The sequence below is a fragment of the Notothenia rossii genome (assembly GCF_949606895.1).
Source record: "Notothenia rossii genome assembly, chromosome: 5".
NCBI lineage: Eukaryota > Metazoa > Chordata > Actinopteri > Perciformes > Nototheniidae > Notothenia > Notothenia rossii.
Genome location: NC_136903.1, coordinates 29,713,106 through 29,785,194, shown reverse-complemented (window position 1 = coordinate 29,785,194; position 72,089 = coordinate 29,713,106). Strand labels below are relative to the sequence as shown.

Sequence of the window (72,089 nt, the reverse complement as noted above, 5' to 3'; positions counted from 1 at the left end):
TTATCGGCCTTGTGAACTAACAAGGTCTAGAATGACCTGGCAAAGATGTACAAATTAATATTTCATAAATACTTTGATATTTTTCATCTGTGATCTGCTCAGTGCTACAGTATACTCAGATATACAATTTCCAGACAGAGACCCTGCCTGGCGTGATCCAGATAGAAGTTAAGCTTACCTGAGTTCAAGGCATGCATAATCCAACTGCCTCTGGCTCCATTAAAGATTTACAGATTTAGGAATGTAACATTTTTGATATTGCCCTTGATTCCTCACACAGCTACATCAACCTTGAGAGCCAGTCTGTTGAATGCTAACAGGAGAGCAAACATCGGCTTACAGAATAATTGTGACCAAACACCATTTGTCGACTGCTCCAATGCCACCGGTTCCTGAACGCTCCTGTGTGAGGTCCCAGTCGTCCAATGCATCCCCATGCCTCTTCTCTTTGTGTTCAGTCACCCCCTTTTCTCAGATATGTATGACATGTACAAGCAAGCGGAAAGCAGCGATCAAGCTCCCTAATGAATCACAAAGAAGGCAGACAGAAAGCACAGGGCATTACATTTTTTTCCTTTTATTCAATTTGTTTGGGACAGTGGGGGAAATGTCCTGTACGGTATGACGCAATGAGAAAGCAGGCTCACGTGAACAAACCTACACACACACACACACACATACAAACTCGTAGACCCTTACATATATCAGGGCCTCAGGGGGAAGCAGACAGCACATGGTTAACCCTAACCCTTACCTCTTATGCCATGTGTGGATCTGTGTGTGTGCACGCTTTGTACTGGAAGATTGTCTCTGTCTTCTTGCGAGCTAGGTTTGTGCGTGTGTGTGTGTGTATGTGTGTGTGTATTGTTTTGCTGAAAACTGTGGGTGCTGAGATTTGTCCTCTGAGATTTTCTTTTTAGCTGATGAAAAATCACAATGTGTGTGTCTATCTGTGTGTGTCTGTGTGTGTGTGTGTGTGCGTGTGTGTGTCCCTCATTGTACATGCTGGTACGTAGCTGTTTAAGTATGCATATGCATTTACTATGTGTTTGTGCTGCATAAAGCTTTATTTACATTTTCTCTCCACACTTTGCTCATGATTGTATATGGATACATGTATATTGGATTGTATATACTTTTTAAGTCGCAAATTTCAGTCCATTTCTAGTCTTATCACACTGAATATTTTTGGTTGAAATCTACACTCTGCTAGGAAAATATGAAGCACTTCTGAAATAGAAAGTGAAATATAAAAAATAAACTTCACGGCAGTGAGGACGGGACCTATTCTCTGCAATATTGAGTCATTATGTTTGCGTTACGTCTGATCCACAAAGGTCACATTCTGGTTGAAGAAATAAAAATTGCTATAAGTTGTTCAATAAGTTTGATATCTCTTTTTGTTTGACAAACACTGAACATTTTCTTTGGTGTGTAATGGTTTCATCATCATTTAAAAATAATTTCAAAAAGTAAATTTCAGATCTCGTGTTGATTTCAATTTACCTGACAGTCAAACCACCCCATTTGCACATTATCTTCACAGTGATATTCTATGGAAATAATGAAGGTAAGAAACGACATATACGTTAATGTATGTAGCCCCATCCAATGTCTAACAAGGACATCTTTGAAGGATTAAACAGGTGTTGATTAACTGGGTTAAAAATATATATAAAATGTGTGTAGTTTAAAAATAAATAGAATAGAATGTTGAACGAGTCCTAGAACATGATGTATAATTTTTCTATGAAACATAAAAAAACATGGTATAGTATGTTATATACATTTAAAACAGTCCAGCGAGTCTGAAACATCCAGTGACCTGCTGAAAGCCTATTATGAGGAATATAATAAGGACCCTTTCTCCTCTACCACTGTGGAACTTGGAGAGACCTTGATCAGTGAAGTTGGGGAAGAACGAAGGAAAGTCTGGAAGGAAATGATAGAGAACACCAATATGACAAATAACAGCAGGAAGGCCTGGGCTACAATCCGCCGTCTTGGCGAAGACCACACCACACCACCCATAATCACAACGGTCACAGCAAACTTGGTTGCATCACAGCTGGTGGCCAACGGCCGTAACCAACACCGCCGCCAACCCACAGGAGAACACCATCGCACAGTGGTATCAGACCAACCACAACCAGCCAGCCCTCTCACCAAACCCTTCGACATAGAAGAACTCAAAACTGCAATGGGTAAGCTGAACCCCGGAAAAGCAGCAGGGATTGATGACATACTGGCAGAAACGATACAGCACCTGGGACCTAACGCAAAGACCTGGCTCCTGGAGATGCTGAACACATTACACAAAAAACCATCCCTCCTGTCTGGAGAAAGGCCAAAGTGGTTGCAATCCCCAAACCCGGCAAAGACCCATCATCCCCAAAGAGCTACCGACACATTTTCCTCATCTGCATCACTTACAAGTTCTACGAGAGGCTGCTACTCCAACGCCTCATGCCACTCATAGACACCAAGCTGACTAAAGACCAAGCTGGTTTCCGTCCTGGCCGCTCCTGTGCTGGACAGCTACTCAACCTCACCCAACACATTGAGGATGGGTTTAAAGGAAAACAAATAACTGGAGCAGCATTCATAGATCTTTCTGCTGCCTATGACACTGTCCAACACCGTACAATGGTCAGGAAACTACTGGACATGACTGGTGACCTGAATCTGTGTCAAGTCATCAAAAGCCTCCTCAACAACAGTCACTTCTATGTCCAGTTAAAGGACCAGAGGAGCAAATGGAAAGCCCAAAAGAACGGCCTCCCACAAGGTAGCGTACTGGCCCCCCTTCTGTTCAACATATACACAAACGACCAGCCATTACCCCCAGAATGCCAGCGTTTCATCTACGCAGATGACCTCTGCATCACCAACAAGTAGACCTCCAGAAGATTGAGCCTGTCCTTGAAAGTGCCCTCCAAGAAATGTCAAGCTACTACAATAACAACCGCCTGAAACCCAACCTATCAAAAACCCAACTATGCAGCTTCCACCTGAGGAACCGAGACGCTAAAAACGAACTGAGCGTCACCTGGGATGGCCACAAACTGTCCAACCACACGCATCCCATGTATCTTGGTGTTACACTGGATGGGATACTCTCTTTCAAAAAACACCTGGAGAACACCAAAGCCAAGGTCAACACCCGCAACAACATCCTGCGCAAACTAGTGAACTCCAAGTGGGGCGCAGATCCACCAACAATCCGTGCAACTGCCATGGCCCTGTGTTTCTCTACAGCAGAGTATGCCTGCTCAAGCTGGAGCCGATCACGTCACACCAAACTGGTCGACACAGCCTTGAATGACACCTGCCGCATCATCACAGGATGCGTTAAGACAACACCTGTCCCGTACCTCTACGCGCTAGCCGGCATCTCTCCTCCGCACATCAGACGGCTAGATGTCGCTCAAGATGAACGGAGAACACAGGAGACAGACATCAGACACCCCTTGCATGGCCACGTAGCACCCCCACGCAGGCTCAGATCCAGAGCCAGTTTTGCCCTCCAGACAACCAAACAAGCAGCAAGGACCAACATCTGGGAAGATGAATGGCAAAGAAATGACACACGAGCTCTTGAATGGCTGGACAGAGGAATCACACCAACGGAAAACTTCGCTAGTGGCAACGACCTTGGCTGGACAACCTGGAAGTCACTTAATAGACTGCGTGTGGAACAGGGGAGGTCCAAAGCACTGATGAAAGTGTGGAACTACACCACAGAAGAAACATGCAGCTGTGGATCAGTGCAGACAATGTCCCACCTACTGGAATGTGCCGATGCCCCCCGGTGCAGTCCAGAAGACCTGGCAGAACCTACCCCATCAGCTGTGGCCTGTGCCCGATACTGGCAGAACGACATCTGAGATTGCTACGGACTCGAAGAAGAAGATTTAAAACAGTCATACTTTAGTATGACACAAATACTCTATACTTAGAAACGTTTTAGTATAGCACTTTAAAAAAAAAAAAATCATAGCATAATATAGAATATAATATAATATAGAATATATCTTTATTTATCATCATACAAAATACAACGACATTTCTTTGGCAACTCTCACTGCAGTAAAAACAATAATATGTTGAAAACAATGAAAAAAGTATAATATGTGGAAAAATATCGGAAAAAGTTAAAGCAAAGCATGTTGAAAATAACATGAAAAAAGTAATGGCATAGATTGGCGGAAAGTAGTAAAAAAAGAGTTATAGAATTGTATTATCAAGCTCCACTTTTGTGGAATCAGCTTCCAGTTTGTGTTCGGGCGGCAGACACCCTATCCGTTTTTAAGAGTGCGCTTAAGACCTTCCTTTTTGATAAAGCTTATAGTTAGGGCTGATTAGATTCAGCCCCTAGTTTTGCTGATATAGGCTTAGTTTGTCGGGGGACATCTTACTTCTTCCTTCTCTCTGTCTATACCTGTGTACTCTCATGTTCCGATTAACCCAGCTTCCCCAAATGTCTTTCTTTTTGGTGTCTATATACGCCGGGATCCGGAGTCATGGATGATCCTGCGGTCCTGTGTCATGGATCGCGAGTCCTGGATCTTTAGTCATGGCTGTGGTCCTGGATCATAAGTCCTGGATGGATATCCTCGTGGATTCATCTTCCTATTATACACACATGCATTTCCAAACATTTGGACTACCTATGTTGCAAATGTATTATCTTTTCAATTTACACACGGCATCTATTGCACGTCTGTCCGTCCTGGGAGAGGGATCCCTCCTCTGTTGCTCTCCCTGAGGTTTCTCCCATGTTCCCCTTTAAACTGTGGGTTTTCTCTGGAAGTTTTTCCTTGTACGATGTGAGGGTCTAAGGACAGAGGGTGTCGTATTGTCCTACTGATATTCTGTACAAACTGTGAAGTCCACTGAGACAAATGTAACATTTGTGATATTGGGCTATATAAATAAACATTGATTGATTGATTGATATGCTGAAATGTCATTGTTGAGTATTTTGGAATTATCAAAGAAATATGTGATAATACTGTAAGTAGAAAAAGGTCATAGTATAGTAAGTAAACGTCATGAAAAGGTATTGGATCATTATGTCTAGCCTTTCAATGTTAATCTCATGTGCACCAGATGCCTTTCCATTTTACAAGGCATTGAAAGGTTTGGATATTTGAAAAAGGTGTGCATATTGTAATATTCTATAATAGAAATCCCCTCATCCACCTCAACACAGAGTCCCCCACTCAAACCTTAATTTAACCCCTGTGTAAGAGTTTTCATGACTGTAACTATACAGTACTAAATGCAAATTATAATGCATTATAAGTATGTTTAAAATGCGTAATACTTGTGCTTTAAGTTTGAATGGAGTTTCTTACTTCCAAAAAAGCTTCCTGCAACATTTCTGTGTATTTTCCAACTTATTTCTTAGCAAGAGTAGGTTACCTTATTCCTTGGTTATAGAACGCTATTTTTTTGTATTCATTTACCACTAAAACTACTGGTGTATTAAAATAATTAGTCAGATTATCAATAAATCCAACAAAACCCTAAACAGTATGTATGCATTGTAAGACCAAAAGAGTAAACTGCAATTTTTAAGCCCTCAATTTTCCTTCATTTCAGAGGAAGAGGTACTCGTGGGTCAAAGAGAAACCATGACCTTTTGGAGCGGATCTGTTTCACAATGCAGATACAAACATTACTTTCCACTCATGGAAACCACCTTCGGGGAGGTCTTAGGGAGAGTGAGGTACAAATAGATAATATATACAAATGTAATATTGATGGAAATCGAATCAAATTATTAATTAAAGACATTGTACCCACAGCAAAATGTTCTTTTTAAACTTATTTTTCTTTTCTTGTAGGTGATCATGTGACGACTGTGGCCGTGAGCAGTGTTGTAGTCCAGCTATCTTAAATGGGAAAATCACAGTGGGAGGTGTGATATATTGTGTTTGTATGTATAATAACAGACACAAATTAATTGCTCAAAATTGTCTTGTCATCCACTCTTAAAGTCTTTTTGAACGGATCACGACAGACATTTGGTTATTTCGAGCTTTGGTGTTGACTCCTGTCAGCTGTTGAGTAGAAGAGGTTAAACTCAGCTTTTACCGTGGGCTCTGTCTCTTTTCTTCAGGATCCTCCTCTGTCACATCCTTTTGTTTTTAACTGAATATAGCACAGCTGTTGGGAGATATGTTTCCTTAAAAAATTCTAAAATTGCTGCAGCCCTGTCTGCACCGCTAATGGCATGTAGAATAAATACTGAATTTGACCATTTCCTTGCGGATGGGACAGATACTGTGATGTAATATCAGCAGGAATTTGACAATTACAGAGAGGAAATAACTCTATATGCACCAAAATATATTTTACTTGTCTAAAGAAAGAATAGCCCCAGACAACACAGTCTATTTAAGACTATATAGCGACATAATTATCATGCATCCCTATTCCTTTTTTTTTTTTTTAATTAAGCCTGCAAATAGAAAAAGTGATACTTGTTCCCTTCAGCATTCACACCTAATTAGCTTCAGAACAGCACATTGTAGTGCAGTGACGACAATAGGACTCTTTCCAGACAATATGCCAACTAACTAAAGCCATATTTACTTCACAATATGCTGGCTGCTGGTTATACTGTACTACGTAATGCTATCTTAGATGGATAGATAATAATAATAATAATAAAGTATGAACATAATAAAAGAAAACTGAAAATATATACAGTATACATGTCTACAGTATAAAGGACATATATCCCAGATAACACACAATATAATACTACAGCAGCAGAAATGAAGACATAACATATATATCAAATAGGAAAGTATATAAATTAAATTAGAGTGTGCAAGGTGGCTGTTCTGGAAATTGTTCATGGTTATGGAGGAACTGAAATTATGGAGCAGTGAGTTTTCTGCCAGCTCGATGTGTTGTAAAGTGCTATGGCAGTTGACAGGAATGTTTTCCTGCATGGTATCTTCATAATTATCTAAGAGGAATGTGTCTTTTCCTCACATTAGCTTTGATTATTTCCTTCCCGTCCCTATTCACCCCGCAAAAGATGAACCCTGGTGATCTGACTTCCTAAATGTCACCGCAGCACTGCGCAGCCTCAGAGACGGAGGCTAAAGAGCATCATCAGCTGGTAAACAGACATACAGGCAGACAAGACAGACAGACAGACAGACAGACAGACAGACAGACAGACAGAAGGACGGACGGACAGATGGACAGAGAGACAGACAAGACAAGACAGACAGACAACGACAGACAGAGAGACAGACATATAGATAGACAGCCAGACGGACAGACATATAGATAGACAGATAGACGGACAGACAGACAGACAGACAGATAGACAGATAGACGAACAGACAGACAGATAGAGAGACAGACAGACAGACAGACAGACAGATGGACAGACAGATAGACAGACAGACAGGCATACACATAGAGAGACAGAAAGACAGACAGACAGACAGACGGACAAACAGATAGACAGACAGACAGACAGACAGACAGACAGACAGACAGACAGACAGACAGATAGAGAGAGAGACAGACAGACAGAAGGACAGACATATAGACAGACGGACGGACGGACAGACAGAGAGACAGACAGACGGACAGACAGACAGATAGACGGACAGACAGACAGGCAGACAGACAAATAGACAGATAGACAGACAGACAGACAGATGGACAATCAGACAGACAGACAGACAACGACAGACAGACAGATAGACAGACGGACAGACAGACGGACAGACAGATAGACGGACAGACAGATAGACAGACGGACAGACAGATAGATAGACAGACAGAGGGACGGACAGACAGACAGACATACGGACAGACAGACAGATAGACAGACGGACAGACAGATAGATAGACAGACAGACAGAGGGACGGACAGACAGATAGACATACGGACACAGACAGACAGGCAGACAGACGGACAGACAGACAGATAGACAGACGAACAGACAGACGGGCGGACGGACAGATAGACAGACAACACAAGACAGACAGACCGACAGAAAGACAGAGAGACATACCGACAGACAGACATACCGACAGACAGACGGACAGACGGACAGACGGACAGATAGATAGACAGACGGACGGACGGACGGACATACAGACAGACAGATAAATAGACAGATAGACAGTGAAGACAGTGAAGACGAAAAATATCACTCGTCACCGGCTTGTGCTTCAATATCAGAATGGAAGTAGTCATCACATACAGAGCATTTGGTACAACTAGTTCCTTAACTAGTGTCCTTCACATGCTGACAAGAGAGGGTGTTACTGAGTCACAAGATGCAGGAATACCGGTTCAAAGCAGTATATAATGTTTTGTTTAGATTAGCTAAAACGCACGTCAGAAATGATCATGCTTGTCATATGTCTATCTCCATAGAGGCTGAATCATCACGTTAATCGTTGTCACATAGCTATATATGCCTAAAGCAGTGTGTCCTGATGCTCTTCTAGGTAATCATACATCCTGTCATGTACGCAGTTACAGTTGGGCCTTTGTTATCATGTGCTATTCTGATATTAGAAGAGTACATTCAGTATTTTCCCAACAATATGATATCGGTGATTGTTCTCTAATCACACTCAGATTCATGTACATGGTGGACACACACATGGACAAAGTAGTTGTGTAGGGGCAGCTTGTTCCTGTCTGTCAGTCCAGATAAACTGCAGTCAGGCTGGTGTCACCCTGGAAAACAAGAGGCTCTGTTCCGCCTGTGTGCCTCTGACAACCTTCGACAGCTAACACACAGACACGTTGCAATTGTTAAAGAAAAACGACAAGGACAGGAAGTGTGGATTTGAATGTGTGACAACATCTGTATTTGAGCGTATACGACACACACAGAGAGAGGAGAGTTGTCTCTTCTTCTGCATCTGAGAAGTCCTCTCAGCCTGTCATTCACCGTCAGCTCGTATTAGGCTGAGGGGGAAACCCCCGGGAGAGAGGAGCCAGCAGCGGAGAGACAGGGAGGAGAACTGCAGTGACAGAGGGGAAAGGGGGGGGGGGAGTGAGGAGGAGGGCTAAACCATGAGAGAAGGGAAGGAGGGGGAGGGGACTGGAATTGTAAGGAGGAGCTAGAGGGAGAGAAAAATACAAATCAAACAATAGAATGATGAGAAAAGGGAAGGAGAATTAAAACAAGGTAGTTGACGGAAAAAAAACTGGCAGAAGGAAAAATGTGATGACTTAAAAACTAATGAAAACAGACTATGGATGAACGGTAAATGATCACCAAATAATATATGTGAGTTATTTTTGTATTGAAATTAGACCAAATGAACTAACGGCGAATAATATAATAAAATGTGGAAGTCAATTACAATAGGCTAATAACAAATTCATACTGCTTACATTAAAAGTTGTCTCACACATAGTACATACTCCACTTGTGTTCATTCAGTCGTTACAGTACGAACTGGCCAGAACCATGGACTCAGCCGACTCTGGGATTTTGCGGTCCGCTATTTGATTCCAGGGGGCTCGTCTTAACCTGCAAGATGAACAACTTACCGCTGTCTGCCAGGGAGTAAGAGAATTGTCAGAGCGTCATGAGGGTTTACAGTCCTCCATCGGCAGCCAGGTTTGCCAGCTGGCAGATCAGATCCAGCAGCTGGTGGCACATCTCGATCCACAACGCTCTGCTACTCCGCTTCCTGCGTCGGATCCGGCTACAGCTCCCGGTCCTGTTCCTGCCACCGTGCAGACACCGCTGCCTTCGGTTCCTCACCTCTCCAGACCAGAGCGTTTTTCCGGAGACTCGGATAACTGTCATGCGTTCCTGGTCCAGTGTGGGTTGTATTTTGAGCTGCAAGCATCTTCCTTCCAGTCTGAACGGGCTAAGGTAGCCTACATCGTTTCCCACCTCACCGGCAGAGCGGAGGCGTGGACTACGGCGGAGTGGGCTCGAGATTCCCCAGTCTGTAATTCCCTGAGAGGTTTTAAGCAAAGTATTTGATCACACAACTCCAGACAGGGAAGCAGCAAGAGCTCTAATGGATTTACACCAGAGAGGGAGGCGTGTCTCCGACTACGCCTTGGAGTTCCGCACTTTGGCTGCAGACAGCGGCTGGAATGATTCATCCCTCTTCTAAGCTTTTCGCCATGGGCTGTCTGGCCCCATCAAGGACCAGTTGGCTCCTCTAGAGCTTCCCTCTGACCTGGATAGTTTCATTGCTATGGCAATAAGAATTGACCCTCGCCTCGTAGAGAGAGAAATGGAGAAGTCGAGAGCTGTGTTTTCTCCGCCCGGCCAGAGAGGGCAGTCTCAGGCCAGTCCTTTTTTCCCCAAGCAGCGTTTCCAGACGACCGACTCTCCAGCGCCGCCTACTGCCCAGGAGGAACCCATGCAGTTGGGAAGAGCAAGGCTGACTCCTAAGGAGCGCCAGCGCCGCCTAGGGGAGGGGAGGTGCATTTACTGCTGACAGAGAGGTCACTTTGTAGCCAGATGCCCAGTAAAAGACCAGGCTCATCAGTAAGTAGGAGGGTCCTGGTGAGCCGAACTGTTTCTTTTTGTCCCTCTCGTACTCTCACCTCTGCTCAGCTAATTACTCCTACTCAGACTTTGTCTCATGCTGCTCTAATTGACTCCGGAGCAGATGAGAGCTTCATTGATTGGAGATTAGCCAAGAGACTTGGACTTAATTTTGTTCCCCTGCTGAGGCCTCTTGTAGGCTCTGGATGGACGTTTATTGTGCCGAGTCACTCACATTACTCGGCCCCTTCAACTAATCATCGCTAACGGCCACACTGAATCCCTGAGTTTTCATCTTTTTAACTCCCCTTCACACCCTCTTATTTTGGGCTACCCATGGCTGGTAAAACACAATCCCCACATGGACTGGTCCACCGGGAGAGTTTTGGGTTGGCATAAGGATTGTTTGGCCACATGTTTCCCTTCTGCCCCTGCTCCAGAGAGACCTCTGCCCTCCACCCATGCGACTGTTGCCCTGACTACTGCTGTCTCTACCCCTCTCCAAGCTGCAGCAGACTCGGATTTTCCGGATCTTAGCAGGGTGCCCACCTGTTACCGGGACCTGAAAGAGGTTTTCAATAAGACTCGTGCTTCCACCCTGCCTCCCCATTGACCCTATGACTGCTCCATTGACTTGTTCCCTGGGACCTCTCCCTCTAAGGGACATCTATACTCCCTGTCTGGCCCCGAAAGGGAAACAAGGAAGAGATACATTGACTCCTCCCTTGCTGCCGGGATAATTCGGCCTTCCTCCTCTCCGGCTGGAGCAGGCTTCTTCTTCGTCGACAAGGAGGATAAGACTCTTCGTCCATGTGTCGACTACAGAGGCCGAAATTACATCACCATAAAAAACAGTTACCCCCTTCCTCTTATCTCTTCAGCATTTGAACTATTACAGGATGCAAATATTTTTACTAAACTTGATCTTCAAAATGCTTATCATTTGGTAAGGATAAGGGAGGGGGATGAATGGAAGACTGCTTTCAACACCCCTTGTGGCCATTACGAATACCTCGTTATGCCATTTGGGTTAACCAATGCTACAGCTGTTTTCCAGGCTCTGGTTAATGATGTTCTCCGTGACATGCTCAACCAGTTTGTTTTTGTCTACCTCGACGACATTCTCATCTTTTCTCCGGACGAGACGACCCACATTCAACATGTCCGCCAGGTGTTGCAGCGTCTCTTGGATGATCTAGTCTTTGTGAAGGCAGATAAGTGCGAGTTCCACGTCTCCACCGTCTTTTTTCTGGGATTTGTCATTTCGGAGAACAGCATTCAGATGGACCCATCAAAGGTCAGTGCAGTCACTGAGTGGCCTACACCTTCCAATCAGAAACTCATGCAACGATTTTTGGGCTTTGCCAATTTCTACAGACGTTTCATCAGAAACTTTAGTTCTGTGGCTGCCCCACTGCATGCTTTAACCTCCCCCAAGGTGAAGTTCCAGTGGTCCCACCTAGCAGAACAGGCTTTCCGGAGGCTTAAGAGGAGCTTCACTTCGGCCCCTATTCTCACGCTTCCTGACCCACTTCAGCAGTTTGTTGTCGAGGTTGACGCTTCAGATGTGGGCATTGAGGCAGTCATCTCTCAAAGGTCGAAGAAAGACAACAAGCTCCACCCCTGTGTTTTCCTGTCTCGGAAACTTTCCCCAGCCGAGAGAAATTATGATGTGGATAACAGGGAGCTGTTGGCAATTAAGGTGGCTTTGGAGGAGTGGCGCCACTGGCTGGAGGGAACCGAGCACCCTTTCCTAGTCTGGACCGATCATAAGAACCTTCAGTACATCAGATCTGCAAAACGCCTCAACTCCAGACAAGCCAGGTGGGCCCTATTCTTTACCCGATTCAACTTCAGCCTGTCATACCATCCCAGTTCCAAGAACGCAAAAGCTGATGCTCTATCCCGCCTGTTTGATTCCGATCCAGCTCCTCGCACTCCCTCGCTAATCATTCCCCCCTCTTGTGTAGTGGGGGCAGTCGAATGGGACATTGAAGAGAGGGTCAGGCAGGCGAATGCCAATGTTTTGGTTCCCGACGGTTGCCCACAGAACCGGTTATTTGTTCCTGACCCTCTTCTCTCACAGGTCATCCACTGGGCACATACTTCCCTCCTTTCCTGCCATCCTTGCGTTCGCCGCACCCTGTTCTTCATTAAGCAGCGGTTTTGGTGGCCCTTCATGGAGAGGTCGGTCAAGGAGTACGTGGCAGCCTGTTCAGTCTGTGCCCGGAACAAGACTTCCCGTCAGCCCCCTTCTGGTCTTCTGCGCCCGCTTCCAGTGCCACATCGCCCCTGGTCTGACATCTCGTTGGACTTCGTCACAGGGTTGCCGTCGTCTCAAGGTAACACCACTATTTTGACAATTGTGGATAGATTTTTGAAGATGGCCCACTTTGTCCCGTGGCCTAAGTTGCCATATGCCAGAGAGACAGCAGAGGCAGTGTTGTTCCATGTTTTCCGTCTCCATGGTTTCCCTAAGGATGTTGTTTCAGACCGGGGCCCACAGTTTACCTCACAGTTTTGGAAGGCTTTCTGCTCACTCATCGGTGCCACAGTCAGCCTCTCTTCTGGATATCATCCGCAGTCTAACGGCCAGACGGAGCGGCTGAATCAGGAGCTTGGTGCCACGTGGAGCACGCATCTTATTTGGGTGGAGTATGCACACAACACTTTGCCTAGTTCTGCTACTGGTCTCTCACCTTTTCAGTGTGCCTATGGATACCAACCGCCGTTGTTCCCCGACCTGGAGAAGGAGGTCAGTGTTCCATCTGCCCATGCCCTCATTCGCCAATGTCATCGCACCTGGAGCCGGGCCCGCCAGGTCTTACTACGGAGTTCAGCCCATTATAAAAGGATGGCCGATCGCCGACGTATCTCTGCTCCTGCCTACCAACCTGGACAAAATGTGTGGCTCTCTACTCGAGACCTGCCCCTTCGAGTGGAGTCTCGCAAACTGGCTCCTCGTTTTGTGGGTCCCTTCCCGGTATCCAAGGTCATCAATCCTGTGGCAGTGCGGCTTCGACTACCTCAATCCTTGAGGGCCTATCCTACATTTCATGTGTCACGCATCAAACCGGTTAAAGTGAGTCCACTGGTTCCCACCTCCAGACCTCCTCCACCCCCCGGTTTATTGATGGTGGACCTGTATATACTGTGAAACGCCTCTTGGCAGTTAGTTCGACCTAGAAGCCGGGGACGTCAGTACCTGGTTGACTGGGAGGGCTACGGTCCTGAGGAGAGGTCATGGGTCTCCACCAGTAATGTCAGTAAGGACCTCATCCAAGACTTTCAACGCCAACATCCTGAACTACCTGGTGTTAAGAACCTTGACAGACACTTGGACTCAAACGCATGACTCAAAAGAAAGTTTGTTGTTCAAAAGGTCTTTACTTTGGATAAGTATAAAGTTCAAACAAAAAATCACTCTTGAGAGGCAAAATGTAGCAAAGCAGACTAAAAACTAAATAAACTTGACTATGATCACAAAGTACCAAATCTCTAGGTGTGACAAGCTGGCTCTCTTAATGGCACAAGGCACAAGACGAACTGGAACAGGACAAAGGGAGACAGGACTATTTATACATGAGGTAAGTGGGAACAGGTCGAAACAATCAGGGGCGGGGCAGACGCTGACGATGGCGGGAAAACACACAAAGGGAGGAAGTAAGGGGACCTGAAATGAGAGACAAGAGGTAAGTACAAAATAAAACAGGAAGTGCAATGACAGGACTAGACAGGTGAACAAAAAGACTTGACTAAACATAAATCTAACCTGGGCTATGAACTAAACGTGAAACAATAACATGAACCTGATTAACATGACATGAATAATTTAGCAGACATGACGGGATGTTATAGTATCCCCCCCCCTCTAGGGACAGCTCCTGACATCCCAGGAACTTCTGGGTGATCCCGATCAAAATCATTAATCATGGCCGGATCAACAATGAAACTCACTGGGATCCATGATCTCTCCTCTGGACCGTACCCATCCCAGTCCACAAGGAACTGTCTTCCTCGCCATTGCTTTGGAACTGCCAGCAGTCTCTTTATGGCGTAGATGGGACCTCCTTCTACCATCTGGGGGGGTGGAGGGGGTTTAGAGGTGGGCACCAATGAGCTCTCCCTGACCGGCTTGATCTTGCCGACATGAAACGTTGGATGGACCTTTAATGACCTGGGTAGACGTAACTGCACAGACACCTCGTTTATCACCTTAGATATCGGGAATGGACCAACAAACCTTGGAGCTAGCTTTCTCGACATGACGTGGAGGGGTAAATTCTTGGTAGCTAGCCAAACTCTTTGTCCAGGCCGATACGGTGGAGCAGGTCTCCGGCGTCGATCCAAAACCTCCTTCATCCGGCTGGCACTGCGCAAGAGAGCCCGACGAGCACCGGCCCAGATCCGGTGGAACCGACGGACCATAGCGTGAGCTGATGGGACTGTGACCTCGGCCTCATTGGCAGGGAACAGAGGTGGTTGGTAGCCGTGCACACACTGGAACGGTGTGAGTCCTGTTGCGGAAGTGGGCAGCGTGTTGTGGGAGTACTCCACCCACATCAGGTGCTTGCTCCAGGAGGCCTGGTTCTAGGAGACCAGGCAGCGCAAACAGGTCTCTAGTTCCTGGTTGATGCGCTCTGACTGGCCATTCGACTGGGGGTGATATCCTGAGGAAAGACTCACGGTGGCTCCAAGGAGATAGCAGAACTCCTTCCAGAAACGGGAAAATGAACTGTGGGCCCCGGTCTGACACAATGTCCCTGGGAAAACCATGAATGCGGAAGATCTAAATCTGTCCACCACCGTCAAGACGGTGGTGTTACCTTCTGATATCGGTAGTCCAGTGACAAAGTCCATCGAGATGTGGGACCATGGCCGATGAGGAACAGGAAGTGGCTGCAGCAACCCCATCTGTGCTTCAGTGGAGGTCTTGTTCCTGGCACAGATAGTGCAGGCCGCAACATATTCTGCCACCTGCTTCCTCATAGCCGGCCACCAGAAATGTTGCTGGATCATAAAGGTTGTGCGTTTCACTCCAGGATGACAGATGAGCATAGACGTGTGAGCCAAGTGTATTATCTGTGATCGAACGGAAACAGGGACAAACAACCTATTTCGTGGGCAACCACTAGGTGCCGGGGTCTCACCATTTGCCTGCTTCACCACTGATTCTATTTGCCATGAAACTGCTCCAACCACACGGTTAGGTGGAAGGATGCTCTCGGGCTCTTTGGCAACAGGTTCAGGATCGTACAAACGTGACAATACATCAGGTTTAACCTTCTGTGTGCCTGGTCTGTATGACAATACAAAATGAAACCGATTAAAAAACAATGACCATCTAGCCTGGCGTGAGTTCAGTCTTTTGGACTTCTTGATGTATTCCCGGTTCTTATGGTCAGTCCAAAGTAGAAATGGTTGCTCAGCCCCCTCCAACCAATGACGCCATTCCTCCAAAGCTGTTTTAACTGCTAAAAGCTCCTTGTTCCCCACATCATAGTTCCTTTCTGCAGGTGTCAACTTACGTGAAAGGAACGCACATGGGTGTAGCTTGTTGTCCTGGACAGATCTTTGGGACAGCACCGCCCCAATGCCATCGTTGGAGGCATCCACCTCCACGATGAATTGTCTCTGTGGGTCGGCCACGGTGAGGATTGGGGCAGTCGTGAACAGTTTCTTGAGCTTCTGGAAAGCTTCATCCGCCTGTATATTCCACTCAAACATGACATGGGGAGAGGTTAAAGCGTGTAAAGGTGCTGCAATGCCACTAAAGTTTCTTATCAACCTCCTGTAAAGGTTTGCAAAGCCTAAAAATTGTTGCACTTTTTTCCTGTTGGTGGGAGATGGCCAGTTGGCCACTGCACTGACCTTCTCTGGATCCATCTGGATTTGGTTGGCCGAGATGATGTACCCCAGGAAGGAGACGGTCTTAACGTAAAACTCACACTTTTCAACTTTGCAGTAGAGTTGATTCTCCATCAGGCTTTGCAGTACCTGGCGGACATGATGGGTGTGGGTCTCCTCATCGGGTGAGAAGATCAAGATGTCATCGAGATAAATGAATACAAACTTGTTGAGAAAATCCCTCTGCACATCGTTGACAAATGACTGAAAAACCGCCGGAGCATTGCATAATCCAAATGGCATGACTAGGTACTCGTAGTGACCACTGGGAGTGTTAAAACTGGTCTTCCACTCATCCCCCTCTCGTATCCTAATGAGATGGTAAGCGTTTCTCAAGTCCAGTTTGGTGAAGAGTTTTGCATCCTGCAAAAGTTAAAAGGCTGAAGACATGAGAGGGAGTGGGTATCTATTTAACTGTTATTTCATTAAGGGGACTATAGTCAATGCATGGACGGAGGGAACCATCTTCCTTATCGACAAATAAAAACCCAGCGGCCGCTGGGGAGGAGGATGGTCTGATGAGTCCAGTCTTTAGAGAGGAGTCAATATAGGACTTCATAGCCTCCCTTTCCAGTGCAGAGAGAGAGTAAAGTCTCCTTTTAGGGATCTGAGAACCAGGCAACAGGTTAATGGGACAGTCATACGGTCGGTGGGGAGGTAGCCCTAGTTTTGTTAAAAGCTTCCTTTAAGTCCTGATAACACAAGGGCACTTTAGTCAGGTCGGGATAATCTGAAATGGAGTCAGGCTTATGAGTGTGTTTGTCTTGTTCCTTTTCAGGTTCTGTGGAGAACCTAGGAAGGTCTGAACAGGTCAGCCTACAGCCTGGGCCCCAGTCCTTAACCCTCCCTGATCGCCAGTCAATGATCGGATTATGTTGGATCAGCCATGGATAACCCAAAATCATGGGGGTGTAGTGCAGAGTCAAATAAATTGAATTTCGTTTCCTCTATGTGTGTATTGTCAATCGTTATTTGGACAGGTTCAGATACATGGGTTATTTTAAATAATAACTTGCCATCTAAGGCACTGGCAGTAACAGGGGAAGTCAACGGAACAGTCTTGATGCATAGTCTTTTTGCCAAACTCCTGTCCATCCGACTTTCGTCTGCACCTGAATCGACTAATGCCCCCACAGTAATGTCTTGGTCAAGCACTTGAATATTTACCATGGTCAATGAGCGTGGAGGGAAATCAGTTTCAGAGAATTGTCTCACCAGCGCCCTCCGTCGTGCCAATGAGCCTCTCCTTTTACTGGGCAAGAAGACACCACGTGACCCTGATGCCCACAGTAGTAGCAGCTTCCTTGTTGGACTCGGCGCCGTCTTTCTTCTGGAGAGACCTTGGCTCTGCCCAGCTGCATGGGTTCCTCCGGTGCAGCAGAGGACGCTGGTTCCTTGGGCGAGGCTGAGGAAGGTGGACTGGAGCTCCATGGGTGTCGAAAGGCAGGTGAGCGCCCCATGTGGCTCGGAGGTCGTGCACTGGTTCTGATTCTCTCCTCCTGCCTTTCATGAAGCCTGTTATCAATGCGAATTGACATGGCAATGATGGAATCAAGATCTGTGGGTAGTTCAAGGGGTGCTAACTGGTCCTTTATAGAGTCTTTTAGACCATTCATGGAGGCATCAATTAAAGCAGGGTTGTTCCACCCACTGTCTGCTGCTAGGGTACGAAAGTCTATTGCATAGTCTGTCACTCTCTGTTGTACCTGTTTGATCTGCATAATGACTCGTGAGGCTTCTCTGGAAGGTGATGAGTGATCAAACACACAGCTTAGGGTCTGGGTAAACATGTTTAGTGACTGACATATGGGCGAGTTTCTTGACCACTCGGCTGTAGCCCAAGCAGCGGCTCTACCAGACATGTGGGACAACATGAAAGCTACTCTAGCTTGGTCCGAAATAAAGGCAGCAGGGTTATGAGCAAAATGTAGTTCACTCTGTACCAGAAAGGGTCGACAGTTCCCAGAGTCCCCGGAAAACCTCTCCGGAGGAGCCAGACGAAGCGTCGATCCAGGTGGGGTGGTTTGATCCGAAACAACAGCAATAGACGGTGGACCTGGCATTGCTGGAGTAGGTGCAGAGGAACCGGCTTTGAGGTGTGAGAGAACTTGCTGCATTTGAAGAGCCAGGTGATTTACCTGGTTGGTTACAGCTGATTGGAATTCAAACTGCCGATCAGTGAGGCCCATCATTCCTTGGTTGATGGAAGACAGCTGTTCAGCATGGAGGGTTAGCTTAGCTTTCTGAGCTAACACATCGGCCTTGAAGGGACCGGAGTCGGCTGAGTCCATTTTTTGGCCAGTTCGTTCTGTTAAGAACCTTGACAGACACTTGGACTCAAACCCACGACTCAAAAGAAAGTTTGTTGTTCAAAAGGCCTTTACTTTGGATAAGTATAAAGTTCAAACAAAAAATCAGTCCTGAGAGGCAAAACGTAGCAAAACAGACTACAAACTAAATAAACTTGACTATGATCACAAAGTACAAAATCTCTAGGCGTGACAAGCTGGCTCTCTTAATGGCACAAGGCACAAGACAAACTGGCACAGGACATAGGGAGACAGGACTATTTATACATGAGGTAAGTGGGAACAGGTCGAAACAATCAGGGGCGGGGCAGACGCTGACGATGGTGGGAAAACACACAAAGGGAGGAAGTAAGGGGACCTGAAATGAGAGACAACAGGTAAGTACAAAATAAAGTGCAATGACAGGACTAGACAGGTGAACAAAAAGACTTGACTAACCTTAAATCTAACCTGGGCTATGAACTAAACGTGAAACAATAACATGAAACCTGATTAACATGACATGAATAATTTAGCAGACATGACGGGATGTTACACCTGGGACGTCAGGTGCCATCCCTAGAGGGGGGGGGGGGGGGGGGGGTACTGTAAGGGCCTAGCCAGCATGTTGATGTTTTTGTTATTGTTCCTGTTTTCATTGTTGTTTCTCTCATTTCAATCTCAGCTTTCCTGCCCTTGATTGAACTCCACCTGCTTCCCTTCTCTAATTAGCCTCACCTGTGCCCAATTATCATCTCTCCCTCTGTCTACTTAGTCTGCATCCACATTCCCTTCAGTGCCAGTTTTTCTTAGTTATTCCTAGCGTTCCAGCAGTGTTTTTCTTAGTATCTGATTCCACACATCTGATTCCATACAGGCCGATTGTTCATACCCTTATTACGACCCATAGGCACGTTTTAAAGTGTATGTTGTTTCTTACACGAGGTACTAGAGGTGCTCTAGTGGTCGTTTAAGAAACAACATGCTCCCGCCCCGTTCATTGCAAATGCTCCGGAGGGACGTTTATTCACAAATAACCAGAGGTGGGGACTCGAGTCACATGACTTGACTCAAGTCGAACTTGAGTACCCCAAGTGAAGGAGTTAAAGTGTCTCGGGGTCTTGTTCTCGAGTGAGGGAACAATGGAGCGTGAGATGGGCCGGAGAATCGGAGCAGCGGGAGCGGTAATGCAGTCGCTTTACCGCACCGTTGTGACGAAAAGGGAGCTGAGCCAGAAGGCAAAGCTCTCTGTCTACCAGGCCATTTTCTCCCTTAGGGATAAGGTGAGAAGTTCAGTCATCCGGGAGGGACTCGGAGTTGAACCGGTCCTCCTTCTCGTCGAAAGGAGCCAGTTGAGGTGGTTCGGGCACCCAGTTAGGATGCCACCTGGGCCTAGGACCAGGTGGAGGGATTATATCTCTTCGCTGGCCTGGGAGTGCCTTGGGATCCCCCAGTCAGAGCTGGTTGATGTGGCCAGGGAAAAGAAAGTTTGGGGCTCTCTGCTGGAACTGCTACCCCCGCGAACCGACCACGGATAAGCGGGAGAAGATGGATGGATGGATGGATGGACTCGAGTCGCATATTTTTTGACTTGAGACTTGCTTGACTGACATTGATAAAATACTTGACTTGACTTTGACTTGGTATTATTGACTTGAGACTTGACTTAAGCTTGAGACAGATGACTTGAAAGGATTTGACTTTTTAAAATTAAATATTTGCGTTTGTTTTTGGATTGAGATATTTTTTCAAAACTTGATTCGAACTTTGAACTTTTTGATCTGCTATGATGATAAACTGACGATGATGAAACCTGATGTACTTATATGATTCTGTTTTCTTGAAGTTTGTATTTAGTTGGTCGAATGCACTTATTGTAAGTCGCTTTGGATAAAAGCGTCAGCTAAATGTAATGTAATGTAATGTAATAAACTGAAGCAATTTCAAAATTAACCCAATTCAATCTACTGACATTTTAGGGTTAGGGTTAGGGTTAAACCCTAAAACATTTTTTAATGTGTCAGTGGGCGACATATTAGGGTTAGGGTTAGGGTTAGGATTAAACCTGACTGGTTAAACCCTAAAACATGTTTTAATGTGTCAGTGGGTGACATGTTAGGGTTAGGGTTAGGGTTAGGGTTAGGGTTAGGGTTAGGGTTAGGGTTAAACCTGACTGGTTAAACAATAAAACATTTTGTAATGTGTCAGTGGGTGACATGTTAGGGTTAGGGTTAGAGTTAAACCTGACTGGTTTTCGGACCCCCCCAATAAAGCAAAACTGCACGTTTCAGAGTGGCCTTTTATTGTGGCCAGCCTAAGGCACACCTGTGCAATAATCATGCTGTCTAATCAGCATCTTGATATGCCACACCTGGGAGGTGGGATGGATTATCTCGGCATAGGAGAAGTGCTCACTATCACAGATCTTTTCAGATTTGTGAAAAATATTTGAGAGAAATGGTTATTTTGTGTATATAGAAAATGTTTTAGATCTTTGAGTTCATCTCATGAAAAATGGGAGAAAAACAAAAGTGTTATATTTTTGTTCAGTGTAGGTGCTGACGCTGTTGGCGGTTCTATTGTTAACAGAAATTTAAATTAAATATATGTAATGGCAAATGCCATATATGATGTTCTTACCTGGAATTCTGCCTTTTTGAACAGACTTTTTGATTGAGTCCTTGCTATATTGTCTGCAGTTCTAGGGTTAATATTGATCTAATATGATTGTCATCGGTCTAAATTAGATTTCAAATGATTAACTGTGTATGTAATGAAGATCATAGTGTGGGTTGAATCCAGTGGCGAACCGTCAGGGCCTTCAAGGTATTCAGAGAATACCCTGGAACACTCAGATAAAACAAACAAAAAGTCGATTTAATTATATAAATAACATGTATATAAAATGAATAAATGAGAATCGTATCTGTGTTGTTGATCTGTAATATTACGTTGATTTGTTTCTCCTTCTCAAACCATGCACTACGCATTTCAGTGGTTTTGTGTTAGAAAAGAAAGCAACCAATTAGATCTGTTTCTGGGTCTCTGGGTAGAATATCCTTCAACCAAGGTATTCTACATCCTTGATCGAATGCCCTTGCTGTTGCACTGAATGAGAGCGTACGTTTGGACTGACAGTTTGATCAACCAATCATATATTGATTTGTAGCCAATGGGCGTATTCTTTCAGAGTTTCCCTCGGTTCCAGGGTTCTCTACAAGGCCCGCTAGTTAACTGGCTCGGGACAGAGGATCTAGATGAATGCGACGAAGCAATTCATGCAGTTTTGTTGTTTTTAACGTTGAAATTACAAGTGTAACAGGTGAAGATGAAGTTGTTGCGGAATTGTTGTGAGTACCCTTTTGAAGACGACAATTCGGTGAAAAGACGGACATTATAATGCCGCGGAGAGGGGGGGGGGGGGGTGTGTGTGTCTACAGAAGGTCCAGTTGTGATAGACACGGTTCGCCACTGGTTGAATCCATTTTCATAACCACTGTCTTTTAACTGGTTTAAATGCGGAAACTGGGCTTATTCATCAGAATTTCGTATGACTTGACTTGCTTGACTCTCACCACAGTGACTTGGGACTTGTTTGATACTTGTAGGTCAAGACTTGAGACTTGGTCATGACTTGCACATGTAGGACTTAAGGCCCTGACACACCAAGCCGACTGTTGCTTCGCCGTGTTCTCCTGCGTCTTGGCCATGTGTCGCACCGGAACACACCGCAAAGACTTCAGTGCATGAGTGGCAATAACTCTCCTTACCAGCAGGCGGCGGTAGTGTGTATTGGTCATTCAAAAGAGGCAACAACCGGAAGACAGAGAAGAAGAACAGACTGCATGATATAAACAAACAACTAATAGCGTGTGCGTTCCATTTTCCTTCTCGTCCATCGAAAACATGTTTCGTGCGGCACTGGAGCTATCAGCCATAAGAGGGGTTAGCGATAAGAAACAATAACAATGTGCCTACATAACTGTCAGTTGCAGCCCTAGCATTAGTATTGGTTATAGTAACAGCTACAACATTAAAATACTTCTAGGCAGATTGAGGAGGATAATGGGAGAATGAACAGAGGGGCAGAAACATCCATCTGAATAATAATAACTTTATTTGTATCGCACCTTTCATACAGGGGATTGCAGTTCAAAGTGCTTTACATCAGTAAGAAATAAGATATAAAATCAGTGTAAAATAAGCAGCAAGAGCAAAGCATAAAGTGGGATAAAATAATGCAGATATATATTATATATTTAAGCAATAGATTACGACAGGCCGTGGTATATGCTCATTATATCACAGCTAAGGGGCGTGGTTCGGCCCGACGCGAAGCGGAGGGTCGACAACCCCCTTAGCTGTGATATAATGAGCATATATCACGGCCTGAAGTTAGCTATTGCTTTTATAAAACGGTTACCAAGTGTGGCAATATGAAAGAAAAATACACACTCTAATTTAAATAGTTTGTATTAGTAAATAATGATGTTCAAAATAAAATAGTCCCTCCGTTGCCTTCTGCACAAAACATAGTGCAAGGTGGTTGCTATGCAACAACACTAACAGCAAGCGAAGATATTAGACAGAGAGCGTTGATCCATTATTTGGCTGTTTATTCACATTAATGTGTATGTTGCTGTTTATTGTGCATCCACTGAAAAACTGTCCAGCATCAGTAGCATGGCTTACGTGGTCACTTGTATAGGTTGAGGTTGTTCGAGGCTGTTGCTTGGCGTGGCGAGAATATTGCTCCACTTTCTCAGGTCCCCGAGATTGGGCTTCCAGTAGCTCTGGAGAGAGCTTTCGCACCTGTGGCCACTAACGGTCATAATTTCTCTGCTTTGTTTCAAGACCCGCATCAGAAAGCCTTTGAATGGTGGTACTTTTCCAGTTGGTCTACCTGCTCTTCACGTAGCTCTGCATGTCGTAGTTTAGGTGCTTTTTTTCTGGAGATCGGCACTTGTCAATCCACTCCTCAATACTATAGTAAGACCCTCCCGGAGGTCGAAGTTGATCTCAAATGTTTCCATTTTATGCTTTGTAAATTTGTTTCGTAACGGAAGAAATTTTAATATATTTATAAAACTGACAAGTCAAATCAAGCAATCTGATTGGTCGATAGCGTTTTTGCGGACCTCTTTGATTACAGATTTGAAGACATCGTTGCTTGCTTTAAAAGTAGCACAATTCACTATGTTAAACCTTCAAAAGTATCTAGATATCCCTGCCCTAATGCCAAAGGAACTGCCCACTGAATATGTTTTGGCGTTTGATGTCTATGTCTGGACCGCTGCGTCAAAAAGGAGGGCTTCTGCCCCGTTGCTTCTCCGCTGCTTTCTTGTTCCAGTATTTTTCTCAGACGCGGAGGGATACTGACTTGTTGTGAAAAGTAACTTACAATTCTACCCGTGGTATACGCTCAGTATATCACGGCTAAGAACCAATCAGATTGCTTGATTTGACTTGTCCGTTTTATAAATATATATATATATATATATATATATATACCTTGTTTATGGTTTGATTCAGTTTTAGTAGAATATAAAATACATGAATGATGAAATGAGCACATAAGTGCAGACATACTATAATTATATTGAGGTACTTGAGACTAATCCTGCAACTTTATAGTTCTGCTCCACAACAGTTTGAGAATGAAGAAACCATCACGTATGAAAGGCTACATGTGAATGGAGGGGCAGAAACCCGGCTTGCGCATTTCAATCTTGAACAATGAACAGCGGTAGACAGTATCTCATTTATTTAGACACTACTTAAGGACAATGTTGAGGTACTTGAGACTAATCCTGCAACTTTACATTACTGCTCCACTCCCATTCAGTGAACTTTATACCGCGCTACATTTATTTGATAACTTCAGTTAACTTTGAAGATTCAGAACACTACAAAATATAATCAAGACATATTTTATCATGTATTATTATAGGTTAAGATAAAATGTTATTGATCCCATGGTGAATTTCATATAATGTAATTTAAATCCGCTCCTCCACTTCAGCTCTCTGAAGCAGAAATAAATAATTATATGTTGTGTTATGTAATGGCTGTAGTATGAAGGTACGAAATAAAGTTTTGCATTGCCTACCCTGCAGAAACACCCATCTGAATAATGGCCACTTCTTGCTAAATTGAATGTATGGAGGTATGAATGTATGAAGGTACGAAATAAAGTTTTGCATTTTGCAGTGTTGGTAAAAAGTGGTTTATTATCCAAATAAACAATAATAATACAAAAATTCAATAAAAATACAATACAATAAACATTTTTATTGGCACAACTGTCTGCAAAAAAGTTTTGGGCCACATCTTTAAGAATGAGTGACCTTTATGTACAAAAAAACAGGGCAAGTGAAATGACTTGAGGTTTCATTTTCCTTTAAGCAATCGAAGAAGCTATTTTGAACCTGATTCAGGAAGCGTCGCATCTGATGTGGTGGCAACAGCCACAGTCTGTGCTCAAACACTTTAGATTGGGCTGCGATATCATCATCAAGTCCACTCGGGGCCAACTGTGCCAGTCTTATTTTGATCTCCTCCAGCAATGTTTTTGACGCCTCAACGGCGGACTCCTGCAAATCCTGCATCATCCTGCGCTTCGCCGGAGGCCTTCGAGTGCTGAGTGTGCTTGGCCTCTCTCCGAGCGGTGCCGGTGTGGTGCAGATGGTGGATTCTGCCAGGGGAGTGCAGGGCTCAGCATCAAAGTGGAAGGACTCCTCAGTGGTGCTGGTCGAGGTTTCACTGCTGGTGCCACCGGGAGTTGATTCAGCAGCCACCGGACGTTCCTTACATTTTTTTTAAAATAAATTCACAGTTAGTTGGATTTAATACCATGGCTTCTTAAAACTGTTTACTAAGCATTCATAACAAAACAATACCCTGAAATGTGTGTGCCATTAGTTCGGGGTGTGGTCAAGTATGTGAGGTACATTGTAGACACATTGTGATGGCTCTATTCAGATGCTAAAGACATACTTCTAGAAGATTCAGAACACTACAAAATATAATCAAGACATATTTTATCATGTATTATTATAGGTTAAGATAAAAGCGTTATTGATCCCATGGTGAATTTCATAAGCTACCCAGCAGTATATCATGTCATTTAAATTAGCTCCTCCTTTACCAGCTGCAACATTAAGGTGATGAGCACATCAATAATTATAATACAATAGTATATATATTATTCTGTTATTGTTATATTTAACACTGTAACCACCAAATGAATGAAAATAATGTTTTTGAAAATGAAAGAAGCAAGAAACACTTATTTGTACTCAACAAATAAAATAGTTACCGTGATGGTGAGGTTCGAAGTACTCTCCTTCCTTCTTGTGTAGGGCTCTAAAAACTGCAGCCTGGTCAGGATCCACTGCTGTCTGCCAGTCCTTTGTGCTCCACAACTACCTGAAGGGGCAAGTTTCCCTGTACCGGGTGTACTGGGTTCACAGAGAATCCCACTTGTTCCTCAGCTCTTTCTCTGAAGCACACAAATAAACGATGTAAGCATTGTGGCTAGTTAGCATGTCCAATTCATATCTATATGCAGTGCCAAACTGCACAGCTAGCAACAGCTAGCAACAAGATAACAACAAAACACAAGGTTGAAATAACAAAATTACATTTCACGTTAACGTCACTGTACGCTGGCAAACAATAAAAAGCCAACAGTATCTGCTAAAGAGCTCAATTGATGAAAAAGATAATCTTACCCGAAAAACCAAGTTGCGGTTCAATCTCTCGCCAGAGTCCGGTTTTCACTACACGGTTCGAGTACCTTTTCTCTGTGATGTCGTACAGAGCTGGCCTCTCCTGGATCAAGGTGATGAACAGGTCTTCGTTTCCGTCATTCCAGATCGCCATGATGAGATGAAAATGAATAGCAGTCTGTGTGTGCCTTCTTAAATCGTTTGTTTACATCCCTCACTTCCGTTTCACTTCTGATGATGATTCGCTAGCTGAACAGCCAATCAGAGTGATTGCTTGGTCCGACTGCCTGACCCGAGGCATGGCCGATTCAACATGTTGAATTGACCATGCATCGGGTCAGGCAGTCCAAATAAGGCGTGTCATGGCCGACGGTGCGGGACACACCAAATTCAGTTTGGGCGACAGGACACGCTTCCGACTAACGAAAACGTCCAAAATCGGCCTGGTGTGTCAGGGCCTTTACTCCCACCTCTGCAAATAACCCTCTCTAGAAAATCCTAAATTTTAGAATAGTTTGGCCATTAAAATGCTTTTTGATTAGATTTCTAGCGAGAAGTGTATATTGTACCCTTAGAATCCACGTCCAGTCGATGTGTAGGATCTATAGTTTGATAGATATTACGAAGATAATTTGAGGTCTCGCCAGGATAACGTGTATATGCGGCAGCTTCCATGTAAAGTTAGCGTGGGTGAAAACTGTTTTTCCGGTCTCGAAGTTTTCATAATAAAACCGGATATACTCCCCTCACTGTCAAATGATTTCATCAGTTTATCCTTGTTGATTACACAATATTGATTGGTTTAAATTGTGTACAATGCTTTTGTGTTTTTAACCTTCGATTCAGAGAAACAAATCGTTTTTTAGGAGTTTAGACACTACAGTTTCCGAAGACACTACACTACCCAGAATCCCCAGCTATCGTTTGGGACTACAACATCCGCCTTGCTTTACAAACCCTGTGATTAGTCATCAAGCCCTGTGATTGGATGTTGGAGTGGCAGTGCAACAAGGTTATGCTGAGCGTCACAGCTCAATGAAATGGAATGGAACCACGGCAGACTTTCCAAAACTGGAATTGGACGGGTCCAGCCCTTCCCCAGAACTACATATGCTGACTATTGTGTGTTTCGCAACATGTTCTATGGCACGTCTCTTTATAAGACTTTTTCTTATTTCCCATAATTAGAAGTTGCCAGTATTAAACTGTGTACACCCTGGAGGTTTAGGGGATACGAAACACAGTGGTGTTATCAAATTTAAAACATATCATTAATAAATGGGTTGATTAATATACCCACATGACACATAAGGTCGAAAGAGCTTTATTTAACAGCTGGTCTTATGTCTGTGACCCCTCCTGTTGTTCATTGATAAGCCTGAAACATGCACTTGTCAAGGTTCAGAGGCAAATTTTGCAAATATGGCAGTAGCCATTGATCATCTTAAGATAAGATAAGATGAGATATACTTTATTGATCCCAAGTTGGGAAATGTTTTTGTTACAGCAGCATAGTACTTTGTTCTACTCCACTACAATTCAGAGGTTAACCTGGTATTTTTACTCCACAGCATTTATTTTAGTTACTTTGCGGATTCTGATTAATGATGTGAAATATAAACAACCCTTAAATCAGACTTTAGTTACACCTGAGTCAAATTCAGGGAAGGTGATTGTCAAGTGCCAAAATAAACTATGCAATATATTAGACGTTAAGTACTTTGTCAGACTTCATATTTATCTGTGGATAACCCCAACGTTTTTTTCTTATTCAAAAGAAGACCTTAACTTAAAGTATTCTTTTATGTTTAAATAAAGCCTTATTAGGTTGTCTGTTTTGCACATCCTCCTGTTAATATCTTTGGACGTCCTGCACTAAACTGTTTTATTGTAGAGATCACTACAGTATCTTCTTGATATTTTCTATTCTATATTTCTATCATGCCATCTACTTTCCCCCAATTTTGTATGTAGGCTACTCATAATATTTAAATGTTTTCATCAAATAAAACGTATTCAACAACACAATTCAATAACGTGCTTTAACCACTAGGCGGCGCGGGTTAAAAAACCAGTGGTGTAGTTAATAAAACATAATAATATCAAGCATAATAAGACTATTAACTTTATTGTGAAATTAAAACAGAACGGTAACGGAAAATACAGTTTCAGTCTCTCGATTTGAAGCTTATGCATTGTACCATGAACCTGTATAGACCTGTAACAGTCAACTCCATGAGGAGTTGGAAAGGTAGTAAATAACATCTTTAAAAACTACAAAAAAAAATCCCTTTCTATCGGCTTTGCACCGTTATGGTGTAAATATAACCTATCTACCAATTGGATCAAATATAAAAGTCAGCCGAATTAGTGTTGATACTGCAAGGAGACGTATTGTGTGAAAATAAATGGAAGATGTTGTTTAATTGCTAATATATTTATGATCCACGTCACGTATTCAGTTTTGGCGGCATTTCTTAATGTTTGTCAAAAGGTCTTCTGATCAGGGCTCTTTAAATAAATATCTATGGCAGATATGTAATATTTAATGCAGCCGAACCGTGTATTACAATGCCGTTATGTGATGAATTCCAAAGAGAGAAGCAAGAACACTCGGAATAAAGTATTATTTTATTTAAAAAAAAAATGCTTTTCCGATTTCATATCATATAAACACCATATCCCGACATGCATTGCGGCTCAAACATCAATGTTTTAGCCTATCAAAACCTCTGAAAAAAGAAAGGTGTCTCTCAGAATCGAAAAAGAAAAACCTATGGGAAAAACACAAAAGCATTGTACACAATTTAAACCAATAAATGGATAAAAAAAGGATAAACTGATGTTTTTTAGTTTATGAGTACTGCAGATATCACTGTTAAATCATTTGATCATTGGTTTTATTGTGAAAACGTTGAGACCGGAAATACTGTTTTCAACCCGTAACTTTACATGGAGGCTGCCGCATACCTCAAATCATCTTCGTAATATCTATCAAACTATATATCCTACATATCGACTGGACGTGGATTCTAAAAGTGCAATATACACTTCTCGCTAGAAATCTAATCAAAAAGCGTTTTAATGGCCAAACTATCCTACAATTTAGGATTTTACAGAGAGGGTTATTTGTGAATAAACGACCATCTGTAACGTTTGCATTCAACGGGAGCACTAGAGGGCGAAAACTTTAAAACGTAATTATAGGACGTATTAATCGCTTGAACAAACGACATATTTGTTCGTAATAAGGGCCGGAACAATCGGCCCATTTGGTCATATGAGTTGGAGGACTTGTTGTTTCTAATATATATGAATATTGTAAGTTCAGCAGTTTTTTTATGTAAATTCAACATGTTTTTAAGTAGCTACCATGTTACGTGACCCTTTATCTCCAATTCAACGCAAAATTGTAATATTTACTGGACGAGAAAGACACATATATATTTTTCTGGGATTTTAATGCCTTTTTGTATTTTATTTATACATTGTTATGAAAATTATTTATGGAAAGTCTTATTTCTTTTCAACACTTCCATGCTATGGGCCCTTTTGACTCCAAATCAATGCACATTTTTAATGTTTATATGAACTGCTACCATCTAATCGGAGATTCAATAAAGTCAGACAGAAGCACTTTGTGCATCAGTCAATCCTCACAGTAAATACAGAGCTAAATCCCAGATCAAATGCATGCTGAAGGCTCTTTGAGCATGTTTTCTCTCAGTGATTGTGCCGTTATGTTAAATGTTTGTTGTTTGTTTTTCATGTATTGTGTCTTGATATGTGTCTATGTTGATTTTACACATGGAGCTGCTGTGATGCAAGTCACATTTCAGACTTGATCTGACCATTAAAGTATTATCGTTTACTGGAAGAGGATAAACCTCTTCTGATAGGCTTTTAATGGTTTTTCAATTTTATATAAATATTTTTATTCAAAACTCTTGAGTTTGTGCACTAATCACTCCATGTGAATGCACACAGGAAGTATAGTGCAAGAATAGCACTATGTCATTTCCAGTGCATCACACTCCATGCAAATCAAGTTATTTAGTTTCCTCCGTCTCCCACAGTTACGGAAGTGCACCACAGCGTCAACCAGCTTCCGGCAGCAGCGCACGTGGATGAGCGAGGACCTGTTCATCACATGCACGCAGCTTCACTATTGATTGTATCACTGCGGAGAGCTTTTTTAACACTTAGAAAATAACTCAGTTGTACACTTAAAAAGACTCTGCTCAGGCTTTGATACTACAAATTCCAACTGGTGTAGAATTTGAAAAACACGGCTACAAGCTAATAAAAGATGCTGTCAAGTTAATTCAAGGCGTGGAAGTAAAGCGTTTTCAATGAGATGGGCAAGATATCTCCCCCTGTGCTGCATCAGATTTGAACACTATCTTTGTGTCATACTTATTCACTGGAATACTCCTTTAAAAAGTACCTGCTCTGTGTGTGCCTCCCTGTTGGTTGTGTTCCCTGTGGTGCTCATTTGGCACACTTTCTGCATTGCTGCACCTCCCTGTGGTGTCTTTCATCGCTGACACGCTAAGATGCTAAATGTTTCCTGATATTTTGGTGTGTTTTTTTCAAACTGTTATGCCTTAACCATGTCTGTTTGGGTTTGTTTGCAGCTTTAATTAAATCCCTCTGAAAACTTTAGAGATCATACATATGCTACCGGAGGTTTTACACTCCCTGGAGAATGGAATCTCTTCTTGCTGGTTGCAGAAGAGTTGAACTACTTCGTTTTCAGGCAGTCTTCTGCTTCAATGATGACGATAATGATGATAATAATGATGATGATGATGATGATGATGATGATGATGATGATGATGATGATGATGATGATGATGATGATGATGATGATGATGATGATGGTGATGATGTTGACTGGCGGAACACATCTTCAGGGTGAACATGTGCACTCAGCTTACATGGCTAACCGTTTATAAAGACAGCTGCTGATTTCTGAGTTTCACCCTGTAATATGAAGCCTAGAAGACAGTGTGCTCAGGCAGGTGAGAAAGAAAAGTAAAAGAAAGAGAGAAGTAAAAATAGAAGTGATAGATAGATAGATGGATGGATGGATAGAAATACAGATATATAGAAATATATATCTGTGTAAGAAAAACTAAGGGAGGAGGAACGCAGGGAAGAATATAGATGCTACAGAAGGGAGTTGGGCGGGGAGGGGGCGGTCTGCACGCAGTGATTGGAAAATATCGAATACGCGCACGCGCTAATCCCATGATGGGTCTCAGTTACCGGGGGGATGGGAGGGGTCTGTGAAAAAAAAGTAGGACCAGGGCGGGAGCATCTTGCGCTCGCGAGCCTCGTCCCTTGCTCTCGAGCCTTTTGTGTTTGAAACTCTCATATCTCACATATCAATAATTCAAGCGCGCGAGAGAGAGAGCAGACGGAGCTCCCCCCGCGCGCTATGAGTTCTGCTGCCTCGTCACTCGTCCAGGGCCCCTCCGCACAGCGCGCGACTCCTGCTTATTGTGTTTTCAAGTGACAGCAAAGCTGCTGAGAAGTGAGGAGAGAAGAAAATAAGAGGTGAAAACTGGCGACTCCACTGGAGATGCAGGGACAGTAAACTGATTTCAGAAAAAAAGGAGAGGTGCCTAAAAATAAACCGTGTGGTTTCCCCTCCAAGAGACTCCGCGAGGGAGAAACAGTGCGCAGTGGGCAAATTCAATCCTAGAAGACGGAGTGGCATCTAGTTGTAAAACAAGCTTCATTAACGTTCATCTGGGGAACACTGGGAAACTCTTCCTACCTTACTTTTCTCAAGGGGGATAGACCCGCGGCGGACGGTGTGAAGACGAGCGAAGAAGTTCATCGTTCTGGTCCGGTATGTTGGCGTTTTGCCTCCTGGGTGCCGTGTGGCTCGCGGTGAGCCCGGCTCGCGCTCAGAACGAGACGGAACCAATCATCCTGGAGGGGAAGTGCCTCGTGGTGTGCGACTCCAACCCGGCCGCGGACCCCACAGGGACCGCGCTCGGGATCTCGGTGCGCTCCGGCAGCGCCAAAGTGGCGTTCTCCGCAGTCCGGAACACCAACCATGAACCCTCCGAGATGAGCAACCGGACCATGGTCATCTACTTCGACCGGGTAGGAGAATACATTTATGTTCTCTAAAATACCAACAAATCAAGGAAGGAAAGTTAGTTTACAACTGTTATCAGTCAGTTTTACGCCATTTTAGTTCAAGGGAATATTACTCTATACCGGATGACAGAATTATCAGCTAACATTTAAAGTTAAAGGTTTTGTGTGAGAATGTGTATATGGCTTGCTTTGTGTGACGGTTGTTAAATAAGTCTGGAAGGAATACACGTTGAGCTACCAATTAATGGCTTAAAGTAGACTTCAATGTCACACATTTCATAGAAACACCAGAAACAAAAATAGGATGTTTTTTTCCTATGTATTACCCTATTTTTCCTTTTGATGCACGTTGATACTACTAATACAAATGGTTAGGGTTAAAAGGTGTGTGTACAATTAGCCTCAGGCTGACACAGTTTAGGAGCATGTTGTGCATACATATACAGTTAATAGAATCCAGGGTGGATATGGTGGCTAGATTTATGCGCAGCTGCATCTCGTGCACCTCTGGTAATGGCCTCATGGACATCTCCACTCGAGATAACTAACAACGGAGCAGAAATTAATCTGTCTCTGACGGTAACGATTATTTGTATAGGTAGCAGTTGGGAAATAATAGGCTGATAAACAAGCCCTTTTAATATTTCAACTTTTCAGAGCTGACAATAAGGGATAGGAACTGACATCTCGCCAAATAATTTAGTAACGGAAGGTCGCGAGGGCTGAGTCCTTCCCGCCTCCCGTTAAAGGTTAATTCTCTCTCAAACTGCCGTTCAATTACACGCCATAGTTCGCCTCCGTCCATAAAACGAGTCATTTGGCTGCAGATACATAATTGAAAATACCATTTAAAAGATTAATTAAGTCCCCTTTCATTTCCCATAAAGTTTGGAAGTTCTCACAGAGGGGGGGAGCCTAGATAAAAGCAGACTATCAGTGGATCTGAATGTGTGGTCCGGGGCCTGAGGGGCCCTTAGAGTCCATTTCAAAAGGCTATCTTAGGAAGTATTACGAGATGAAAAAGTAGGCTAGAAAAATGAAATATGGACTATAGAAAAGGTTTCACTCTCTGATAATTAATTGAATATTTTGATATAATAAACCATGTTTATCTGAGAATATTACTAATCAAAAATTGTGAAGACTTTGCATTTAGTTGTTGAAATGCTCTTTGTTTGTGTATAAATTATTTATAATCTTGTGATCACAGAGTGCCTGAGTAGAAATCCTGTAAAAGAAAAGCAGGATAAAGTATTTTTTGTATCAATTAATTAATTAATTCTTTCTTTTTTCTTTTTTTTTTCTTTCTTTCTTTCTTTCTTTCTTTCTTTCTTTCTTTCTTTCTTTCTTTCTTTCTTTCTTTCTTTCTTTCTTTCTTTTAGGTTCTAGTAAACGTTGGGAAAAATTTTGACGAAGAGAGAAGTAATTTCATCTCACCGCGCAAAGGGATTTACAGTTTTAACTTCCACGTAGTGAAAGTTTACAACCGCCAAACTATACAGGTAGCCTTCTTTTGTGTGTTTTTTGTGTTTCGTATGACTTTTATGTGTGTGCCTTTGTGCCCTTCCACACTTTTTCTCCCTCACAAAAGTTGATTATCCGCCGCACTGGAAGTCGTTTTGTAGTTGAGATGTCTTTCCCGGGAGACAGCGCAGGAGGCGGGCGTTAACATGAAAGCTGGTCCCCCGCCGGCCCGATCATAATTAATCAATACATGCAGAGAGGACAGAGCCGAATCAAGCGCGAGCAGCCGTCAGAAGTGACGGGGTGCGGTGTAGAGCGCGAAGAGGGCCACGCGGCATCAGCAGCTTTACTTTCAGCACCATGGACAGCGACGTTTCCTCCTGTGTCTCAGCAGCAGGCTGCAATAGATTCTTTAGAAATATGAAAACATTAAGTGGAAGTTTCAGTCACATTGGACAGGTTTTATTTAGATATTAAAAATAATGTTTTCTATTACATTACATGATTTATGATTATTTAAAAAAAATTCAAAGCAACTTACGTGCACTTCAGTACAGACATGCCTATGGAAGCAATGTGGGGTTAAGTATCTTGCACATTTTAAGACTGGGAGGGTTTTTTGGGCACAACACATTACATATTCATTATTCTTCATCAACTGCCATTATTAGGTATCTCTTGAAATTCTTGGCATAGAACAACTGCATAGCTATTGTGTTTTCACATGAGTGTTCTTCATCATTATGCCACATGTCAATATGAGTGCAGAAGGTAGCATTTGTCCAGGTCAGTGCCTGCTGGGTGTGGGATCAAACCGCTGACCCTATGATTGGTAAAAGCCTACCCCCTGTGCCTTAAAAAACGCAAACAAATGTTGGCAGCGATAAGAAAGAAATTCAGGCAGAGGGACACAAAGTTTTAGGAGGTGCGAAAGAACACGGAAACAGCGAAGACTGGGAGTTTCACACAATGGATTGTATAGGTTTTTTTACATAGCCTAAGAGGGATATTTCATTTTCTTGTCCAGTATTTTGGCCACCTCCCACATTGTTTAAATAAATCCAAGCTTTTTGTTAACATTTAAATATTAAGTACATTTGAAACATAGCAAACGGACACAGGCATTTGAATTGTCTCCCTCTTACACACAGCACACTCATATGGGTTTTACGTATAAATAATAATGTTTTCCTATTTTTTGTTCCTCACACACACTGCCTGCAGTCTCACAACCCTCCTTTCATCCTACTAACTGGTGTTAACTATGCCTTAGATGCAGTCTCCAGATTATTTTCATGTGTCAAGCGATGAAGCACTTGAGCAGTCTAAAGCCCATTTCCAGCGTTTAACATACACGTGATGGCGCTTTACAAACCACACTGTGTTAATTACAATGTACCGCTTGCAAATTAAACTGTTGTGTAATTATGCTGTTGGATCCCCGGGTCTTTGGCGTTATGTTGTTCTACTTATACTTTATTATTGGAGTGTTGAATTAATTAGCATGGCAGCAGCAGTAACAACAATAACAACAACGAGGAGGGCGGGCGGGCGGTATGTGAGGGGTAAATGCTACGTGAAGCTCGGGCGCGCACTCCCAGTCATTTGTGTGTGACTGAGCGTAAATAGACAGTGGATGGCAAATACTGACTCATGGCACTATTGTAATTAACTCTGTGATACCAGGCAGAACACAATGCCTGTCACATTAACATTAGGAGTGTTATTTGTGCTAAGTTATGATGTTCTCAATATGAAACTGAGATATAAGAAGGAAAACAGTGAAAGAGTGACTTGAGATAAGAAGAGATGATTTCCTGACTGATGCTCAACTCTAGACTGGAGTTCCACACTCAAGTTGAAATAACGAAATTATTTTAAATATAGTAATATCATTTCAAAACGTATTTAGAAGCTGTGTTCTGACACGTTTCTGACACGAAAACAGGTGTAGGTTGTCCTCTCTCCTCCAAGCCTGCCGCTCAACCTCTTCCACTCATCCTCCCATCCATCCATCCAGCGCATCTGCTGTGTTGAAAACTCCCACTGTTTGATTGCCTTAGAGGCAGCTACTGTGGTGCATGCAGGAGAAGAGAGGCAGCGGGGAGAGGAGGGCGATAGGGATAGAGAGGAATGGCTGAGGACATTTAAAACAGTGTCAAAGGAGGAGGAAAATATGGATTGAAGGACAGGGTAGATGGTGAAAAAAGAAAGTGAATAGGAAACAAAGAAAAAAAGGAAATGAAATGAAGGAACACAAATTGTGGGAGGAAAAAGAAAGAGAGACGTCAGAAAATAACAAAGGATGGACAGGAAGGAAAAAGAAGGAGAAGGTTCAGGCAGGGCGAAGAGAGAAAAAAGCAGACATCATGAGTAAGTATTGATCAGTGGCTGCTGGGTAGATGTACAGAGAGAAGGAAAAACAGTTTGTTCCATCGCTCATCAGCCCTTTCCTGTGCAGAGATCTATCTATCTGTGAGGGTGAGAGAAGTGATGTGGGTGTCAAAAAGCAGCTGGATCTCTTTGTTTTTCGCCTAGCAATTAAACAGAAAAATTTCAAATTGAAACCAATATATCCTCTGTTCCAAAGAGAACTACCCATACCTAGTATCTCCTCTAATGAAAAAAAACGTTGTTTTTGAAACATACTTACAATATACATATCGAACACTTCTCTTTTTTTCCTTCGGTGTCATCTGTTATGCACAAATCAAACTGAAACAAATGAGTCCTACATCCCTTACTGAACATCGTATACCTACAGTGTGGAACAAAGAGCTTACGGATCAGAAAGGCAAACCGACGAGGCGCCGAGAGGAAACAACCAGAAGAGCTAGGACGTTAGCTTTTCTTTGAGCGGTCCGCAGCAGGTGGGCATCACAGTCCTGCTTAACTTCATGATAGAGCTAACTGACAGCTTTGCATTGATTTACATTATGATGGGTTCAAGCTCTATTCAATACACATTTGTATTGAGCAAAGGTTAATTGGAATATCTTGATACAATTATAAATTTCACTTAAATCAATACACTTATTATTGGTATGGTAATATGTTAGGGGCTTCATTAACCCTTAGATGCACAAGTGGGTCTTTTTTGGTTTTCTTGGAGTATCTTTGTAATTACATTTTTTTTTATCATTTCATATTCCAGCTATTCCTCAAAAAACATGTCATGTCATGCCATTCAAATTTTTTATTTACATTTTAAGAAATTGTAGTTTTTGTATGACTACCCCATGCTTCCATAAGTGGGTCAAAAATGACCCGCATGCATTTTCTATAGGAAAACGTTTTTTTTCAACATGTAATAATTTTTTTCTAAAAGTATAAATAGTGAAAAATTAAATATAAAATATTTGTAATATGAACCAAAATATAATACTAAATATTATATACAATATATATATATATATACAAGTGATTTGTCTTAACCAAAATGACAAAAATGGCATAAAAAGACATATTATTTTAATACGGGTCCTTTTTGACCCACTTATGGAAGAGTGTAGGGTCCAGGATTCAGGAACATTGGTGTAATTAGTGTGAGATTAGGGGCTTCATTAAAAAAAAGTTGTCCCACTTATTGTTACTAATCAGTCAGTCACTTGTATTTATTTCAAATCGCCGTGGAGTCAATTTTCAGGATAAAAACCTTACTTAGCCTGGAGATTTAAAGGAAAGACATATAGCAGAGTATATTGGAGTTCAGTGAGGTTTTGTAGTACGAATAAGTTACATTCTAAGCAGTAAAGTGCCGTAGAACACCTTAGCATTCAGAAATGGCATTCACAAGCCTCGTGTCACAGCAGCTCTGTAGGGGTGAACACTTCACAAGGAGCACATCTAATGCCTGTGCTGTGTGTGTATTAAGCCTTCCTGCTACTCTCAATTTCCCATTGAGGGATGGAAACCTGGAGGCACTGCTTCAAGCTGTTTATGAGCACGCTGCTCCGATTTGACCTTTACACGCTGCTCTTTGGGTTATAAGAACTTATTTTATAATTTGACCCAGAGCTGCTGCTTCTGTCTGCAACAAAGCAGAATCCTTTCAACTCTTTCAGAACCAGCCCATGTATTGCTTTAGTTTACGAAACACACATTGTATTATTATTTAACGAGGGTAGATGGGGGCATCCTGTGTTGTAGTAAGATATTTGACACCACATGCTCTGTTTTGAAATGCCATGCAGTCAAAACAGAGCAACACAAGCAGCCCCTGTCAATTGTACTGCACTAAGGCAAGATCATTGTTAGTAATTGCAAAATGGTATAATATAATTTCAATTTACTTAAGTAATTCCATTCTTAAACTAAATAGATTTTGTGATAAATGTCATAACGTATTGGTTTAACTCATTATTATGCATTTAATTTAACAAAATATATTTTGTGTTTTGTATTGGTAAGGATTTTAAAATCCAATTATATTAATAATATTATTATGAGCATGCCCTTAACCGGTATTAGCTGATTACAACGTTTTTTTTAAAGAGAATTTTGTTACATTTTACATTGTTACATGTTGGTTTTATATGATCGACAATGAATATGATGTGTGACTGTTTTCTATGAGGAAGTCCGTGAATAAAATAGTTATAGCGCTGCAATAACGCTACATGAGCACCACTTCCTTAAAGTGTTCCGTTTTAAAAAAACATTCACTCTTTAAAACCGCTGGGATCAAACTTTGAAAAAGCCACGTCCCTTCTGGATATCTTTAAATATCATCAAACTGTTTATTTAATATAGTCTGATTTGTTATGCAGCTTCATACTACAGCCAACATCATGCTAAACAGTCAAATCTAGGCATTAAAAAAAATTGGTGATGAGCCAAATACAACAGATTAATGTAGAAAATGGGCGTCTTTTCGTCTTAAAGCACCTAAAAAAATCACTCATACGGTCAATGTCACAACACTGGCATCATACTACAGCCTTTGTGTTAGGGAAGTGAGTGTCCGGCAGTGTGGTGGTGTGTTGCACATTTTTAAGTGGGAAGAGAATCAACAGCATGATTTTTTCTATGAAGATGAAAACATAGATATACACTAGTCCTCTACCACTGGCTCAGACCATGTTCATCCCATACAGAGGGGATGCAGGGGACAGAGACACCAGTCCAAGCCACATAAATAAACTCCTTATCTATTCCTATGTTCTCCTGCCTTTGAAATGGCGGAAGAGGCAAGGTGAAGAGACTAGATAATGAAGTTGGTTTGCAGCTGGCCAGAGAAACCGTATATCCTGCGAGTTGATAGGCCTCACACACAAGCTCCTTTCAAGGGTGTGTATTGACAATTCTGCTTTTTGTAGAGTCATTTTTAAACATGTTGCTGAAATGTATTCTGTGGATGGCAATGATGGCCTTTTTAATGTCTTAACAACTAGTGGATGGATTTAATTTTGTCCAGACTTGCATGGTCGCCTGATGAAGACCATCTGACTTTGATCACGCATTCTGCTTTGGGTTATTAAAGCTTTACCAAATTATTAAAACAATTTGTTAGGTCTCACTACCTGCTCATATCAATATTTAATTTTAGGATAAAATTCAACCGGGGTGTTCTGTTTAGGCGATGCAGTGAGTTATGATAAGTAAGAATACTAGAGGTGTGGGTAAGGAATACATTACCGCTAATTTATGCAATGTAAAATACCATAGGATTAACCCATTGCTAATGGCAGAACTACACTAGAAGAAACATCCAGAATGCTCCAGCATGACTGGTTTTCATCCTCCGAAACTAACACATTCCTCCAATCGCTTCACTGGCTACCTGTGGCGGCCATCATTCGCTTCAAAACACTGGTACTGGCCTACTGTGCCGTTACTGGATCCCGTCGTTCCTATATCCAGGACATGGTCAAACCACACACTCAAGCATGCTGAAGTTTGACCAAGATACCCCTCTACAAAAACTTGTTTGCTAGTTTGGCTTTACAAGGGTGAAACAAGCTCTCTGTGGATATTATGAATGCTGAGAGTCCACACATACTCCGTCAAAGTTTGATATACACTTGTTTCCCTGACATAGAGCCATGTCTCTGGGATTTTGCTTTATAGAACATTTATGATTATGAGGTTGTTTTCACGTTGCATGGCTTCGTATCACCACCGCTAAGCTTAAAACTAAAAGGTGGACTTCAGTTCGGCGGGATTGCCTTTAGCAGCCTCGTTTAGCCACTTGTTAGCAGCCACCATTTTTAGGACACACAGAATCTCAAAAGTCTATTTTAACCCAACTTTATTTCAGGCATTTAAGAAAAAACCCACTCAGAAAAAACATTGACTTCAAGAAAATTAAGATTTTTTTTTACTTCATACTAGTTATTTTCTCTAATGTGACATTTTTATGGATTTAATTGGTGTCAGATATGGTGGTGACCATACTGGTGACATGTCCATTAAAATCACCCATTATCAAAAGGATTCTCAATGTGTGCTATTACAAAGTCAAGTTCAATAAGTCAGGGAGTAAGGAAAAGACATGTTTCTCCCCGTGGGTGTTTGTGTAAATGGAATTTATAGATACCCCCTAACACACACACACACACACACACACACACACACACACACACACACACACACACACACACACACACACACACACACACACACACACACACACACACACACACACACACACACACACACACACACACACACACACACACACACACACACACACACACACACACACACACACACACACACACACACACACACACACACACACATAATCCATTATGGAAAGTTGCTCTGGTTAATTCTCAAGTGAAAGTTGTTGAATTAATTTTCTTTTAAATGAACAAGACCAAACAAAACATATTCATTACTGTAGACATAGTGAAAGCATTTACATTTTCTTTTGGCTTGAAGCAATGTTTAACTCAATAACTCTTTCCTGAATCAATAATTACACACAATCTTGTTGAAAGTTACACTCTTAATTGTGCTTGTAAATGTTAGAGGGACGCTATTTTGAGTCAGCTTTTATAATGAAAGTAAAACCATGGTGCTGACATCATGCATTCAGAAAGCTTTTAAAGAGGCACATGTACTGCTTGATGTACTGAGAAGTCCTTCAGTTAGTCACCCAAATCAAAGTCTATATTTTTGTGTAGCTTACAGCTTCAAAGTCTGTGAGCCTGGCTGCTGCATCACTACCAGTCTACAGCTGTGTTGATGTGTCAGAGCAAGACTCAAAGTCTGCCGTTTCTTTGGTGATGTCTCAACCAGCAATATCCAGAGGAAAAAAACATTTAAAATCCAATTTTGTAGAAGCCTTCATATTGTATATTCAGTATGGATTGGCCCTCATTTATAAAGAAAAATGGTCTTAAAGTAGTTTTAGTAGGTTCGCCACATCCTTTCTCACAGTAAAACAAATGTGCTGATTTGGGGATCAGGGCTTTAATTGTTCAGCCTTCCCAAGTATCGTAAAAACGGTCAAAGTATTATGCGTTCAAACTATGGCAGATTTTCTTAATGACAGTTCAACCTTGTCCAGTTTATCCAGAATTGCTAAACCTTGAACAGTGAATGCATACGTCATCGTCATCATCATGTGTGTGTGTACAAACCGTTTCCAGATTGAGACTTGCATGGCTTGCTGTGCCAATGCTACAGAGAGCAGTTTAGGATCAACTGCTGTGCTGGAGCCCAACGTTTTGTCGGAGCATAATGGAAAGACTTGACCCTTGTCAGAGGGGCCAGTTTTTAAAGTTGGAAAAAACAGATAATATTAAGTTGGACGTTTAGAAGCACAATCTTTCTTATTTGTCTATACGTGCTCCATCAGCATCAAATCATTGGTTCTTGGTTATTGGTGTGTTCGATAACAAATCGTATGAGGGGCCATCTGCTCTCAGTGAAGTCCTCATCTGACCTTTCTTAATGAATTGTCTTCTCTTGATGTGTTTTGACATTTAGCTGTTGTTTAGAATTTCCCTAAAGAAGAAATATGACGTTTGAAGGATTTGCCCACTGGCTTCCTTAACTTAATGATGTTGTTCCCTGAGGCTAAATTGATGAAGACTGGTAAAGATTTGCTGTCATTCGTAAGATCTGTCTTTTTGCCCTGGTATCAAATGGAAATACTTTAGAAAACTTCTGACCTTTGCTATGGTTGCACCCATCACTTTGCAACATGTCTTTTGGATTTGATCCATCTATTGCTTGGATTTCACAGCACTCACACCTTTGCTTTTCTTTCTGTGAAGATCCGAAAGCCTTCCATGATAAAGGCCATACACCTACCAATGTATCTGACTAGGTAGTACTGATAAACAGCAGACCAGTTACAGCTTTATTTGGTACTGGCATGTTTCAAATGAACAAGTGGGCTGCATTACCATGGTGTTACATGCTTCTTACCACTGTGCCTGATTTGGCCAATTACAATGAAAAGTTAGTAATTTATTTTATGACTAATGTCCTTTGTCCAGCAGTGCACATCCATCACTGCAGCACTGATAAAGGATAGAGATTCTAGAAGAAACAATGACTGTCTTTTGTTTGTGGTATCTACAATGGGACTGTACGATATAGTGCTTGAGGGGAAACTGTTATAATGCCAGTGCCATATACAGCAATTATATGGATTGATATTGGCCGGGGGAACAATGCTTTTCCCTCAATAGAACTAAATAAATAGCAGATCAGTAAGTAATCCTTTACATAAACACTTACTAATGCTGTTATGTAATTGTTTCGTGCCAAAGGTACCTTTTTTTTCTTCCAACTGACAGACATAACATGTTCACTCGTTCTTCAATTTGTGGACTAATAGCATTCAAAATGGCGTATTATACATGTTTACAAAACACATCTATGGCCCACTGAGAGTAATAGGCTTGTAATTGCATTTCTAGATTTGTATTTAGCTAGAAACCACCTACTGTTGGTTTCCACAAAATGTGCTCAAAAGGTACATCAACAAAGTACAGACATCAGAAAATTTAAAAGCTTGTTGAAGCCACCGAATAGACGGAGTTGACCTAAATAAAGTGCCCGGCCAGATTCTAATTATGAGAACAATTCAAACACAGTATGTTATAGAGAATTCTGCAAATTGAAAGTATAAGGAGCAGGCAGATAGTTGCAAATGCTAATAGGATTATATTTAGCCTCGTCATATATTTCCACAACATTATTACAAATGTTGCATAACAGTCTATTGTAAATCAGTATTTGCCCGAAGTACCTTCACTCAAGCAGCATAGTCTTAGCAGCAACCGTGGACTGGAAAGTTGTACTTCCACATGTATATTTTCCACATCTACGTGTATAAATATATCTTTTTTCACATTTAACCCTGGGGTTCTTGTCCTGTTATTTCCTGCTTTTAAATATTAAGTAAACATCCCTTTAATACTAGCCCCACCCAATTTTCCAGTTTTAATAAATACGTACATTTTTAACACTAAGAGCAATAGACCACTTTCCTAAAAATAGTCAGTTGTAATGTGCATGTCTTTCTATCACATTACCTTTAAAAGACCATCGAGCTAACCTGCTAACAAAGTAAAACATAAAGCAAGTGCAACGACACAAAACACAGCAAGCCAGCAAATGTAACTTATGAGTTTAATGTATATGCCTATATCTCTGTATGGATGAATGCTATATCAATAAAATCTCTCACATTCCCCCTGTGATGCGACCCTGGAGTAACTTTGCTAAAACTTCAAAAGGACTTCTAATACTGGAAACTTGGCCATTTCAAAGAGAGAGGCTGTCACAGGCCCCAGACATAGGCATCGTTATGCATGTATCCATCACCACATCTATATGTATCAGTCTGTAAAGATGGTGGAGAGAAAAGCAAAGAGAGGTGACAAGAAGGAGAGTAGTGAAAGCAAAGGAAAATATGGAGGAATTAAAGAAGAAGGAAAAAGGACGTGGAGAAAGAGAGACAGACAAAACAGTATCATTGTCATGTCAAGACTGTGGACTGGACAGGAATTGATGATGCAATAACAGGATGTCATCATGTCGTCGGCATTAAGTGGTGCACTGAGACGTCAGAAAACTTCTATTTACATATCAAGAGGCAGATTTTCATTTTATCTTTTATTCCCTCCAACCTTCTCTGTTCATTTCACTCCTATTTCTATTTCTTCTTTTGCCTTTTTTGCTTCCTCCCCATTACCTCCCTCTCCCACACACACCCCGTTACTCAACCAGTTAATTGGTGCTTATGCATTAATGAATCTGTTCGATGGTGGCCTGACACTATGCACAGCCCTATTATCATACTTTTATATTTATGGTTGGTCATTGTAAGGGTTCAGTTGACAGTGTGCATGTGTGTGAGAGAGTTTTCATTGGTGTGTGCTTCACACAGGCAGAAGCAACATTTGATCTTCATTAATAGAGGTGTGTGTGTGTGTGTGTGTGTGTGTGTGTGTGTGTGTGTGTGTGTGTTGTGTGTGTGTGTGTGTGTGTGTGTGTGTGTGTGTGTGTGTGTGTGTGTGTGTGTGTGTGTGTGTGTGTGTGTTTGTGTGTGTGTGTGTTGGAGGAAGAGAAGGATGGGGGGAAAAGGAAAGAGAGAGATAGCAAGAGAAAACCCAAAAGAGATTTGTATTCTTGCCTTGCTTTGTTATCTGAAATGTAATTTACTCACTTGAGTGAAACTCTGTAGAGCATTGCTCTAGTTTTTAGACGTTAGCAGCTTTTACACAGATGCTAACAGCTAACGTAAGCTAGCTTTCTTGATGATTTTAACACTGAACCATTGTTCAAAATGTAGCCATTTTAGGGGGAAAATATAATGTGTCACCTACATGTGTCAATGGCTACTTTTATGCATCCGAAACAATCTTTGTTTTCAAATGTTCAAAATGACTGGACTTTGGTTATAAAGTCTAAATAAGAGAACTGCTCTTGCTGATCCCTGCTAAAAAATATAACATGGCTGCATTGGGACATAACATAAAGCCGATATTTCTCTCTCATATGTGTCCTGATTTTATTCCTACAGAGTCAAAAATCTGTTAACTGTCCCATTATGTATTTTAAGAGTCAACATGCCAAAAGGCCATTATTGACTGGTAGGTACAGTAGGCCCAGCTTTGTTTCAGATCCCAGGTCTCACTTGCTCTACAAAGCAGAGTATTTAAATGATTGACTGCAACAAAGAGACAGTGTCTGCAGGGAGTCAAAACATGTGGGTTCAGGGTAGGGGTAAAGGCTTGTAAGTGTGAGTTTCACATGAGTGAATGGTTGGGTAGGTGAGAGGCGGCATTGTGTCTGCATGGTTTGTGTGTGTATCTGAGAGGAACAGAGAGATGTAGCGATGCTGGCTTTTCTTTGTCTGGCATCTCTGTCTCTGTTTGGAAGCATTACATGCACACTGGACAGGAACCATGCCTCCCCCTCCCTCTCCCCCTCTCACTATTCTGGCTGCCTTACTCTTCCTCTTGTTTAATCCCCCCTTCTATCCATCCATATGCATGTTCTTCCTGTCTTTCTCCCGCGTCTCTTCTCCCGTGCTTTTTTTCTATTATGATCTAGAGGTTAATGAGGCTAACTTGAAGACTTTGGCTGCACCTCTCCACATACAATTTTCTTTTTAGTGTCCGTCATCCGTATTGAAAGTAGTGCTCCGTTGGACGTTTTGGGTGGGGGAGGAAGTACTTGATATTTTTAGACTGGCCTCCTTTAAGTGTTTCTGCTTGATTTGTTGCAAGAAAGAAGTGGATGGTAAAAGGGAAACAGATACCGCCCCCCCCTTATGTTTACAAGTTGTATTATTGTGTGCGATGCTGTCAGGTCACCTTACATTTTCTTCAGTGCTAACAAAACACAGGACACACTGCCTTTCTTTTTATGGCTAATGCTAGTGTAGTTCGACACATTTAAACAAAAAGCTGGACAAATAGGATCAACCAATTATACAAATAAAAGGTTTTGTTACTTAGTGATCTAGTTTAAAAGTAAGAATCTTTTTTATTACTTTTCCTGTCAAATGTATTTGCCTCCTCAAATAAGTTTTTCAAGCAGTTAGATCGTCCCGCTAACTGCTGATAGCTACTGCAAGCTATTTTGATAAGTTGCATACAGTAATGCTTTCATTGTGAAAGAGAGAGATAATTAATTATGTTGTGAAAGCAAACCTTATGGAGTGGTGCAGTCATGAGTCTTCAAATCTGAAACTGAGTTTTTACCATTTTACCACTTCCTGTTCCCTTGTCTCAGAGTCATTGGTTTTTGTCTTTATGATTCAGAAAACGTCAGCAAATACTTCACTGGTAAACTTAAAAACGGCGTTTGCTAAGAAGTGACTTAATAAGACTAGGTCACCACGTCCAACACGGGTTCGCATTCAACACAGTGGTGGTGATGCATGGCATAGCAACCGTGGTATAGTTCGTTTCAAAAACAAATCTCATTGGCTTCTGTTGAGTGACCCCTTCTTCTAACTTCTGGATTGGCCTACAAAAATACTTTGATAGATTGAGCCACATTGTCCCCGTTCATTTATGTATACATCAATTTTGTATAATAATAATAATAATAACTGAAACTATTTAAATGTATTAAGCATCACTAAAGATTTAAAAATATTTGACAGACTCTGTATCCTTTTATCTCAAACCCACCATCTTCATCATAATTGCTAAAAATCCTTGAAAATCCTCCACTAAAGGGGTATTTAGTTCATTTCATTATGACCTTGTTTCCTTTATTTACCTCTTTATGTTGTTTGGAGCGTTGTCAGTTATTAATGATAGCCGACGCACAGCAGGAGTAGATCCAAATATAGTGTTTGAGATTTCAGAAGTGATTTTATTCTCATCTCATTCACTGCCTGGGGATTTTCATCAACAGTTTCCTATTTGTAATGAATCAAAATAGACCCTAATTCAGGAGGGTTTGCCTGTAAGGTGGCCACTCTAATTGGGTGCACTCTGCTGGAGTAGACAACACGTGTGGTGGTATTGTAAATGTTATTAGCTGAATTGTCCATGGAAATAATGAGTCAGGGATGTCAATATTCTGCATCCCTTTATTATAAAGACACAGGTAATAAACCAATTTATTGTACACCAGTTAATTACGCTGCAGCTGTGACTTGGTTTTCCACACATTGGCATATTAAACTAACGTATTCCTTCAGTCTAGTCCTTGAGTTCACTATAAAGAACCGTTTGAAACCTGCTGACATTGGTGACCTTTCCTCATCCGAGAGCATTTTTTTTTTATGTCACTGCCTCAAAGGCTGAGACTATTTTTCTGGCTCGGGACTTCAAAGTGAGGATGAATATGGATCAGGAGAGGGAGTACGATACTGTCAAAAGTGGAAGTGGAATGAACATACAAAAAGGAGAGTTATTTTCCCTACAGTACAACATGGGCCACGTTCAAAACAGAGAGTCAAGACAATGCTCTCTGAGTGATGCCTCCTTCGCCTCACATTAGTCCCAAATGACCACTCTACAGACAGAATAATAGGTGTATAATGATGCATGCAACACAGCACAATTTATATTTAAATTCATTAAGGCCTTAACTAGATACATTTTTCATCATAGTGAAATGAACATTTTGCCATGACCCAGCCTGTGTTTCTACTCTGAAAACAAAAAAAATAGTTTAAGTACAGTCTGAGTGTTTTCATCAAATGTACAGACTGGCTGACAGAATAACACACACATATTTAGAGACGCATACACACATTCCCACACATACAGATGCTAAGTTCAGCTTGCTATTAAGAGGAGTGCTGGGCCGAGAGAGCTCTTGACTCTGACAGGCTCTCCATCTACACACACACACACACACACACACACACACACACACACACACACACACACACACACACACACACACACACACACACACACACACACACACACACACACACACACACACACACACACACACACACACACACACACACACACACACACACACACACACACGCACGCACACACACACACCCACACACACACACACACACACACAGACCATCAGGTAGTTAAATGAGGTGGATAAGTGTATAATTATGGTAAGCTTATAACTGTGTCCCATCACTAGGCAACAGTTTTCAAATAATTTACTTACAGGTGGGGTACAGAAACATTTTGACGTATTTAGAGCTGAGATGTGATTTTCTATCTGGATTAAAGTGCACTATGGAAAGATGAAACATGAAAACTGGCTTGCTGTGTAAATAATGTAAAGAAAAATGGCGTGATGTCTGTGAAAAAAAACATTTTAAAAAGCACTTTGTTATGAGGTGGACGTTTGTACCGTACATCAGAGTTTGTCATGAGTGTATCTTTGTAGAGGAGACAGAGGATGTTTTCTTATTGATGAAAAACGTCCCAATGTTTTAACAGGAAACAGTAAAACAATTACAAGTGCTCCACCCGATATTAATGGCACCTCTACTTTCCGAAAAATCTATTCATCATTGTAAGCAATCCTACACAATTAGACTGTCCTCTGAACAGCAGTCATTTCACCAAGTGCCTCAAAGCGACACATGTTTACCAAGCCCCCCGGAACCATTAAAGCCATTTTCCCAGCGTTCAAACGTTGGTACTAAAACTTCTGTGTCAGTTCATTCCATGGTGTCATTGGGTCCCAAAATGACGTTTTCCCATTGGCTAACATTGGGAGAGAGAAGTCTGTTAATCATTGTATATTTTAATAGAATTATGTTTGCTAAATCCACTGCCCCAATATCAGCAACAAAAAGTTGTCAAATGTGTTAAAAACAAATCTAGGGTTACTTTTCCTCGCAATTGATTTGACTGAGACCCAGTGTATTTTTGTTTTCGAAAGTCATGCCATCTGGTCACGCCGTAACATTTTTCAAAGGATTTGAACAATTTTTGGAAGGCAAAAACACATTTAGTAAATAGCAAATTAACTGCATTTCTACAGCATTTAAAAAATATGTTCCTGTTATTAGTGCTGGCCCAGAGAGTTGCCCTCCTGAGCAACAGCTGCTCTTGCTGAAAGGGGTATAGGATCAATAAATAAGTCAGAATACATTTGTATATCTCTATAAAGTATTTTCATACTTTCATACGTCTTGCAGTGTGTCTATAAATGCAGTAGAACACAACCCCTGTGGTGTTTCTCTTTTCTTTTCAAGGAACAGCGAGTTTGCTCACAGAAAGGCGAGTAATCTCACAGGTTTAATATCAAGTGTGATCCTGCATAAACTGACATTTCCCCGAAATTCATTTCAGTTTGTTTCAGAACTGCAACTGTGCCATGGGTTGCATAAAACCATTCCTTAGCGAAGCATACAGGGGGAACAAATCCAGGGAGCGCTCATATTTCTGCTGCTGCTCAAAAGAGAAGTGATGAAAGCTGGTGTCTGGTGTGTGTGTCGTCTGGTCGGGGAAGAGAGGGGACGCTTCACTGACAGCTCCTTCTCTTTGTAGGAAGACGATGTTATTCCCCATTGAGACATTTGTCGAGTCAGACACCATGTGGGTTTGCTGTGTCTTTGTGTGTGAATGTCTCTCTAAGTCATTGTAAAATCTTCTCCGAGTGGTAATTGAATAAAAATCACCCTATATATCAATTGATAATGTGCTGACTGAACAGCACCAAGCTGCTCCATCCACAATGTTCTGTTGTATTATTGTTCTTACATGCATTGCTGCACAGGCATTTAGATTTTTTTTAATTCATTGAATTTTTTCATTAAAAATAACAAGACATAACAATATGGAAATGCCTAAAATGGGACACCCATATAAACTATCCAAAGCTTGAGAATATGGGCCCTGACACTTAACATGAAGTATTGACAATAGACAATGCTAACACATTTAAAATGGGAACAAGTGTATGATAAAAACTGAAAAACTACAAGCAAAAAAACCCACATAACACTAACCTAATACACTAAAATAAACTAATCCTTACTAGTAAATGGTTTTAGTACATTAAAGAGGATTTCATATATTTCTTTTCAGGTTCATATTTGTATTTTGTGCCTCTACTTTGACATGTCTCCATGCTTTAATGTTCATAATTGTCTTTATGTTTCTCATACTGACTGTGCTGCAGCACCTCTTTCACCCTCTGTCTGAAACCAGAGCCCAGTCTGCTCTGATTGGTTAGCTGTTTGGCCGGCTCTGTTGGTTGATTGGTCAACTGCTTAGAGATGTCCCGCCCCATAACCTATCACATGCAACGTGTTGGAGCACTAGCTAATAGAAGCAAGAGTGTTACGGTGTGATGTCATTATGTTGCCGCCAATGGAGGCGATTCAAGCAGCGTGTTGGAGAGAAAATCCTTCTAGGGGGAACTTTGGGATTTTAGCCTTTGAAGACCATTTACATGCACACAGACCTATTTAACAGGAAAGGGAAGACCCAAAAAATTATAATAGGGCCCCTTTGATTTTATCAATCTATACATTGGTATAAAATAGGTAAGACGTAATAAACAAAAACACATTAAAAGGGAAGATAATGGAAAAAATTCAATCCCTACATTTCCCTTCTCGTGTTGGAAGCATTAATGAAACTCTTTTTCCTGTTTGCCCTGCCCAGGTGAGCCTGATGCACAACGGGTGGCCGGTGATTTCAGCGTTTGCCGGCGACCAGGATGTGACGCGTGAGGCGGCCAGCAATGGGGTTCTGATCCAGATGGAGAAGGGAGATCGGGCCTACCTCAAACTGGAGAGAGGAAACCTAATGGGAGGATGGAAATACTCCACCTTCTCCGGCTTCCTGGTGTTCCCTGTGTAGAGGGAGAGGAAGAGGAGGAGGAGCAGGGGGTGGAAACGAACGAGGAGGAGCTGGGGAATGGCGAAGGAAAAGGCAGATGGAGGAAGAAGAGGGGCGTTGGAAAGAGCAAAGGAAGTGAATAGAAGAGGGGATGTGACAACAGACTCTGTTTGGGACGCTGCAGAGGGAGGAGGGAGATGTTAGAGATGTATGACACATTATACTTCGGTAAAAGAGAGAGGAATTATGAAGCCAGTACATGAAGGTGTATGGCCAGCTTCTTCACTTCCCTTCCTCCTTGTATCCATCCTTTTCATCCATCTGTTCCTCCCTCTGTTTTCTCCGTGGCTTGACTGCAGCTTTGGACAGCCAAAACCTTTTTTATTCTCTGCTGAAAGAAGCAAGTGATCATTTATATGTTCCAGCGTGTACTGAAGCCCGAGTGTAAACCCCCCCCCCCCCCTTCTTTCTCCACATTCATTCAATCATCGATCTCCATCAACATAAGCTTTGAAGAATGTTTGTTGAAGAACTGCTCCCCCATATCCCATTTACTGTGGATATTTGAAGTCATTTGATTTTATACATTGCACTGATTTCAGGTCAGACTCTAGCCCTAAAGTCAAACTCTAACTTCCATAGGAGGAACACCAAACTCTGATCAGGAAATTAGATGCTACATTTGCATTTCCTGTAAAGATATGTTTTACTTTTATTTTCAATAGTCAGTAACTTTTGAAAAGCAAGACAGTTATTTTTTGACCTCCCCCAGACAACTCATGTGTGTTACGTAAATGTAGCGCTACTTATACATAATCCAGACAGCAATTATGTTTCTGTAGAAAATGTTATAAGAAACACATTTACCTGATATCTTCCAGGACAGTTGAAGATTTTGAATAACACTGCTAGCGAGCACAATCTTTCAAAAAGCACTAGAAACTACAATGGCACTCAAACACCTTTGCCAAGGCCAATGGTTCATTCATGTGCTACTTGGATTGTCCAATTTCCTGGTTGGGAAGTCGCTCTTCCAACTTCTATGTGTTCACTGGTTGTAGGTCATCATGTGTTAACAACATGGACAAGGAAGATGTGCTTTAGAAGAGCATTCCTCAGAGCATTTAACAACCAGTTGATTCAGGTTTCTGAGTTCCAACTCAAAGGGGTGTTCATATGAGTTTTCAAAGTCAGGAATTAATTAATTCTCACACTATTGCCCGAATCGCTCAACGTTAATGTATGTGAAAAACAATATGCGTATCCGCCCCTTGATTCGGTTAGGCCCCTAAAATGTAATTCCTTCTTTCTTGGTCCACGCTTCACCGTAAATCAGGAAAGTAGTTTTCCGTAATCCTCCCGAAAGACAACATTCGGAATATTGGAGAACAATTACAAAGTATACATTTCACAAAACACGGATTTAAGTTAACTGTAACATTTAGAAGTTATACATACTCTCTATCAATCTTTGCAATACTGATTTGTGACTCTGGTGACTCTATCTAATTAACCTTAATGTGGTATTGATAAAAGTCACACAGAAAGCATTGCTATATGCCTAGGTTACCTCCTTCTGTGTGTTTTTCATCTCTCTGGCAGCCACACACATATTTAAATCCACCTCCATCCTTTCCTACCATGCTTTTATCCCGAGCTTCATCTCCCTCCTTCACTGCTGCTGTTTTCTTCAGACCCCTCCCTCTCCAGGATCCTCGTCTCTTTTTCGACTATGCCGTTGACCCACAAGTGCAGATTTCTCTCTTTCTTTACCTCTGTTATCCCCTCACTCCCCCCTCTCTTCCTTTCTGTCCCCCCCTCTCCTCCCTTCTGTCTGTCCTTTATCTGCTGCTGTACTCGTTTGCCTCCCAGCACGGATCCTTCCTTGCTTTTCTTCAATGTTGGACTTGGGACACTGAAACCAACTTACAACCACAAACTCTATAATATATACAGTTTATATATATATATATATATATACATATAGAGTATATGTATAAATATATATGCATATATATACATTTACACAGTATATATACAAAAGGATATATAAATATAGCAAAATTTAAGCCACCATTTCTATTCTACTGGTATTATGATGACAATAATGATAATTCTAATACTGAAAACTGAATCTGGTTTGATGACTATAATATCTGTATTTCCGTACTTCAGTGTTATATAAAAGAAAAAAATATTCTAAGAGAAACTTACTCGTGATTGTGTGTGGAAATCTGAGGCTGCCGTTCTGCTCTTCTGAATAAAAACATGCTTCTTGTTTTTGTTTTGGGTCAAACCAAGTTGTGGCGAAAAAGCTGAGACTGCTACTTATGTAAAAAAACCTACAGCTAAAAAAGTATTTTCATTTATCTATTTGTATTATTTGTACCTTTATTTTTTAATATAATTATTATTATTATGAATCAATCAATTTATCAAATGTTTTTCTTTTTTCCTTTGCTCTGAAATCAATAAAATGTAAATGGTACTTTTATTTTTCTTAAACCTACTTTAAGCCTGGCCTGGCAGTTTATTTTGTGGAAGCTGGCATGACTTCTGAAAGCAAACAGAAGCACACACAGCCCCTGGTGTGTTGTGTGTGAAACGGTGGGTGGTGTTCACTATATGTGTCTTTCTTGTTATTGTTTCCTCCTGTCTCCACATCTCTGTGGATCTTCACTTTTCTCTCTATATCCAACTCCTTCTTACTCTCTGTCCCTCTCATGGTGCCTCTTAACCTTTAATCTTCTTTTCCATTTGTTTATGTTTTATTTTTTAGGATGCTCACCCTTCTCTTTCTCTCTCCACTCTGTTGGTTTTTTAAGGTTTTTTGGTTCGTTTTTCTCCAGACTTTATAATGAGCTCCGGGGGGGAAATTAGAGCTGGAATAACAAGCAAACATCAACATCATCTCCCTTCTTCCTCCTGCACTCCCTCCTTCTCCTCTTCTTTTTCTTTGCCCCCTCATCTGTCTTCATTTCTTCTCGTCCCACCTCTTGGTTCTCCTTCCTGTCAGTCCTCTTTTACACATCTTCATCTCCCCAACATCCCTCGGTTGCCTATTCCTGACTCGTTTTTTCTCTCTTCCTCTGCTGAGACCATGCAGTCTTAATGGCACTTCCTTTCTCCTACGTTCCCCGTTTCTCTCAGCCTTCCTCATTATTTTGTTAGACTGTGTTTTTGTTGTTGCTTTTTTACTTCAGTTTCTGTCATTGCCATAAATATGTGACCATTTGTATACTGTTAATTACGCTAGAAAAACGGGGGTTGTCTTAATTCCTTAAACACTCTCTCTCTTTGTGTTGCTGTATCTCTTTAAAGTCCCTCTATTTCTAAGTCTTTCAAATGAAAAAACTAAATAAGTTGTTTGTATAAATGGAGAAACTAATGGGATGAAGAGGTCTAACTTTGTAGGAGATAGAGACATCAAATATAATGCTAGCTATACTGTTAGCTTGGCAGCTAGCTTAGCGGCTAGCTAAACGTAAAGGAGTTTCAGTATTTCCCTCTTACTTATATTAGCTGGTTGAGTCTTGTTAACATGTTCCTTGAAATGCTAGTTTTTCCCCCTATTTCTAATCTTCAATATCTGTTTCCTCTATGCTAAGCCAACAGCCTTAAGTGTTAACAAAAATACAATGATGTCAGTTTGCTGTGAGAAGTTTCCTAGATTAATGAGTAATCAGTGATTATCAGATTGCCGGAAAATGCTATGCGGATATACTATTGCTCTATTATTGTGGGAGAGCTAATTTATTTATTCAGCAATTTATTAAACTTTGAGTGGACAATGAGTCGAACGGGAGATACTTTTGTAAGACTCAAACAGTTTCTTGAAAACACAAATTAACTTGTGATTGATGATTTTTGAGGTAGAAAACTGAATTTAAATTAAATTGAGGTTTAGCATGCCATCAATTAAATTGGCATATACACATAATCCAACAGTTTTGTTTTGAGTTAACATGTAAACGAACAAATGAACAATATCAAAGTATGGTCCAAAGTATGGTCCAAAGTGTTTCACTTTCTTTATTTACTTTGATTGACGATTCAATGTCAGGTTAATTTGGTTACAAGATCGTAATTCCTTTCCTTGTATACCTGTTCACGTCACTTATGGACTTATCACACAGGGAGTGATGTGAAAAATACTATGAAACTTTGTAATACTCGCCTGCAAATGTTACATTTAAAGTGCCTTTATTATTAAGTTAATAATGTTAGGAGTGGCTCTGGGCACCTTCATACAAGTTGAAAGGTGTTTGCCATCTTGCTCAGGACTAATAAGCCTCCAAGTTGTTGTTTTATCATCCTTATAAATAAAAGAACATAGCGAATAGCAAATAAATCTCGTGAAAAAAAAATCCCACGGTGTTGTAAAGGCGCGGGGGGATCAGGAACTAAATATCCGTTGGGTGTTACAGTTGTTTGTTTTATCGTGTCTGTGTCATAGTGGAAGTAAACCTTCAAGGCATGTCGCCTCTCATTGTCCTGACATTAACACGGACACAGACATTTCTTTGCCCCTACCGACCAGTTAGTTCTGTGACATTGGGCCACGGGATCATTTCCATCACATATAAATATAGTAAAGCAAAAAAACACACAATATTTTTCTTTCTACTGACGGGGAAGGAAAAAGACAACCTTCAATGACAGAATATTTTGTCAGCCTGGTCTATCATCAACGTCACAGCTAAAAAAAAAAGGATGACACAGTGACCATTTAAAAAATATAAAAAGGTGTCTACATACATTTTTTATTGATTTCCAAAAGCGCTTATTACACTGTATCTACCTTTTTTTTAGATAAATATGTTTACATGCTCAAAATATTCTATCCCCCATTTCAATATATATTTCCAACTAAGCTTCATGTCCAACAGGACTAATGAAAGATGAACAAATCATTTGATAAGCATTATACTTGATAATGTGCGTAGCAATAAACTGCTAATAAACAGTTTACTAATGTAATAAGACATTAATTGTTAATGTCAGCCATGATACAGTCTATAATTTCTAAACCTATTATGTTATATTATCAAACCAATCATGAAGTAACATAAGTTATAGCATTACCTATACAAAATAAACCGTAAAATAACTATAACTAAACTTGAATTAACTGTCAATTTACAATTTGTTTGTCATAATTGTTATAAAGTATAACCAAATTCCCTTCCTTGCCTGTTGATATCCAGGTCTTTGAAATTAGGTTGTTCCTTCAGACCAGAAATAGGGGCTTTTTCTTCGGCCTGCACCTTTACCCCAGCCTTGCAAACGGTTGGCTAGTTTGTTTGTGTACAATGCACGAAGCTGGTCATACAAAGGCAAGATGCTAGTAAAAACCCAAGTTGAGAGGCACATGTTGTGTACATGTCCCCTGAATGATACCCACCATGTATTAATCAGAAAAACATTCTGAATAAACCCTTATTTGGAATATCCAAACGGAATACACTGTTTACTGTTTATGAACCTTAAGGGTTTCCGAATATTGTCATAGTGTGCATGTTAGCATAGTAAATGTATCTTATATTGAGAAAGGTTGTCCTAAAACAAGTGCCATAAAAGAAGGGGGATATTGGTGTTGTATGGCTATTATCATAATCATGCCAATACAATATTTGATGATTACTGTTGTTTTAATCACAATATTTATTCTTTCTTTGTAGGAGTCTGCTCACTCAATCGGAGCATTAGCTTCTAAGAATCTCTGACAGTGTGGAATGTTTGTGCGTGTGTTTGAGAGTGTGTGTTAATTTTGCTCACAGCAGCAGGTCCAGAAGCCTTGTCCTCCAGCAGTAATCTGATTGTGGAAGAGCAAGGGAGACATAATTGTTTGCAGCAGGTCACCGCATAGCAAACAAAGTGTGTTAGTCTGTGTGTGTGCATGTGTATGTGTGTGTGTGTGTGTGTGTGTGTGTGTGTGTATGTGTGTGTGTGTGTGTGTGTGTGTGTGTGTGTATGTGTGTGTGTGTGTGTGTGTGTGTGTGTGTGTGTGTGTGTGTGTGTGTGTGTGTGTGTGTGTGTGTGTGTGTGTGTGTGTGTGTGTGTGTGTGTGTGTGTGTGTGTGTGTGTGTGTGTGTGTTTATGGCTCTCCTCTCTTCCTCTCCTCTCAATGTCAAAATAAAGCTGACAGTTGGGTCTGATGCAGCATTATATTTTCAGCTCTATGGAAATGTGCTCACGCTTATTTACAGTTGCCAAGAGCACACACACACACACACACACACACACACACACACACACACACACACACACACACACACACACACACACACACACACACACACACACACACACACACACACACACACACACACACACACACACACACACACACACACACACACACACACACACACACACACTCACACTTCCTGCTGCCATACACATTTTGGCCCCCCATGCCCTCTCACTCCAGCCAGATGGGCAGGAGGGCAGATAGACAGTCAAACAACACAAACCAATAGAGAGCGAATCAGACTGACATCTAGACGGAAAAAAAGAACGGACCAGCCATTATTTTGCCCGAATGACGGATAACCTCTGACCTCTACCCAACTAACCCACTCTTCAGGTCACACACATCCACACAAATGCAGACACATTCATTGCAGCTTGATCCCTACAATTTGTATCTGGCATCGAGTCCCTAAGGCCTTCCCCTTTTTCTCACCCCTTGTCACTCAAAAGGCACTTTCAAAACCACATAAACATTTTAGGGTAAATGTTTCAATACTTAAATTCAAGCATTTGGCTTGTATCAGAAAAGTAAAAACATCATGTCTCAACACGGTTAGCCAACCACGCAGAGTGGGACTATCATGCCTTCCCCATGGTGTGAAAAAAATATTGCGACCAAACTGTAACAATGGGGGATCACATACTGTTGTCCACTGGGAAATGTAAATCAATGGGCTCCTAGAAAAATGGCACGATGTGTATGAACATATGTGACTATTCAAAGCACTGGAAAACTTTCTTTAAAATGATCATATCATCATTCTAAGCAAAGAACTTAAATCTCTGAAATACGCAAATAGTTACACATTTTTGTTGAAATATCAACAAGCCTCTTCTCTGAAATTGAATGTGCCATCATAAATGATTGCTGAGGAACAACCCAAATATTTCTTATTCAACTGTCAGTCGCAATGCGGTCAGTTATAAATCATCCGCCATCAGAGTAAGTTATAATAATCGGAAGATATATGAACACGGGTTTCACCATTGTGTAGAACTGTTTTAGAATAATTCCAAAAAGTATTGACAAAAAAATATTCCTTTAGATGTCCTTAAACAACAATTCATTTTTAAACATATACTAAACATATTTATACCTTTGTACTGACTTTGTTGCTTATAGTGCATCCCACCAGAAATTAAATTCATGCATTCATTTTAAAATAATTACGTTTTGTAATTGGTAAGAGACAAAGCGGTTGTATGACAGTTTTAACAAAGACACTGCACCCAGTCTCGAAGATGTTTCATCAGTAAATTCATCCTATGGATAATTCACGAGGTTTTATATTTGCATTCAGGAAAAAACGACTACATTGAGTTCAAATTGAATACATAGGTACTATATAATTTAGCAGAAAGAAGCAGACATGTCAGACTCTTCAGTCTGAGCTGTGGCTATATAGTCGCCAGCAATCTGACTGTGTTGATTCTGTGTTATGAGCCGGGGCGATGGGGGAGTCCAGGTGGGAGAGCAGAACTTAGATAGACAGATATAACACGAAGCAAAGAAAAAACTATAATGAACACAGACAGCTCTTCAGCAGTGAGCACATGCTGTGTGTATGTAAAAGCACTGAAGAGCTTGATTTTCTTTTAAATAAAACAAAAGTTGTCTTTATTCTGACCAAGGCGGCTGCTGTACGTTTGACTTCATGCTTTCTTTAATACACCTATCAAATCCAGCCGGAAATCGCTTCAAATGACTACATTTAAACGTATTGCGAAACATTACATTTGTTTGTATTCCCAACAGTCAACATGATTATTACACATAACATATTTATGCAACACAATAAAAGCCAAGACTGTTTAAATTGAATGTTTTTGTACTTTGTTAAGTGATTTTGTGCACCTTGCAAGTAGTGTGTTTGTCTGATACAATCATGACACCTATGTGAGACACACTTAATCATTCATCCATATGTTTCAAATTTCAGTTGTGAATTTTGAATTTTGTATGAAAAAATAGCGAACCAGCACAACTTAAAAAAACTAAATAAACGTCCAAATCAGGCCGTCCATCACTCACGGAGAGTAAACGTGTTCTACTGTTGCCTTCTCTGCAACGATCTCTCGAACACGTCCCAGCTGTTGCCTTCACTGCAACATTCCCCCGGGTGACCACTTCCAGGGCCAAACCCTGTCCCTTTTGAACCCATAGCCCCTCCCACCAGGCTTGCCGTCAACAGGTGACACAATTAAACTCCAAACCACATGGTCAACATAAAAATCCGACCCAAACATAAACAGGTTAACTACCTCTTAACACAAGCATTCCCCTGTAATTAACAAACGCAAAAATACATAAGAAATTGCATGGTTCATTTCATGGAAGAGAGCAGGAAATGTTTGGTGTGTGTTTGGTGTGTGTGTGTGTGTGTGTGTGTGTGTGTGTCGGCTGTCAGTGGCGGAGTCAGTCACTCTGTGATCCGCTCCGTCACAAAGGCACACGCCAAAAGTAATAGGGCGCAGCGCCACTGTTACCCGGTTTAGACAAAACCCTGAAGTAACACTAAAGGATTAGCGTAGGCATTTTACCTGACCAAACTTGACCTTACAACCTGACAGAGTGAGTGTGAATGTATTTCTGCATGTGATCAGTGCAACTGCATGATTTAAAACAATGACTAATCAAGCATTTTTTGGACTAACACATTATTCTGGGGCTCTGTGGGAAATGAGAGGTTTCCTAAAATTCCAAAATTGGAAAACCGCACATGTGACCCGTTTCTAATCTACTTGATGCTATTGTACTCCCACGGGCAGCGGCGGTTTGCAAAATGTGAAGCTCAAACTAAAATGTGAAGATTCTGTTTCTTTTAGGACTGAAAGATGGAGAGAAACACTTATTTTCACTGGAGTGTTTACTGTGGAAAATAATGGATGTAAACTTGTGAATAATGTTTGGTATTTTCTTATAATCAATGGTTACCTGAAGGTTTTCTTCCCATACAGGATTTTGTTACACATGAGTTCATGTGTAAAAAGGGGGAGTGTGGAGTGTGTGTATAATGTATTATATCAACATGGCTGTCAAATTCACAATCTACATTTTTCATTTAGGGACTGAAAGAAACCTGCCGCCCCAATTCGGATGTTCAATCTGACCATTGATTGACAGTTTTAGAATTAACCTGCTCCATGTCTATAAGGTACTGTTTGACGAATGTTGCGTTTCTAAATATTGATTGATTTATAACAGGTAACGCAGATGCAGAATCAGTGGCCAAGGGGCTACTGAGAGATGTAATTCCAGAATGGGAATATCAAAGAAGTTGACCTGTGATAATGAAACCATTTTGTAATGTGGATTTTTTATTAGAGTAACTGAGGTTTGAAATGTAGAACCAACATATTACACTTAAGTTAAGCTAAAACATAGTCATGTAATGAGACAGAATTTAATTTAGACAACATTCTTTCTCTAGCCTGGTAAATAATTAGAAGTTAAAGCCATAGACTTTATTGTTTAAGTCATTATGGGGATAGAAATGAACACAAGACTAGTTTCACAAGGGCAATTTAAATTCAAACTAGAAAGACATTTGATGACAGTCTGTTGGAATTCTGTATTCATTTTCTGAGCTTGATAATATCTAAGCACTGACAGGTAGAAGCAGTATCACCAGGAAATCATTCACTTTGACAGTATCATGATTTTAGTTGTTTTTGAATCCATAACATTAGTGTGTTTCTTTGTCAGAAACATTAGCAGTTCATTATTATATTTAGATTTTAAATATGATTTCAGGGATTTGATTTAATAATAACACAGATACTTGTCAGAAATTCAGCGCTATTGAAATATGTTATTTAGTTCACCTAAAGATGTTGAAGATTAATTTTGTTGGCACTGTCCAAGTATTACAATTCTGAAGCTGCACTGGAAATTAGGAGGTCTACAATTAATTTAGAGAACATTAACATTATAAATAATAAGCACACCATTTGTAATTTACAGAGATAAGAAAAGACATACATCCGGTTTAAACAGAAAATTAAGATGAAGAGAATGTGAGATTTAAAGCAAAAAGTGTAAATGAAAGAGCATGTGTTTGACATGTGAAAGTATGAAATGGTACTAGAATATCTAATGAACAATCAAAGGGCTGTAACTCAATTTTAAATGAACCATACTCGCAGAACGCCCCACAGACAGCAGAACTAAATGGTCCCAGGAGGGAGTTTTTAAGCTAAAGACATCATTAGGGTTCCTCCTGATGAGTTTAAAGATAGAAAACAAATATCAGCGGGTTTTGAAGTAATATTCCTCTGTCCCACAATCGACAAGGATGTGGATGGGGTGAGCTATATTACATATATATACTATATCTAGTATAACAAGCAGAGATTCATAAATTACACCAGAGACCCAGTAAAAAGAAAAATAGACGTAGATTAGATTCACACCTTAAAAGGTGTGAAAGGAGGGATTTGTGGAATCTATTTTTATATAACATTACAAGAATGATTCTTATTATTACATTATATGCTTATTGTGCTCATGAGATTGCTATGACTATAGAATAAATAGACACAATCACTAATTCCAGGTTCTGATGGTTTAGATACCAACGAGGGGAATAGTCAGAAGAAAGTTTAGCTTGCAATATTGAAAGTAGCAAGGTCGAGTGCAGAGACTGAGAGAACACAAAGAGGTAGTCAGAACAGCACATCGCACCGGCCTTCACTTTGTATGGGAGCCGCGCTCCCCCGCAAAGCTAGGAAGCAACATTATGGTTTCCCACTATATCTGAAGAAACGTTAGAGAAAAAAAATTAGTATGATGGTGCCAGAGTAGGGAGGGACTTCCACAGGCCGGCCGAATGCTGATTGGAGGATCTTGTTGCCAAGAGACTCTATCTGAGTCTGCGCCCCAACCAAAGAGAACCAAGTCTAAACCATGGTATATCTTCAGCTAGTCTTGACCAATCATAAATGTACGGGCAACGCCCTGTGTAATAAAAATGTATGCACGCATGAAGTTCAAGGCTCTTGACGGATTTGGTGGTTACAGATTACAGCTTTGCTGCCTGTGATTCCCAAAGACGTGATGAGTCCTTATATATATTTTGCTCTCTTTACAATAAATAGTTAAACTTAGAAGTTGTCTGTCTTTTCTGGAATTCTGAAACCAACACATCATAAAAGGAAATGAAGAATGAAAGGACGAAAATAAAAGCATTAACTGGCAGTTACTCTTATCAATTATTGCTGGAATCCATGTTAGTTATGATTATTTTTTTCTGATGTTTATTCTCTCGAACGTCCATGAATTGGTGCCAGTTTCTGTAATAACAGTATAGAGTACCTAAAAACACAAATGTTTCAAGTGATCGAATCACAATGTATCGCGTTGGTCGTTTATATTTGTATTTATCCCTGGTGATCTGATCGACGCATGTTAATACCAGTTTCAGGTGATTCTTAAAACATAGTTGTAAATACTATACCACATTTCTGCTAATAAATCACTGCAGTTTCAACAAACTGCTCCTTTAATATACTATTTTGAATCATGGGCCAGTACCAAACCATCTGGGGGGTATACTACGAAGCAGGATTTTCGCTTAGTCGGCTAACTTCAGGGACAACTCGGGGTTTCCGGTCCTACGAAGCTGGTTCTCTTTTTAGCAGGCTAGATCTCCATGGTAACTTAGGCTGTGCGGCTAACCTGCCCCGGAGCAGGTTAGGTTGCAGGCTAAGAGCTCAACTCAGTGAAAGCACTGCCTGCTGACCAATCAGAGCTCAGTTTGCAGGGTTTAAAGCGATCAAGCCATTACAGGAGAAAGGAAATACAGAAAAGCTGCCGTTGCAGGAAAGATGGCCGGCAAAAATCACCGACTGTGTGAACGTGAACATTAATAGAATATCACCTCCCATCTTCAGAGCAATCTGACTATTATCACATCATAATGTATCATATATCTCCTTATCTGAGTCAGCTGAGCCGTATCTGGCCGTGCAACACTTACAGTGTCACATACTGTATGCAGAAGTATTATTTTAAGCAACACATTAAGTTGACGAAACACTCGAGACAAATGTCATTAAAGTCAGATCCACTCGTGTCTTAGATGGGGCAGTGATATCATAAACCTGTTAATGTACGCATTCAAACACTTTTTCTTTTAGCAGCTGTATTCACCTTGCAGGTGCAGCTATGTGGCTTTTACCCTGGATAAAGTCATGGATGTTTACAGTTTAACGTCTTCATGTGTGTCTAATTATATAGTTGACTTTTCATTCAGGAAGTATGACGCTGCGCTGTCAGTACGCTTGTCCATGTTTGTGATTGGTCGAATGCTCCAAATAACACCCCTTTCATGTGAACGCGCACCTAACTAGATAGGACACGGCTGGCTTGAGCGATCCACTTGATAACCCGCGTCGTAGTACCGTTTAGCGAGAGCGTGTATGTTTTGGATTAGGCCAACCGGCTAACTCAAACATATCCAGGTTAGGTTGAACCAGCTTTGTAGTATATCCCCTGCTGACATATTGTTATTTTTCTTCACAATGATCATGGCTTGTGTATTCTCAAACACAACTTTCATAGCATGCTATAGAACAGCGGTTTTCAAAGTGTGAGGCGCACCTCCCCTGGGGGGCGCCAGAGAGCTTCAGGGGAGGCGCAGCGTGAGACACAAAAGAACGAGAAAAAGACGAGTAAAGTGACACTTGCCCACTTGTGGCTGTCAGTGGAGACCGAGTTCCCCCACCTCGCCAAAAAGGCTGTAAAAGTGCTCATTCCCTTCACCTCTACCTACCTGTGTGAGTGCAGGTTTTCCGCATTGACTTTGATCAAAAGCAAGTACCGGTAAAGGCTGCAGCCAGAGTATGATCTGCGTTTATTCCTGTGTGCATCAAAGACGCAGACTCATTGTTCCCACTAAAGTAGGGGTGAGTGTAACGGGGTAACGTTCAGTGTGTTGCCGGGAGCATATAAGGATTTATCCACCATGTTGAAAATATTAAAAAAAATATGTCTTGAGAACACGGCGTGCGGCAATATACGGGTCGTGCTGCAGCTAGATGTGCCTGTCCTCTGTAAGAAGGTGTCGGCGACTGACATGCAAGGAAGAACGGCTGTCCACAGGCTGTTCCAACTTTAACAACTGTATTAACTTCCAGGGTAGTGAATTGAACATGCAATTGTAATTGGGTGTGTGGTATATTTTCATGCACGGATACGCATGTTCCACAACACAAAAACTGAACAACACTCAATTTTCCGATCGCTACCAGAGTCCTTGCGATCTTGTTATAATAACAAGTGCACGTTACTGATGCAATATGGTTGACACCATTCGGGCTTATTCTAGAGGGGTGCAAGGAATAGTCCAAGTAGTGGGGGAGTTTTATACAATATGTTTAAAACATAAAAATAAAAAGGTTTTTAAAAGTTATTGTTTAATGTTTTAAGGAGGTGACGCTACTCAGCCAATCAAATCGGTGCAGTCAGCACGATGGATTCAAACACACACACACACACAGAGACGAGACAAGAGGAGAGAAACAGTCGGAGTAATTTCAAATGGCGGAAGGTAGACAGTGAAAACAGAGCATTTAATTACATTTTCTCTTACTGGACCTCTTTGAAATGCAATTGAATACCCCTGCATTATAGCAACAACAACAATAATAATAATAATAATAATAATAATAATAATAACAGCAATAATAATTGGGAGGGGGGGCGCGGCTGTTCTTATGTTCTCTCAGGGGAGGCTCACCTACCCACACTTTGAAAACCCCTGCTATAGAACATATCCTGGAGCCATGATAGCATGCTGTGAAAACAAGTTAAACTGAGTCCGAGATTTGACACCATCTTCTACTCCAAGATAGTCTAGAAACATGTATTTGACATTCTGCCTTAACAGTGTGCTGGGTGTTTTGCTGTCTGTAGGCAACATTATCAATAACCAGCTGCCTCTCACTGAAGAGCTGGCAGAAAGCTCAAATCAAGAGCTGACCAGACGTGAGGAATATACAGATGGAGGGGACTGAAAAACAAGTAATGGGGCAGGGTGTCAATGTGGACACATGTAATCATGAGCATGTGTTGAGGACTCTATCCCGTGTTTTTGTCAGTGACTGGACGATCAGTGCACAAAGAAGCAGGTTCTATATCTGTGTTCTCTGCTGCTGTTTCACTACAGCAGCATGGAATGGTTCGGTGAATATGTGGGGGAATTATTGTAAAAATCTGCGTTAACTTAATATATATATTTAATTATATTGCGATAATTAGCACTGTAAGGAAGGCGGTATATAAAAACGAATGTAATAAAATGTTTAGAAAACAGTAGTATAAAGAACCAACCACTATGCGTAACAGTTATGACTTTTAATGAATATCTATTTTATTCAAACGGAACATAGGACTGCATAGGCCTATTCATTTGCATGAATGGCAATGAGTGTATAATTCCCCTACAAAAGTATAAATGTAGTTTTGCCAGTAAACACACAGTGTGACCAGAACAAGTTATTCATGCAGTTTTCACATATATTGGTATTTTTGTATTTGATAAGTAGCAAATATATCCCCAAAATCTGCTATAATTTTTTTTAGGTTTTTTATTCTAGTCGATGCTTTGGAGATCTGTTTAATTGTTCACGTGTGCATTTTTTGCTTTGTAAATGAATCTTATGTATGCAATGTTTTATTTCCAAGTTGTAAGTTCTTCCACTTGTTTTTGTAGCCTCAGGCTGTTTGACCATCTATTCAGTAAAACAGTGGGAATAATCATTATTCTGAGCTAGAGCCCAATTTATGTGCTCACAAACCCTGAACCTCAACAAAAGGAGTAAAAGCCTTAAAACTCTTAAATTAATGTAGGAAGGCGATGGATGTTATTTAGCAAATCTTTGTTTAAAAAGAAGAAAAATAAAGAATCAAATCATTTTGAAACCATTAAAGATATTTTGGATGAAAGTATCCCTTTTTTTTGTAACCTCTATGGAAGCCTTGCATTTTCTTGGTATTGTTGCAAGTGTCTGTCTTTTTCACATTAGCTTAGTTGTTATTCTGCTGTGATTCCCTCAAGAGAGAGGACTACCATAATCCTTAAATGTATTCATAATGATACTGAAGAAAGGCAGTAAGACATAACGTTGGGTGCATACATACAGTATCTTACCTAACACTCAAATCTGTGAACACATAAGGCAGAGTGCAGCTACTATTGTGGTTACAAAGGTAAAAGTTAAAGTTTAACATCTACATTTCACAATCTACAATGAAAGAAAAAGAAAAATGCATTGCCTGGTGAATATAACTTGTCAGACTGGGATTTCATGATAATGTATACATTTACCGACATGTCTTTTTTATTGCAGAAACAAAAAAGATCTAGGCAGTAAGACATCTAAAGGCCCTGACACACCAAACTGACACCAAAGAACATGTCCCGACGGACCCAATTGTTGTGTCGCCTCACATCTCCTGCGTCTTGGCCAAAAAATCGCACTGGAACACACTGCAAAGACTTCAGCCGACTGCCAAGTAGCACGCATGCGTGAGTGGCAATAACTCTCCTTACCAGCAAGCGGCGGTAGTGTGTATTCTTAATTCAAAAGAGGCAACCGGAAGACAGACTTTGTGATATATACAAACAACAAATAGCGTGCGTTCCATTTTCACTCTCCTCCATCACAGACTGTTTCACATAACAACTTATAATCGAAAACATGTTTAGTGCGGTACTGGAAAATGAAAAAATGTTTGCCGTTTGTGTGTGCCTTCTTCACTTCCGTTTCGCTTCTCATGCACTGGTTCGCTAAGCTGAACAGCCAATCAGAGTGATTTCTTTGGCCGGCGGACTTTAGCCGACAGCCTCCCGATTAGGGAGCGGAAGGTGTTGGCACGGCCGAAAAAACACAATGGTGCTGGACACACCAATCTGAGTAGGGCGACAGGATGCTCATCGACGGCCAGACATCTATCGACGGCCGAAATTGGCCCGGTGTGTCCAGGCCTTAAAGAGACAGGCCAAGACAATCTAAATGTCAGGTCACCTCAGAAGACAAATGCACATAATTACAGTACAAGAAAATGTGTCACACTGTATACATCATCATAATGCCTACACATTGCAGAATTGTATTACATTAAATGTTATGCTTTCTCATTATGATAAGCAAAGTCCTGGTACAGACTTTGGTCTTTTCAAACTTTCTCATAAGTACTTGTATCAGCTTATGGCTACTGAAGCCAAAGACAACAGGCTAGATGACATTGCTATCCAGCCAGCTGACTATATACCATTGGCTGAATTTGAAAGGCCAGATGTAATGCCTTGTTTGTGGTACTCAAAATAATGGCGTTAAAAAAAGCGTCACCTTTTTAAGTCATCAAATGTTGTGACCCAAAATAACTTGAAATTCAATTTAAAGGCTACTGTAGACCCAAATCCCTTTGTGTGGAAACATGTTGGAAAGGAAGCCCCAGATTACAGTAAAATGGATACCAAATGTGAGCAAGATTGAAACATAGAAAATGATGGAAATAAAGAGGGAAATGGTTTTAATCAAAGAGGCTAAAAAAGAAAGAAGATAAAGATATAGAGAGACGGTAGATGACAGCTAACTAGTGTGAGAGAGGAGAGTTGATATCAACATTCCTCCAAATGTGCCTGCAGCAGGTTATTTCACCCCATTAAGGTGACACAGTTCTCACGGCAAGGGTGTAATTTCCAATGGAGACTAATGGACTCAAACTACCCTGGGTCACGCCTCTCAAGCTTGGTAGTAGATGCTGCCTCATTCCTGTGAGTGTTCATTGAATAATAAAAGAAAATAATCAAAGTTTACATTTAGATTTAAATAGGAGAATGTGGGATTTAATTATTCTACTTGGACATTAATCAAAGCTGAAGTATCAGCTGACATTTGTCTCGAGACAAGAAGTGATTTCTGGTGGCTAAAACCATTTAAACTTTTTATTAGATTTTTTGATTTTCTGGTAAGGACTGTGCTGTAATAACATCGTTATTTCACTTCTATGTCAGTGAAACATTGTCATATTTTAAGGGTGAGAAGTATGGAAAAATAAGCCATTGACATACTTGACTTCTTTTTTATTGTGACCCCAATTGGGAAAACAAACTATCCATTAGTGTGATTAGGAGAAATTAGAAAGGGTCAATACCATATCAAACCACCCATCCTTGCCCAAGCAAACAGGCAGATATGGATGATGGAATAATTTCTGAGATGAGTCTGGTGTAATCAGAAGACATCTAAGTCCCCAAAAGACCAGAAGATTCCCCAAAACCACAATGACATCAACTTTTATTCTACAATAATGGGTAAGAAAAAAACAGACTCACCCAAAGTTAAGAAAACCTTAATGGACCATAAGGATGTGCTTATTTGAGACCAGAGTCTTGTAAAGGCAACTTTGAGCATGGAGTATTGCCATTTTTTATCGCTATCTCCGACTTTTATTTTATTTTTTATTTATTTTTATTTATTTATTTTTTAATCTTTCAAATTGTATCAGTGTCCTTTGCTGTGAAGCGCTTCGAGATTTGTCTTGGCAGATGAGAAGCTATATAAATTAAATGTATTATTATTATTATTATTATTATTATTATTATTAAAGTGGCGGACTGAATAGCCAAAGAGTGGGAAAATAAATCCATATCTACATCCAAGACCAATCAGAACAGCCCTAAAAAAGTCAGAAAGAGGCAACTTCTGTTACAATACGAAAAAAAGACATACTTGTTCATCTGAAGTAGAAGGCTCATAAAGAAAAATAGACATGAATCCACTTATTAAGAATGAATTAAATACATATATTTGTAATGATTTAGGTTATTACTTAAGCTTTAACAAAAGATACTCTCAAAACGATCAGGACCAAAAACCACGCTGGATGATATCGATGAAGGATACAAGTCAAAACATTAAAAACACAAGTGCGAGATTATAGCCAAAATGTCTTGAGACTGAGACCAGACGTAAGTGAAGGGGTCATAGAGAAAAACAGAAAAGATTGAAGGGGAAGAAAAAATCAACAGGAGAGGTGACATGATGAGCAGAGTAAAGAGGAAACGAGAGAGGAGAGTGAAGAGGAGAGGAGAAGAGGGCTGCAGTGAGAGGCTCTCATATCAGACTAATGTGTTTTGTGGCATCCAGCAGGTTTGTTGCTTGGACAGAGGCCAGGTCTGAGGTGGAGAGAGAGAGAGAAACACTGATGGCCAATGTGTTGACATCATACAAATGGTAATGAAAAGGCATTATAATGTCAAAGTGACACATTAGGTCAATGATAGAAAGCGTAAGCATCAACATGTCTTTCCTAGTTGCTCTTTCATTGACGATGAAGTGCCATCGGCAAAGAAAAATCTCACATATGTCTTGTTCCTTAGTTTCACTTTGAAGTCTTTGATCTGTTGCTGCTGTATTGATCTAAGACCCAATGAAGCAAATCAAACACAACTTACACAAGATAAAAAGTGAAATGTGAAATAAAGGCGGGAAGACGAGGGAGGGAGGGAGAAGGAAGGAGAGATGTCGTGCCCATTGGCAACGCTCTCACTCATGCACAGATTTGGCTATGAGAGATCAGTAGCACGAGGGCAAGCTTGGCAATGTGTGAATTTACATCTGTGTGTTCAAGTGAGGGCAAAGAGAAATGAACAGAGGGTCGAGACACAAGGATTGAGATGGAGAAACCTGACGAAGAATAGCAGGTGTAAACGAGAGGAGAGGAAGACACTGTGAGAAAGACAAGGAGGTGAGAAATCTCCCTGTACAGAGAGAGAAGAAAGGCAGAGACGCCATATGGCATCGCTTCAGGAGGAGAGGACTAGGATGATTGATTGAGGAGTAGTTGTCCTAGTGTGCATTTGGTCCACTATGTAACCACTGCAACATAATGGAAAATGTACTGAGTATAAAACCTATTTCACTCCTTGTTAATCAAGAGAAGCTGACACTAAAGAGGAGTGATCATGATTCAGTTCAACCCACTCCATGGTTTCATATAGTCATAGGCTCATCTCCTCTCTCACGTGTTTAACTATCACTTTCTCTTTCCTATATTTAAAGAAAAACCCAAATCCCATGGCCATAAGCTGTTTGATCAGTTTACCATTCATACCCGGCGGCAGACATACAGTATATCCGTGGGTGGGCATTTGATTTCTGTTAAACAGAACAGTGTATGAAGTGGGCAGCACATAGTAGGCAGGGTGTGTTCCATTTCCTTTGCAATACCCTATGTAGGCTGAACTTTCAATAATCTGGAAACTACATGGATGAGGTCATTGAAAGTTAATGGTGGAAGAAGTACTAAGATCTTTGCACTTTTTTTTATTACTGTTGAATGCGTGAAAGTCATTGACTAAAATCTAATAACCATACTGGTTTCTGTTTGTTTTTTGAGTAGTACTGGCCATTCACCATTAAAGGACTGGGGTTGATCAGAGGTCAACAGTGAGTGTGGAGAGCAACGAAGCAGAACACATTACCACAATGCATTCTCAAACCCCATTGGCCTGATGACGATTACACTTTTCAATATCATAAAATTAGCTTGGACACTAGCTAATTTTGCAAACAAATAATTATATAATACTTTAGTCTCAACTTCAACTGCAATCTCTTGTCTCTTATCAGACTGGAAGCAATGACCAGCACACGCAAAAGGATGTCTTGGCCTGGATATTCTTCTACTGATTCAATACTATGTGTTTTAATTGATAGATTGAACATCTGGTCGATTAAGCGGCCGATAAAAACATGTAAATGTAAAGCCAAACATCTGCAACAACTGCTTTTTTTATTACTACAGATCCTGCAAGTAGATTGGTAACACAAGTGATCACCTGAGGTCCTGGTAATCAAGTATTAGCAACTCCAGAGGCAAGAACGATCCTCTCCACAGAGGGGGGAACTCTCTGACTTTGCTGGAGAAAAGGGCACAGACCCTGTTGCTGTTGGCCATATATCTCAGCACCACATGTTCTTTTATGGGATTAAGGTAAATGTTGGTAACACTAAGAGGTCAGTGAAGAAAGGGGGCATTTGAAATAGAGCCTAATGTGTAAACAAATACTTCAGCCAACCTCCTAGTTTGGCAATACATTTCACAAAAATGTCATGCTTTGTTTTGCCGGCTGTATTTTACCCATTGGACAGAGTTACAGTTGATAAGTTAAGCTAGTATAGACATTCCAAATGCATAGAAACACACACAAAAATAATGTTTTGTTTTGAATTATGTGTGAGATGCCAAACAAGTAGATTTTAAATCTATACATTTTGAGTTATGGGTAGGTTTTGGCGGTAGACTTCAACACTTCCACCAGAACTACTTGGTTAGGTTATACAACAAGGGTTAGGGTTAGGGTAACTAAGTGCATGAATTGTAGCTAAGTGCATGAAGAAATAAGTACTCCATTAAAGACCACATGTCAAAACTTAAGAAACGTGTGAATCCCAAAATAAATTGAACTGGACACAAGAGGAGGAAAACTGCATCAACAAATGATGCAGTGACAGACAGCAACCTGCTGTCTGAGCCAATAAGATCAGCTTGATACACAGTGCATTCAAATTACTGGAGATCTGTGTGTGTGTGTGTGTGTGTGTGTGTGTGTGTGTGTGTGTGTGTGTATGTGTGTGTGTGTGTGTGTGTGTGTGTGTGTGTGTGTGTGTGTATCCAGTTGGTATTTCGAAATTTTTCTCCAATAACTGCTGATCCATGAATAGCCCGGCTAGCTGCTTCACCACATGTCCTGTCATTGAGTGCCTAATTGGCAAAAAACATACACACTGTTGATGTACACACACAGAGAGATGAATAAGAAGGCCTACACACACACACACACACACACACACACACACACACACACACACACACACACACACACACACACACACACACACACACACACACACACACACACACACACACACACAGACACACACAGACACACACACACACACACACATTGTAAATACAGTTTTTTGTTGCATAGCCATGCACATAAAGTGAAATAAATAAACACACACACACACACACACACACACACACACACACACACACACACACACACACACACACACACACAC

The 72,089-nt window shown here is 41.1% G+C and overlaps 1 protein-coding gene and 1 long non-coding RNA gene across 2 annotated transcripts; one reads left to right on the top strand and one right to left on the bottom strand.

Annotated features, from left to right (window-relative positions):
* Positions 1 to 24,988: 24,988 nt before the first annotated feature.
* On the bottom strand, positions 24,989 to 26,732 carry LOC307039266. Its single transcript, XR_013808189.1, has 3 exons — positions 26,446 to 26,732; positions 26,031 to 26,213; positions 24,989 to 25,518 (listed from the first exon to the last, which is right to left on the bottom strand). It is a non-coding gene; the product is annotated as an uncharacterized lncRNA (long non-coding RNA).
* Positions 26,733 to 31,764: 5,032 nt separating this feature from the next.
* cbln1 (cerebellin 1 precursor) lies at positions 31,765 to 53,223 on the top strand. The gene is made up of 3 exons (XM_079681148.1): positions 31,765 to 32,562; positions 33,942 to 34,061; positions 50,559 to 53,223. The coding sequence occupies exons 1-3, from the start codon at positions 32,305 to 32,307 to the stop codon at positions 50,754 to 50,756; spliced, it is 576 nt and encodes a 191-aa protein (XP_079537274.1). The 5' UTR covers positions 31,765 to 32,304; the 3' UTR covers positions 50,757 to 53,223.
* The last annotated feature ends 18,866 nt before the right edge of the window (positions 53,224 to 72,089 follow it).

Bases quoted from the DNA above. Each gene is read 5' to 3' on its own strand.
- cbln1 (XM_079681148.1), top strand. From the start codon at position 32,305: ATGTTGGCGTTTTGCCTCCTGGGTGCCGTGTGGCTCGCGGTGAGCCCG. The intron at 32,563-33,941 runs GTAGGAGAATAC...TCTTTCTTTTAG, and splicing joins TGGTCATCTACTTCGACCGG to GTTCTAGTAAACGTTGGGAA. The intron at 34,062-50,558 runs GTAGCCTTCTTT...TGCCCTGCCCAG, and splicing joins ACAACCGCCAAACTATACAG to GTGAGCCTGATGCACAACGG.